The sequence below is a fragment of the Equus przewalskii genome, unplaced genomic scaffold (genome assembly GCF_037783145.1).
Source record: "Equus przewalskii isolate Varuska unplaced genomic scaffold, EquPr2 contig_11470, whole genome shotgun sequence".
NCBI classification, from domain to species: domain Eukaryota; kingdom Metazoa; phylum Chordata; class Mammalia; order Perissodactyla; family Equidae; genus Equus; species Equus przewalskii.
In genome coordinates, this window is record NW_027226861.1 from 1 (window position 1) to 58088 (window position 58088).

General features: G+C 42.4%; 1 protein-coding gene across 1 annotated transcript; it reads right to left on the reverse strand.

Annotated features, from left to right (window-relative positions):
• Positions 1-13955: 13955 nt before the first annotated feature.
• On the reverse strand, positions 13956-43926 carry LOC103543730 (phospholipase A and acyltransferase 4-like). Its single transcript, XM_008510591.2, has 4 exons — positions 43690-43926; positions 42852-43099; positions 20129-20237; positions 13956-18314 (listed from the first exon to the last, which is right to left on the reverse strand). The coding sequence occupies exons 2-4, from the start codon at positions 43038-43040 to the stop codon at positions 17992-17994; spliced, it is 621 nt and encodes a 206-aa protein (XP_008508813.2). The 5' UTR covers positions 43041-43099; positions 43690-43926; the 3' UTR covers positions 13956-17991.
• Between the last annotated feature and the right edge of the window lie 14162 nt (positions 43927-58088).

The following is a 58088-nucleotide window of genomic DNA, read 5'->3' on the forward strand; positions in this document are numbered from 1 at the left end:
CAAATAAGCTCTAGTTCATCCAGGTGGGACCAACAAGGAGCTCAGTGACACCCTGCAGGTGTCCGCTCACATCTGTGCTGGTGGACGTTGCACATCCACTCAGACACACATGGACACAGTCACTCAAAACACATACTCTAGACATATGGTCATCCCAGGGCCACAACGGGTTACACATCCAGAAAACCCCTTCACTCCCTCTGTCCCCGAGGGGATCTTTTCCAGTCTCAGCCATTAGTGGGCACTAACTGGGACAGTGGGGAACGATCCTATCTGCGAGGAGCATTTTCTCCTTCCTGTCACTGAGCCACAGATCCACTTCAGCCAGGGGAGCTGACATTTCCAGAGACTCCTCAGATTTATCTATACCCATTTTTTCACATAATCAACAGCGTACCAGAGCCAAATTCTAGAGAGCTGATTGAAATTTTATGTTCTGACAAAGGGCACTGGGTCATGAATGTGGGAAATGAGAATGTGGTCTGTGTTCCTTATTCGGATAAGGCAGAGCCAGCTCTCCATGTCACTGTCCACTCAGGAACACATTGGGTATTTCAAACAGTGGAATTTAATACAGGGAATGGTTACATAGGTGTTGGAAGCAGAGAGGGTAAAAATGGGGACACCGAGGTAACATTGTATGATCAGGAAGCATCCTCGGTTATTCTTATTAATGCTTTGGGTCTTGATTACTATTTTATCTGATATTCTAGAAACTCAGTGCAATAACACTAACACATCCACACAGGCACGTGCATGTGAACACACAACGGAATGAAAGCGTACTCAGCAGGCACACTCCCTGCACCCTTCCTCCTTCCCCTCATCTTGGGTGGTGGGGGAGGAGGGGTGAGCGGGTGGGTCCTTGGGCTCAGGTCTCCAGGGCCTCCACAAAGGGGATGCCATGAGGGTGACAGGGGGACCTGGCTTCCCTCATGTGACAAGTGCTCCCATCTCCCTGATTTCCCATGAGATGAAGCTGCAGCATCACCACTTCACCAAAAGAAGCTACTCTCTTAGAGGGGCTGGGGCTCCAGTTCATGTACATCTGGTAGTTCTGTCACAGGCAAGCCAAACGCCACACCTGGAGAGCTGGTTGACACTTTTTGGAGTGGGTATGAGCACTGGACCATCTACATGGGAGATGAGAATGAGGTCCATCTGGCCCCTGCAAATAGGAAAGGATTTTCAGTTTAACTATCAGCCCTTGAGTTTAGAAGCATGAACATGTGCGCACTGAACTGTAATACTGTATTGTTTCCTACCAAGAACCTTGGATTCCTTGGAAATAAAAGACTCTGGACCTTTATTCCCTATAGGATGGAATTTTTTGTACATCACTTGTGTTGCTTTTTTTTTGGTAAAACCTCTCATGTGTCCCAAACACAACTTGTTTTCAAAAGGTCCGCACAGTGTCAGCCTGGCTCCATGGAGAGAGCAGGCCCTTCAGAGTTTGTGAGTCCTGGTTCCAAATCCTGGCTCCATAACATCTAAGCAGAGACCTGGGTGTGCTGCTCCATCCCCCTGAGGCTCAAGAGACAGTTTGATAAAGGGAAGATAACACTTACCCCTTTGCGATGAGGAAGGGATGAAATGAGATAGCATGTCAACCACCAGCATGGGGCCTGGCACAAAGGAGGTAGTTAAGAAGAGCTGCCTCCTTCAGAATAATCAAATGAAAAGAGCAGGATTCATTGAATCGTTGAATCCCATACATAGTGAGAGAGAAAGACAACGTGTGGCAGTGGAGCACCTGAAAGGTGAGCCTGGAGCTCCCTGTCCTGCTCCTTTCCCTCCTCTGTCTGCCCTGCACCCTGATACTGTCTGGAGCTGAGAGTCTCACAGTCTGTGATTCCCAGGTGAGTTCTTCATCTTTAAGCAACCAGGTCAACAAGGCCCTGGACTACGTATAATACAGACCCTGGCCCGCGGATGTGAGCATCAGTTCTGTAAAAGAGAAATTTGGTAAACGAATGGAGTACGCCCCTGTGTGGAAAGCAAGGTGAGCCCTTCCTCACTGATCTGTGCTAGGTCCCACAGGTGAGACACCTTTGGCAAGAGGCCTCATTTTCCAGGGTTCTGCTCGTGCTGGGGGAGGGAGCGCTGACAACATCAGTGGAGCCAACAAATTATTTCTCACAATACTAGTAAGAGCCATCATTTATTGGGTTCCGACTCAGTATGAGTCATTTTTAGTGATTTTGACTCATAGGTTCTCACAAGCACCCTGCTAGGTTGATGTAATTCCATACCTTTCCATGTGAGCTCCCTGAATTCACCTAAACCCATGAAATTTAAGCTTGTTGAGGCATCAGAATTTGAACGCAGGGTGCTGTTTTTCCTCCTGGGACATCACTGCTCACTTGGGGAACTGTGTTCACGAGGATGGCCAATGGAGAACTCTGGGAACGCGCACTGGCCAAGACATAAGAGCTGGTTCTGACTCTGGTGCCCAATAGACCAGCTGTGTGACTTCTGACCAGTTATTAGCCAGTCTGCTGTTCTTCACCCCTCTATCCTGTCTACATTCCAGAGTTCTCATAGGAATGAAGCATTTGGGGATGACATCAGCAACATGGCGGAGTGAGCTGTTCCCTTTGTCTGTCCCCCTTTTGAACTACAACTAAATGGACATCCACTGACCAATGGAGGAAGCCCACACAGCACCACAGGATGCCTGAGAGACACACACAGCTATACATCAACTGGATGGACTGGACCCCAGGGAAGTGGCAGAGGTAAGTGAGCATGCTCTGCTCTCCCCTGGCAGCCATGTGCACACACACGAATGCTTTCCAACCTGGCATGCAAACGTGCTGAAAGTGGGAACATGCCAAGGGCAACTGTAGGAGGAGGCAGTGGTAATCCTTGCCCGTGCCTGTGATCACTCTCACTCTCCCAGGGAGGAGGGGGAGCCCACCATGCCCCTGTGCCGCCTAGGAGCAGCCCTAGCCTGGGTTCCAGGGAGTGAGCCCTGCCTGCCAAGCAGTGGCCCCTAAGACCTCAGGCAGAGACTGCAGCAGGTCTACACACTGGGGTAAACACAGCCCAGGCCCCACGCGCCTGTGCGCTCACAGTGCTGCTGAGCCCCCAAAGAGGGAACACGTAAAGTCTATCTCATCGCAAATATCTTTCATACGATCCTCACAGTTAACCACTAAACAAAATATCAGAGCACAGCCACAATTCACAAAAAGAGAGAAAACTGAGAAATCTCCCTCAGGAAACCACCAAAGTGAAATGGCAGTCAGAAATACAAAGGAAGAGAAACAGCGGAAACATAGAACAACCAGAAAACAAGAGATAAAATGGCAGTATTAAGCCCTCGATATCAATAATCACCCTAAATGTAAATGGATTCAATTCTCCAATAAAGACACAGAGTAGCTGGGTGGATTAAAAAACAAGACCCAACAATATGCTGCTTCCAGGAAACGCATCTCAGCTCCAAAGACAAACATAGGCTTAGAGTGAAGGGATGGAGGACAATACTCCAAGCTAATGGCCAACAAAATAAAGCAGGAATTACCATACTTTTATCAGCCAAAGCAGACTTCAAGTTTAAAAAGACAATGAGAGACAAAGAGGGGCACTATATAACGAGAAAAGGGACATTCCACCAAGAGAACGTAACACTTATTAATATACATGCCCCTAACACAGGGGCACCAAAGTACATAAAGCAATTATTAACAGACCTAAAGGGAAAAATTAAGAGCAACATAATAATAGTAGGGGACCTCAGCAGCACCCCACTCACATCAATGAACAGATCGTCCAGAAAAAAAGTCAACAAGGAAATAGTAGATTTAAATGAAACACTTGATGAGATGGACTTAATAGATATATATAGAACATTCCATCCAAAAAGAGCAGAATATATGTTCTTCTCAAGTGCACATGGATCATTCTCAAAGATAGACCATCTGGTGCGAAACATGGCAAGCCTCAATAAATTTAAGAAGATTGAAATCCTGTTGCCGTTAAAGGAATTAAATCTGTAATGAACATTTTCCCCACAAAGAAATGGCATGCCCAGATGGTTTTATAGGCAGGTTTTACCAAACATTCAAGCAGCCCATGCGTGAGGTCTCTATGGAGAAAATATTGAAGGAGATTGAAGAAAATCTAACAAATGGTTAGAGATACATTATTCATGGATAGGAAACCTCAATATCATGAGTATGTCAGTTTCTTCCCAAATTCACCTGTAGATTCAATGCAATTCCAAACCTAATCCCAATAGGGTCTTTCCTGGCATTTGCAACCAGATTCTAAAATGAATATGGAAAAAGTAAAGAGAGAGGGTTATCTTTTTTGATCACCACGAAGGAACACCAGGCAGGGAGACTTGTGCTCTGAAACATTAAGATTTATTATCCATGATCACTGTGATGAGATAGTGCATTTTTGGTGCAGGGAGAGTTAAGCTGAGAGAGGAAGAGAGTGCAGCCACCAAAACAGACCCGCAAATATATGAGCCCTTAATTCACAACAGAGGTGGCTCTGCAGATCTGTGGGGAAGGAGAATTACTCAGGGGCTGGCAACTGTGTGTGTAAAGAGCCAGGGAGTAAACATCTTAGGCTTTGTGGGCCTCAAGGCGTCCAATGCAGCAATTCAACTCTGCTGTTGTAGCGTGAAAGCAGCCCAAGGCAATACTCGTCTATGTATTGTAATACACGGCTGTGTATCCAATAAAACTTTATTTATAAAAAAGCCAAAAACATAACTTTATGTGCGCCAAGATTTAAATTTCATGCACTTTTCATGTGTCATGAATTACTATTAGCCTTTTTGGGATTTTTTTTTTTCAAACATCTAATAATGCAAAACCATTCTTAGCTACCAGGCTGTATGGAAACAGGTGGAGGGCTGGATTTGGTCTGTGGGCCATGGTTTGCTGATCCTCAACCAATAAATGGGACTCAAGCAACTGGGTAGCCATATGGACTCTGCACTGTACAGAAACAGTCAGTTTGGGGAGGATTTCAGACTTAAATGTGAAAGGCAATGTGTTAGTCAGGGTTCCCCAAAGAAACAGAACCAATAGGAGATATGAGGAGATGTATTGTAGGAATTGGCTCACACTGTATGGAGGCCAAGAAGTCCAATGATCTGCCATCTGCAAGGAGAGAACCAAGAAAGCTGGTGGTGTAATTCAGTCTGAGTCCAAAGGCCCAAGAACCAGGGGAGCGGATGGTTGAAGCCCTGGAGTCCAAAGGCTGGAGAACCAGGAGCTCCCATGTCTGAGGGCAGGAGAAGATGGCAATCCCAGCTCAAGATGAAAGCATTTGTCCTTCCTCCGCCTTCCTTGTTCTATTTGGGGCCCTCAGTAGATTGGATGATGCCTGCCCACACTGGAGAGGGTGATGTTCTGTCCTCAGCCTACTAGTTCAAATGTTTGTTCTCTTCCAGAAACACCCTCACAGGCACACCCAGAAATAATGTGTTACCCCAGGCTAGAGGACATCCCTTAGGCCAGTCAAATTGACTCATAAAATTAACCATCACAGGCAAAAATAAAAAATTTTTAGAAGGGAAGATCTTTATGACATTGCTGTAGTTCATAAGCACACACCCCCCAAAAAAGGACAAAAAGAAAGTAAAGCACAAAAAGATAAATCTGATTCCATCGAATAAGAATATCTGTTTATCAAAATACACCATAAAAGTAAATGAGAAGGCAAGGGAACACTAGATGTTTGTAACACAAAAACTGACAAAGGATTAGTATTCCTAACATATAAATAACACGCAAATCGATAAGAAAAAAGACAAACAACCCAACAGAAAAGTAGACAAATATGTTAATGGCCCCTCCACAGAGGAGTAAATACAAACCTTCAATAAACTTGTGACAAAGTGGGGCACTTCATAAGCAATTATAGAAATGTGAATTAAAAGATCCTGTGCTACAGCTACCGTGCTGACAAATATTGAAAAAGATGTTGAGCAATTGCCATTCTGGTCTGCTGCCGGTAGGAAGCTTCATGTTGCATCCTTTCTCTAATGAAGCTGGAGACAGCCGTACCGTACCGCCCAGCAACTCTGGTTTGGGACCCTTGAGTGATAATGTCAATTTAGTGAGTAACAGTCAATATTACTAAAAACATTAAATGAAACAGAATGATAGAGAATAGAATTTATCAGAGTGTATCTCATCTAGTTTTTTGGTAAATTTTTGGTAAGACTTTTGTTTACATCCTTCAAGTCTATGTATATCCTGACGCATTGTGAAATGTATTTCTCACTGTGGGTCTTGGTCACAAGAGTGTGAAAGCGTCTGCCTAGAGAAGAGCCTCCAGGTGCACCAGGAGGCTTGCGCGAGGATGCTCCTGGCAGTTTGGTCAGTAATGGCGACACGCTGGGAGAACCCGCGCTGCTCATTGACAGGACGCAGGATAATTAAACTGTGCTGCATTCTACAGCGGGAATATCGGGAACACGAATGAACAGTGGCTACAGACCATCAACATGGAACTTAATCTGGAGCAAAAATAATGTGGAATGCGTGATTTTTGATTCTGTTTTTACCAAATTCAGAAAATGCAACCTAACATATATTGTAAAGGGATATATTTACATGTGTAAATGTTTTCAAAAAGCAAGACAGTAAAGGACACAAAATTCAGGAGAATGGTTACAACCATATTAGAAGGCAGAGGAACATGGGGCCAATGTTTGTTTATAACAGCTTTCTGGAGAAATGATTCACACAACATACAGTTCACACATTCAAAGTGTACAATTCAGTGGTTTTTAGTATCTTCAGAGTTGTGAAACCATCACTGCAATGAAGTTTAGAACATTTCGTCACCTCAAAAACAAATCCATACCCCTTACCTGTCATCCCCCAGCCTCGCTAACCCCCTCAGCCCTAAACAATCACTAATCTGTGTTTTGTCTCTATATATTTTCCCATTGTAGTATCTGGACATTACATATAAATAGAATCTTGTAATATGCGGCTTTGGGAACTGGTTTCTTGCACTAGCATGCTTTCGAGAATCTTCCATGTTGTAGAATGAATCTTCCTTCCTTTTTATGGCCACATAATATTCCATTGTATCAACATACCCCATTTTGTTTATCATCAGTCGATGGACGATTGGGTTCTGTCCACCTTTCTATAATTATAAACAATGCTGTTATGAACATCTGTGTACAGATTTTCTTGTGTCATGGGACTTATTTAAGATCCTGAATATTTTCTATTTCTTCAACTAGGTTGTTGCTACATGGTGTTTCATTGTTATTTCTTACATCTTACACTTACAGATATTCTCCTATATAGATATAAGATTTAACAAAGCTCATTTAAAAGTATGCATAGTCTAAGATATTTCTGGAAGGATACCAAGAAACTGATGTTTTCCTCTAAAGGGGGGAAATGGGTGGTTGGGGGTTGGAAGTGGGGGATATGGAGGCTGACCTTTCCCTTTATGACCTTTTACAATTAAATATATACAACTTAGTGCTATCTCGTCAAGATGGTGGCATAGGCAGGCTCTGAACTCATCTCCTCCCATGAACACAACCCAGGTTGCAATTATTTTTGGAAAAATTATCCTGGATAGAAAACTGAAAACTGGATAAAAAGAACCGTCACAAAAAGGGACAGTCCTAACTGAGGCAGAAATTCCTTCTGGAGAGAAAAAAAGTCATCTTCACGAGCATTGGGGTTTCTCAGTCAGGCAGGTGGGAGCCACCCTAAGGTATGCAGCCGTCCCTGGAGGAGTGAGGTCCTGAGCAGGGGCCCTATACTGATATAAGCATGCTTCAGATTCAACACAACTGAGATGAGGGTCTTGCTATCTGGCTTTGCTGGCTATTAAATGCAGCAGGGAATACCCCCAGAAAAGCTATCAGACAAAAGCCAAAAAAAGTTGGGTCTTAAAGGGCCTATGCACAAACTCACCCAGCTCAAAGAGCAACACAAAATCACCAGAAAGAAGGCTGACAGTCCTTTGGTGAAAAGAGACTCACTGGTAGGCTCCAGGTGCATCTCGGTGAGATGAGAGACCTCTCCAGAGACTGAGACATTCGTGGTGGCCATTGTCGTCACCTGGTCCAGGCATGGTGACACAGACCCTGGGAGACACCATGGAAGTTCTTCCCCTGGCCTTTTAGCCCAAGGGTCTGCCACACCCACTAGAGTGCAGATTTAATCCAGTTCAGCCAGGACAGGCACCCTGCCCTATGGACTGGCCCCACCCAACAGCAAGCCCTCAGGCTACTTGTTGGCCTGCATTGACTGGGTGCCTTGATCCTCTACAGGCAGGCGAGTGTGTCAGCCTCTGTGGGACAGGGCCTATGCGAGGACTAGGTGAACTGTGGAGGGCACTGGTGGAGAGGTGGGGGCCTCTGCAGTGGGGCATTGGGGTATACTCCAGGGGGTTGGGAAGTGTGCATGGACCAGGACTGTGTTGATGGTGTGTGTGGGCCTGCGGGAGGTAGGGCTTATCAGCAGCAGAAGTCTATTTGCTTCACAAATAGCCATACAAAGGCTCAGCCCCACCTTCCAAAGCCTGAAAGAGTTGAGTGCTCCCATGCCTAGGGCCAGTCTCACTCAGCTGCACCCCTAAGAGAACTGACAACAGCCTTGTAGGCATGAGGCCTTTAGCAGCTCTAAGCCCCTGAACCTAGCAACCAGCTACACTGGGTACCTACCTGATTAACAGGAAAACTGCAACGGGACTATGCTGTTAGACCTTGTAGCCAGTGGTCCTGAGGCTCCCCAACCAGATTTACAAACAGATGGCCAGGGAGGGAAAGACTAGACTTCCTGGGTACCTGCATTAACAGCAACCCTGCCACAGCAGGAGGGCACAAGTAACCCACAAAGGGGTCACGCCTGGATCATTTAGACTGGTGATGAGAAGGAAGCACACTGCTGGGCTTCAAAAGGCATCTCTTACATAAGGCCACTTCTCCAAGATCAGGAGACACAACCAACTCACCTAATACATATATATATAAGCACAGAGAAAGAGGCATAATGAGGAGACAAAATAATACATTCCAAGCAAGGGAACAGGACAAAATCCTAGAAAAAGAACTAAATGAGACACAAATAAGCAACCTACCTGACAAAGAGTTCAAATAAAAACTCATAAGGATGCTCCCAGGTGTTGGGAGAAGACTAGATGAGTGCACTGAGATCCTCAACAAAGAATTGGAACATATAAAAAAGAATCAATCAGAAATGAAGAATCCAATACTGGAAATGAAAATTAACTAGAGGGTCTCAATAGCAGAGTAGATGATATAGAAGAATGGAATAGCGAGCTGATGAAAGATTAGAGGAAATCACCCAAGCTGAACAGATAAAAGAAAAAAGAATTAGAATGGCAACAGTCTGAGGGAACCCTGGGACAATATTAAGCACACTAACATTCGTATTATGGGTGTCCCAGAAGGAGAAGAGAGAGACAAAGGGGCAGAAAATCTATTTCAAGAAATAATAGCTGAAAATTTTACTAACTTAAGGAAAGAAACAGACATCCAGGTACAGGAAGCACAGAGAGCTCCAAACAAGATAAGCCCAAAGAGGTCCACACCAAGACACATTGTAATTAAAATGACAAAATTAAAGTTAAAGAGAGAATCCTAAAAGCGGCAAGAGAAAGACAACAAGTGACATACAAAGGAAATCCCGTGAGGCTATCAGCGGACTTCTCAGTCAAAACCCTACAGCCTAGAAGAGAATGGCATGACATATTTAAAGTGCTGAGAGGAAAAAACATACAGCCAAGAATACTCTATCCAGCAAGGCTGTCATTCAGAATGGAGGGAGAGATAAAGAGCGTCCCAGACAAACAAAAATTAAAGGAGTTTATCACCAAGAAACCAGTTCTACAAGAAATTCTGAAGGGGCTTATTTAAGCAGGAAAGTGATGAGCACAAATATGGGTACAAAAATTATCAAAAGAAAACCCAAAATTAAAAAAACAGGCAATAAAATCACTGGTAAAGGTAAAAATATAGTAAAGGTAGCAGATCAACCACCCATGAAGACAATATGAAGGTTAAAAGACAAAAGTGCTAAAATTACCTATTTCAATGATAAGAGGGTAAATGGATAGATACACACAAGAGAAGAGATTAGATATAATTTCAAAGACATAAAATGTGGGAGGACGGGAGTGAAAAAGTAGAACTTTTAGAAAGAGGTCAAGCTGAAGAGTCTATCAACTCAATATAGACTGTTATACATAGAATATTATACAGGATCATCATGGTAATCACACACCAGAAACCCATAATAAGTAAGCAAATAAGTAAGATGAAAGAAAGCAAACGTATTACTAAAGGAAGCCATCAAACCACAAGGGAAGAGAGAAAGAGAAAAAGAAAGGAACAGAGAAGAACTACTAAAACACCCAGAAAAAAGGTAACCAAATGGCAAGAAATACATATTTATCAATAGCTACTTTAAGTGTCAATAGAATAAATACTCCAATCAAAAGGCATAGGGTGGCCAATTGGATTAAAAAACAAGACTCATATATATGCTGCATACGAGAGACACACTTCAGACCTAAAGACACTCACAAACTGAAAGTGAAAGGATGGAAAAAGATACTCTATGCAAATGGCAAAGAAAGGAAGGCAAGGGTAGCAATACTTATATCAGACAAAATAGACTTTAAAACAAAAACTGTAACAAGAGACAAAGAAGGACACTACATAATGACAAAGGGAACAATCTATCAAGAAGATGTAACACTTGTAAATATCTATGCACCCAACATAGGAGCACCTAAATATATAAAGCAATTATTAACAGACATAAAAGGAGAAATATACAGTAACACAATAATAGTAGGGGATTTTAACACTCAACTTACATCAATAGATAGATCATTCAAACAGAAGATCAATAAGGAAACACTGGTCTTAAAAGACACATTTGACCAGATGGACTTAGTAGATATATACAGAACATTCCATCCAAAAACCACAGAATACACAGTCTTTTCAAATGCACATGGAAGATTCTCCAGGATTGATATTAGGCCACAAAACAAGTCTCAATAAATTTAAGAAGATTGAAATAATACCATGCATCTTTCCTGACCACAAAAGTATGAAACTAGAAATCAACTACAGGAAGAAAATCAGAAAAGCCACAAAACTGTGGAGATTAAACAAAATGCTACTGAACAATGATGAAGTCAATGAAAAAATAAAAGGAGAAATAAAAAAATTCCTGGAGACAAATGAAAATGAAAATACGACATGCCAAAATCTATGGGATACAGCAAAAGTGGATCTAAGAGGGAAGTTTCTAGCAATTCAGGCCTACTTCAACAAAAAAGAAAAATCCAGAATAAACAATCTAACAGTGCATCTAAAGGAACTGGAAAAAGAAGAACAAACAAAGCCCAAAATTAGCAGAGGGAAGGAAATAATAAAAATCAGAGCAGAAATAAACAAAATAGAGACTAAAAAACAATAGAAAAAATTAATGAAACCAAGAGCTGTTTCTTTGAAAAGATAAACAACATTGACAAACCCTTAGCTAGACCCACCAAGAAAAAAAGAGAGAAGGCTCAAATAAATAAAATCCAAAATGAAAGAGGAGTAATTACAACAGACACCTCAGAAATACAAAAGATAATAAGAGAATACCATGAAAAGCTATACGCCAACAAAGTGGATAATCTAGAAGAAATAGATAAATTCTTAGAAACATACAACCTTCCAAAACTGGACCAAGAGGAAGGAGAGAATTTGAATAGATCAATCACCAGTAAAGAGATCGAAACAGCAATCAAAAACCCTCCAAAAAATAAAAGTCCAGGACCAGATGGCTTCCCTGGTGAATTCTACCAAACATTCAAAGAAGACTCAATACCTATCCTTCTCAAACTCTTCCAAAAAATTGAAGAGGAGGGGAGGCTTCTTAACTCATTCTACGAAGCCAACATTATACTGATACCAAAACCAGACAACGACAACACAAAAAGAGAAAATTACAGGCCAATATCACTGATGAACATCGATGCAAAAATCCTCATAAAATACTAGCAAATCGAATATGACAATACATTAAAAAGATCATACCTCACGATCCAGTGGGTTTTATTCCAGGGATGCAGAGATGGTTCAACATCTGCAAACCTATCAATGTGATACACTGCATAACAAAATGAAGAATAAAAATCACATGATCATCTCAATAGATGCAGAGAAAGCATTTGACAAGTTACAGCATCCATTTATGATAAAAACTCTAAATAAAATGGGCATAGAAGGAAAATACCTCAACATAATAAAGACCATATATGACAAACTCACAGCTAATATCATTTTCAGTGGAGAAAAACTGAAAGCTATCCCTCTAAGAACAGGAACCAGACAAGGATGCCCGCTGTCACCACTCTTATTTAACATAGTATTGGAAATCGTAGCCAGAGTAATCAGGCAAGAAAAAGAAATAAAAGGGATCAAATTGGAAAATCATGTCACTCTTTGCAGATGACATGATTTTATATATATATAAAACCCTAAAGAATCCACTAAAAAACTTTTAGAAACAATAAGTGAATACAGTCAAGTCGCAGGATACAAAATCAACATACAAAAATTGGTTACATTTCTATAAGCTAACAACCAAGTAGCAGAAAGAGAAATTAAAAATACAATCCTATTTACAATCATAACCAAAAGAATAAAATACCTAGGAATGAACTTAACCAAAGAAGTGAAAGACCTATACACTGAAAACTATAAGACATTATTGAAAGAAATTGAAGAAGACATAAAGAAATGGAAAGATGTTCCATGTTCATAGGTTGAAAGAATAAACACAGTTAAAATGTCCACACTACCCAAAGCAATCTACAGATTCAATGCAATCTCAATCAGAAGTCCAATGACATTCTTTACAGAAATAGAACAAAAAATCCATATAAAAATTTATATGGAACAGCAAAAGACTCTGAATAGTCAAAGCAATCCTGAGAAAAAAGAACAAAGCTGGAGGCATCACAATCCCTGACTTCAAAACCTACTACAAAGGTATAGTAATCAAAACAGCATGGTACTGGCACAAAAACAAACAGATCACTGGAACAGAATTGAAAGCCCAGAAATAAAACCACACATCTATGAACAGCTAATCTTTGACAAAGGAACTGAGAACATACAACAGAGAAAGGAAAGTCTCTTCAATAAACGGTGTGTGGAAAACTGGACAACCACATGCAAAAGAATCAAAGTAGACCACTATCTTGCACCATGCAAAAAGATTTACTCAAAAATGGATTAAAGAGTTGAATGTAAACCTGAAATTGTAAAGCTCCTAGAAGAAAATATAGGCAGTACTCTCTTTGACATCAGCCTTATAAGGATCTTTTTGAATACCATGTCTACTTGGGCAAGGGAAACAAAAAAAAAAGCTAACAAATGGGACTATATCAGACTAAAAAGCTTCTGAAAAGCAAAGAAAATCATGAGCAAAATGGAAAGACAACCCACCAACTGGGAGAAAATATTTGAAAATCATTTATCAGACAAGGGGTTGATCTCCAAAATATATAAAGAACTCATACAACTCAACAACAACAACAAAACAATAAACAACCCAATCAAAAAATGGGCAGAGGACATGAACAGACATTTTTCCAAGGAAGATATACAGATTGCCAACAGACACATGAAATGATGCTAAACATCACTAATTATTAGGGAAACGCAAATCAAAACTACAATGAGATATCACCTCACTCTGGTCAGAGTGGCTAGAATTACCAAGACAAAAAAACAAGGAATGTTGGAGAGGATGTGGAGAGAAGGGAATGCTCATACACTGCTGGTGGGAATGCAAGCTGGTGCAGCCACTATGGAAAACAGTATGGAGATTTCTCAAAAAATTAAAAATAAGAAATATCATATGATCCAGCTATCCTGCCACTGGGTAGTTATCCAAAGAACTTGAAATCAATGATCCAAAGAGATTTATGCACCCCTATGTTCATTGCAGCATTATTCACAACAGCCAAGATGTGGCAGCAACCCAAGTGCCCTTCTACAGATGAATAGATAAAGAAGATATGGTGTATATATATACAATGGAATACTAGTCAGCCAAAAAAGTCAAAATTGTGCCACCTGCAACAACATAGATGGACCTTGAAGGCATTATAAACCAGACAGAGAAAGACAGATACTGCATGATTTCACTCATATGTGGAAGGCAACAAACGTATAGATGGGGAGAACAGATTAGTGCTTATCAGAGGAAAAATGGCTGATGGGCAAATGGGGGGAGGGCAAAAGGGGTAAAGGGGCACATGTGTAAGGTGATGGATGCAAACTAGACTATTGGTGGTGAACACGATGCAATCTATACAGAAACTGAAATGTAATAATGTACACCTGGAATTTACACAATGTTAAAAGCCAATATGTCCGCAATAAAAATAAAATTCCAAGGGTTTTAGGAGCTGTGTGCTAGAAATGGGAATTAAGACCACATATATATTTCTTGTTATAAATCATATCACACAGCCCAAGCTGACAAATACAGGCTCCTTCCCAGCTACATGGAAGTGGGTCCTGGCCATTCACTGCTTTTCTTGTTTTTTTTCTTGGAGGGCTGTGTTCTTCATATGGTGTGAGGATACAGGAGGGGCGGGGGTGGACAGATCTATGATGGACAAGAACAGGAACCACTGGCCTTTCAGCGCCCGGGACCTCAGTGGCTGGAATTGTGTTGAAGATTGCCAGCCATGAATGTGACTCAGCCAACCCTCAAGTCTTTGATCCCACATGCCCTCCTGTGGTTTCTCTTCCTGCATCAGCTCAGCTCCATCTCTCCAGCTGCCTTCGGGAGAGAGAATCTGATCAGCTCAGCTTGCCACATCCTATTTCGGCCTACAGATTGGCTGCCATTGGGTCAGGCGACCCCTAGTAGGCCAATCAGCTCTGCCTGATGGGGCAGGGTCACATAGTTCCAACCTGATACAGAGGCAGTTTCACTGGGAAGGGACTGTGGGTGAGCCCAGCATAAGTGACACCCCTGGTACAGGGGCACCCAGGGGTGGGGCAGAGCCAGCACCAGTCTTTGTCCGCTTAAGAGCTCCTGGGAGCCTGAGTCTCATCCCAGGGCAGATGTGTCAACCAACATTGACACATCATAGTCACCCAAAGGCCGTAGTTGACGTTAGGGTTCACTCTGGGTGCTGTATATTCTATAGGTTTGGACAGATGTATGATGACGTAGCCCCCACTTGGCATGATACAGAGTATTCACAGCCTTAAAGACTGAGGGGGCTAATTTTCAGCATTCAACCCAGGGGCAGCTTGAGCCATGGCAGTGTGGTCATGGAAAGATAATATAATTCGTTCTGGTAGTCACAGATGGGTGAGGACTAGTCTTTGGAGTTAAAAAAGAAAGATACTTTCTGAAAAGGAGGGCTGACAGAAGGAGGTCATTAAGAAGATGCTGGGAGATGTCTATGTGTTGTCAGGGGATATATGCACCAGATAACGTGACTAGAGTGGAACATAATTAAATTTTTTTCTTTTGCACCCTGAGATGATGTCTAATTACAATAACGGTCAGTGTGCACGGAATGATGTAGACAATCCACTGAGTACCCGCCAGGTATTGGACATCGTGCACCGGTCTTCTACACATCATCTTATTTGATCCCCGTGACATCACTGTGAAGTGGATCATGACCCCCATCTCAGAGAAGGAGCTGAGGCCCTGAGACTCAAGAGCTTCCCAAAGGTCACACAGCTAGACATTGCTGGGAGTACCAACAGGCGCTGAGTCAATGGTATGTTCTTCCTTTCTGGGTCAGAAGTCTACAAAAACACAGTTGAAATCCTTTCTGAAGGGACAGATAGATAGATGTATCGATTCTTCAGTCTTGGTACAATTAGCCCATCCTCCAGCCAGTGAGAGAGGAAAAGCGAGGGAGGGAACTACATGCTGCCCAAGTGAGATCGTCAGGCAGACAGAATTGCTTTGGGAGGCCCTCTCCTCTGGCCTCCACAGCAGCTTCTAATGCAGGATCCTGTGGCTCCTTGAGGCTGTCACTTGGTTTTGATATCGTTTCTTCAAAAGAGAATATCCAATGACACCCAGGAGTCCCAGTCCCAGGGTCACCTCTCCTCCAACCACCGCCTGTTCCACCTGGAAGTGAGCAGCCGTGTTCAGAGTCCACAGCAAGTCCAGGCACTTCTCCCTCCCTCCCCAGGGCCTGGAATCCATGCTCATTCTCCTGTCCTCCCTTGGGCCTGGCCTCTCAGCTTCCCTCTGAGCTGGCCAGCCTGGAGTCCTCTCCCAGGGAGGGAGCTGGCTGTGTCCCAGAGGCCCCATTTCCTGGACAACGGGAAGTCGTGACCACTTAGTGGTGGGCTTGTCTGGGCTTGTCCTGACAGCCTGCAGGATGGGCTGATGGACTCATTTTGTGTGAGCTTCTGGGTGAGGACATTCGTCCCTGACTCGGGGTGGGTAGGGAGCAGGCTTTGTTTTTGGTTTCTCCCACTGCTCCGGGGGTGAGACTGGGGACTTTTTGTGGTCTGGGTTCTGCCTGGGCAACTCCCCTGCGAGGGAGGGGCTGTGGGGGAAGCTGAGGGGAAGTTTCGGGAAGCCACGGCACTTTTAGTTCACTGTACGTTGTGTACTGTCTACAAGTGCAGCCTGGAAACTTCCATTTCCAGCCCCACCTCAGCCCTGAACTCCAGACTCAAATGTCCAACTGCTACACTATCTGTACCTAGATGTCTAACCAGTGATAAATAAATGACAAGCAATAAGATATATTGGAGTATATGAGGAAGTCATTTGGTGTAAAACTAACTCGTCCTGACCTTGTTTTTCCAGAAAGGGCTGACATGAACTGTCAAGCATGCACTGTACACCTGCTATAAACAGTTGTAATGTCCCAAAGCCACAAATGATGCCTACAAAGATAGGGATGCTGCCTCCCCCATATCAGCATTTCTTTATAGATAAACATTTCTTCCCAGAAAGTAAGGATTAGTTACTGACCTACCATCCTCATCTCATGACCACAGACCTGCTGACCACTGACCTGCTGTGCCAGCAAAGCATCTCGTGACTGTGAAAAAAGGCATCTTCCTGTCATATTTGATGTATGTTCCTTGTCCCAAGATGGCATATAACCATTCTGTACACCCCGATGCTTCAGAGTGCTTCCTTCCTTGGTGAAGGTTGTTTTCCCCAAACTGGCTCATATATTAAACTCACCCCAGTTTTGATTTATAGATGAAATATGGACTATTTGCATTGACACTGGCCACCTCAAACATCCCATCACCATGTCCAAACTCTTGATTTCTCTCCCCAAATCTGCTCCTCCTGCCCTCATCTGCATCTCTTGCAGGGCCCCCCATCCACTCAACCACTTGGGCTGGTAGCTCTGGAGGTGATGTAGTGTGGCAGGAAACAGCAGAGACTCTAGAGAGGGACAGCTTGGGGTTTGAATCTTGCTTCTGCCACTTATTAGCTGTGTGTTTTCAGATAAGAAATTTGGAAGACTGTTAAGGGGGAGGAGGTACAAGTTGTGCCCCAGATCTTACATAAAAATGTTCCTGAGCTCTTACATAGGCCCCCTGACCTTGAGCATGCCTTGCCTGAGTGCCTTTTGGGGCCACGGACCTGAATTGGCCCAGAGTCTCCCTGACAACCCGGGGGCTTCAGGAGCTGCCTTTCAGGGTGGATCTTAGAGGCAAAGGATCCCAGAAGGTCAGAGCTGGTCAGGACTCCAGAGGTCCTCCATGTAACTCCTCCTTCTGCAGATGGGGAAACTGAGTCCTAGAGGGGAAGTAACCTGTCCAAAGACCCTCAGTGGCTTAGAAGCAGATCCAAGATTTGAGCTCAGAGATGCTGCCTCTTGACCAACAGGTCCCCAAGAGCCCATGTTGTGTCCTTCACAGTGATTCTCCCCTCTGGCTGTACTGCCCGCTCACTCCCACCCCAAGCAGACCTCCAGGAAGCACAGGGATCAGCCCAAAGAGGGCCTTGCCTGCCTGCTGCAGACCCTGCCATATTGCTGAAGGGTGACAAAGTGCTCACAGTTCTTGCCCAGAACACTGTATTCCGTCTCCTCGCCAATCTTCTCCTTTGCAGAACTGATGATCTGGTTCACAGGCCATGGCCTGTATTTGTGGTCCAAGTAGTTGTTGACCCAATAGCGGTAGCTTCCCACCACGTCCTGCAGGCGCTCCTGTTTTACCACTGCCCTGCTGCTCAGAATGGAGAAGATGCTTGAGATGCTGGAGAAGATGCTTGAGATGCTGGAGAAGATGCCAGCCCCAGGCTTCTCACCTGGAATCAGAGATGCTGTCAGCCGGAGATGTATGGGAAGGCGAGGTAGTGAAAGGGTAGGGACCAGACAGGAAAGAAGGATGAAGGGAATCCACAAGTGAGCTTTTCCTTCTTCTCCTTTCAAAAACGTGATTGGAGGAGTCACAGATTTTTCTCTTTTAACTTAACAAGTTGTGAATATTTTTCAAGTCAATGACTGTTGGGATTGTCAATAGCTGCCATTGCATTCCATTATATGAATGTACGTCATCTATTTGACCAGTCCCCTATTACTGAGCTTTTAGGTTGTTCACAAATTTAGCCATTATAAATAATGACAGTAATGATTTATTTATATTTGTGTACTTGTGAATTTCAGAAAGAGGTCAAATTTGTTTTAGTACCCACTGTGTTTCAGACACTATGCTGGGCAACTTCTCACATATTACCTAATTTAATCTCCTTTTTAACTTCCAAGGTAAGTATCATCATCTTCATTTTACAACGAATATTGGACCCAGAGAGACATTTTCAGACTTTTCTGTGTTGTGGAAAGTGCTAGAACCCGAATGTGAAACTGCCTCTCTCAAGCTCCAAAGGGCAGGCTCCTTCCACAGCGCTGAGCTGAGCCTTAGGGAATCCCTCACGTGAGTGTCTTCTCTCCTAGGACCGGGCACCACTCTGGGCACATGGAGAGGGCCACAGAAGAGTCATCAGCTCGTGGAATCCAAATTCCATCCTAGGGTGAGTCCAGGTTTTATTTTCTAAGAGGGAGAGTCACTAATGGACATGTTAATTAAGTATGTTTATTTTCTGTTTCTCTTCTAAAGACTGATGTTTCCACTTAGAATCCATTTCCTTAAAAAAAACTATCCACATCCTGGAAGTTAGGAACAAAAAGGAGCACATGTCCTCACTGTCATGCTTTCTCTGACAGGCCCCCCTCAGGGTCATCTGGATTAAGTGGGCTTATTTTACCATTTACCATCAATTTTGATATTTTTACAACTCTGCCAAGGTAGATGATAACTTGTAGAAAACTGATCAGATGCACATATATTATTCTGATCGAGATGACAATGATTTTTGTCCAGTGAGAATGCAGACGCTTGGTGGAGAAGAGAACATCAAAGTTTGTGGTACCATCACGCTGTAGGACACAAACCACGTGCATTGAATTTGGTAGGCTTTTTCCAGCTTTCTGTTTCTTTCATTGTCTATGCATTCATATGTTCCCTGCATTCTCCTTTTAACTGGCTTTGTCATCCTGCTGCTTCTGTTATCAATGAGTTAAATAAATCTTTCACATATACTCGCTGTGCACTTGTATGAGAATTGTTTTTGATGTGTAAGCCTATGAGAGCTTCTTTTGTTAAGGAGTGTTAAGTAAATACTCTCAAAACATGTTGTCTGTGAAACCACATGAGAACAAATAACATAGCACTGAGAAACACACTTCTTTCTTTAAGACCACAGACCTTAGACTACAGATCTTAAAGTATCTTTAAGAGAAACTTACTTTAAGATTGTAGACCCTCAGAAACTTTGCTGGTTGAAGTCATATGAGAGTTTGCATACTAGGGAAAACTGGTCAGCTGGACAGATCTGAGTGCTAAAGGTCCCCAGCTTCACTGGATGAGCCTATGAACCTCTTTCTCTGCTTCTGTCAGGACCTATGGGACCCCCTGTGATGACTCAACAGGGCATAGGGTTTGGTCTGCTCAAGTACTGCTCAGGGAAAATCCAACTCAGGTTTCCCTTGCTCAGCTCTTTCTTCCCATTGATCTCATTATCTGAATAAACATTTAAAAAATTATATTTTCAACAGTCCTTACTTGGAGGAGCCACGTGGATCACATCACCACCTTCCACGTAGATGGCCCAGTACTCGTAGCCAGTGCGAAAAGTCTCAATCAGGTCTCCAGGCTCAGGTTCCACACAAAACTGCAACAAAAAAACCCAAGATGGTGTTGACAGGTGTCTAGGCAACAGCGAAGGCCCTGACTGAAGAACTTGGTTTGCCCTGGGGCCCCCTTGATGATATTCATCACCTGGTGAGAGCCTGGGGTGGAGGGAAGAGATCTTGGCCCCTCTGAGGTCCTCAGCCTGCTGTCACTTTTAGAGGTTCCCCCACAACCAGGAGCTGGAAGCCTGGAAAAAACGACCTTGTGAAGTGGGAGAGTGGGGATCTGTCCAGTGTGTGTGTATCATGCATGTGTGTGGTATGTGTCTGCATGACACACATGTATATATGGTCATTTAATGCATTTATACATAGATGTGTTGGGTACATGTATGTTGTGTGCATGTGTTGTATGTATGTGTGTGTACTGTGTATTGTGTTCTATATCTGTGTGGTGTGTCTCTAGGTTTGTTGTGTGTGCATGTGGGCACACTGAGGATGCAGACATGCGTATACAGGTGCATTGTGCATGTGCCCCTGAGTGTGTTGACACAAGAGTGTACATGTGGCAGCCCCAGGCCCATCCCCAGCAAAGTTGGGCTGATCAGTCTTGAGATTCTCCGCCCTTCCCAGACAGACTTTCAAGTCCTCATTGTGCCTCCTGCCCCTGGTTGCCCACAGCTATACCAGGCACCTGCTCCTCCTCAGACTCTGTTTCCTCCAGCCTCAGGACACCCACCATTGGAGATGCCCACCTAAGAGCACAAACTGACAGCATCCTAATAGGACCTCAGCCTTGGAGGGGACCCTGAGGGGCCGCCCAGCTTCCAGCACTGAGGGGGCTGCTGCCCTCACACAGCCAGCCTCTGCCGGCCCTTTTCCTACAATATCTGCAACCCTCACACCGTCCCTAGGAAGGAAGCATCACTCCATTGATCAGGTGACAAGCTGAGGATCAGAGAGGTGAAGGAACTTTCCTGAGAACAGTCAGCTGGGCAGTGGCTGAGCTGGGTCTTCTCTGCCACTTCTCCCCCTGGGCCTGACTTGCCCCTGCCTTCCTCTCCTTCCACACCTCCTTCCCGATCCTCATTGTCCTGGCCCAGAGCACCACAGCCTCCTCATATGAACTCTTCAGTTTTCTCCCTCTCTGTGCCTGATCTCCGAGAATGACAAACCTCCTCTATCCCTCATCCCAGGCTGTCCAATCTGAGGCCAGGGGTCAGCTGACCTTTGTCCTCTTTCTCATTCCAATACCAACTACCATTGCTGACCCTGGAAGTGCCTCCTGAATTCACTTGCTCATCACGTCCCACCCATTGACATGGTTCAGGGCAGCCCTGTCTCTGTTTCTGGGGCAACTCTGGGAATTCTGGGAACTCCCCACAGTTATCCAGACTTGCCCATCTCCTCCTGTCCCTGCCACCCCATATCCAGTCTCCCAAAGACCCACTGTGGCCTTGACAGAGGGCACATCTGGCCATGACTTTCCTCTGGCCCCAGGGCGCAGGGCACACCCCTTGGGCAGCTCCCAGGTTCTCATAACCAGCCCATCCTCACCCCTCCTTGCCCTCCCTGCGCTCTGCCCCAGGCTGACAGAATCACTTCCTTTCCCTCACCACAGAGCTTGCTCTTGTTCCTTATGCTCGGCACATCAGCTATTTCTGTCCTAAAAACCTTCCCCTCACCCACTTTTCCTCTCTCCCCGCATCTGACATCACTCCTCTGAGAAACTTCCCTGAAGGCCACAGCCCAGCTCAGCTGCCACTTTCTGGGTCCCCAGCCCCTGTGACCTCCACTTCTCCCTGCATGGGTCATGTGTTGCAATTCTCTGTGCCAGTCTGCACGCCCTCTGGGCTTTGATTTCCATTCAGGCATGATCCAGTATACTCATCCCTCCCTCCCTGCATCTCCCAGACCCAGTAAAGGGTCTGGCTTGGAAATGGCACCAAGGAAATATACATGGAAGTGGGCTGGAGGTTCAGTAGGGTCCACCCATCCCCCCCTCCCTCTCAGCCAGGGCAGGGCAGGCACAGAGACAATCTCCACTTTGGAATCAAGGGGATTTTTTCACTCTGAAACTGACTGTCTAAGGCAAGGCCCGGGCTCCGTCCATGGCAGCTGGTGGGAGATGAACTGTGAGCTTGGGTCCTGTCTGGATGAGGAGATGGTTTCCCAGGCAACAGAGCCCTGATTCATTTTGGCAGCAAGAAAGCCCTTCTCAGAACCAGGTGATGCACAGGGTGGACTGCCCTCTGGAATGTGCAGTGTGTCTTCCCAGAACTGCCTCATTTCCAATAAGCCAGAGTCAGCTGGTTCCTTTTTAGCTGCACACCACTGACTTCTGTCTGCCCCTCCCCTGAACTTACATCGATCTGGAGATCAGGGCTGATGAGAGGGGAGGTTTCAGAGTCAGAACGCTGAAATTTGAATGCACTTAATAAGGCAGGACAAATGCCATGGAAGAAAGTGGAGAGAGAAAGGACCGGAGCTGGGAAGGCCCCAAACTCCAGTCAGCAGCTGAGGTAGACAAGGTGGGGGATCACTCACCTCTCAGTTCTGGGTCCCCCCATGGCCTACACTTCAGCTTCTCCCCTAGCTCAAACACCCACAGCTCCTCCCACACAGATGTCTGCTCACCTGTGAAGGTGAGATGTGCATATCCCCTAAGAAACACGTGGACATAGTCACTCAAAACACACGCTCTAGACATGTGCTCATCCCAGGGACACAACGGGTCACACATCTGGATAAACACTTCACTCCCTGTGTCCCCAAGGGGATCTTTTCCAGTCTGAGCACTGTCAGCCCTTAGTGGGCAGTGACAGGGACAGTGGGGAAGGGTCCCATTTGCCAGGAGCACTTTCTCTTTCCTGTCACTGAGCTACAGATCTGCCCCAGCCAGGGGAGCTGGCATTTCTAGAGAGTGCTCACGTTTATCTATATCCATTTTCCCCATAACAAACAGCATACCAGAGCCAAATTTCAGAGAGCTGATTGAAATTTTATGTCCTGACAAAGAGCACTGGGTCCTGCGTGTGGGAAATGAGAATGTGGTCTGTGTTCCTTATTCACTTAAGGCAGAACCAGCTCTACGTGTCACTGTCCACTCAGGAACACACTGGGTATTTCGAACAGTGGAATTTAATACAGGGAATGGTTACATAGGTGTTGGAAGCTGAGAGGGGGGATGCCGAGGTAACTTTTCATGACTATAAAATATGCCCTGTTATTCTTACTAATGCTTTTGTTCTTGGTTACTCTTTTATCTGATATTCTAGAAATTCAATGAAATAACAACCAAAACTCAAGCTAGATTATTCCTGAGAGACTGGATAAAGTTATTCTAAATTTTATATGGAAAAATAGTTTCATGAATACCTAAGTCAGGTTAAAAATGATGAATAGGGAGAGAAAATATAAGAGATGTAACACAAAGTCATAAAGATGATAGCTCAAAACTAGAACAATGAATCAGAACAGAGAATTCAGAGATAAACATGTGAATACCTTGGAACATTCCATACAAAGACAGACTTTAAAAGGATTTAAATTTGAAAAATCAGACTTGAAAGTTAATAGAAGAAAATCGAGGAGAAACTTCAATGAAACAACTATGTTCCCCTCTATGGTGGCACAGATATATATACTACAAAAATTAGACATTTTTACCGCAAAGATTCTGCATCATTAAAATTCATTTTTAGTGATCTTAGACATCGAGTATGTTTTTTCTTGTGAATTCATGACCCACTGAAAGATATTACATGTTACCCAACACCTCTTCCTATATTTTTCCATTAGGATCTGTGAATACTCCCTAAGCACACACACACGCGCGCACGCACACACACACACATAGTTTCTTTGGCAGTGTGTCTGTTATCATAAAGGAGGGAGCATTTGTAATAATTACAAGGCTCTCTTACTATCTACAACTAGTTCTCTTGGTTCCATGGATGGCTTTCTTAGTCTCTCTGTTTTCTGCAGATTTGAACCACATATTGTAACCCAAGCAGTGTCTGCAGGAGGCAGTGAATCAGTCTATTTACCTTGAATGACAGATACTGTGAATTCACTTAGCACCCATTTCAATCAATGATTATAATACAGGCTGAAAATGTTACACTTCATTTTCCTGACTCCCTTGCACTTAAGGTTCCATTTGAAGCTAAGCTGAATGTCCAAACTTTGGTGGAAAAACAGTCTGTAAATTGGAGGCTCCATTTTGTGAGATCAAATTGGCTGTCAAGAATTTGGCAGAGGCACACAATTCTTCTGAGTCATTTTCTGAGATCCAGTTCATTTCAACTTCTCAATTCATCATTGGTAACATCATAAAAATTTTTGGTTGATTGTCAAATCTGGGAAAACTTCTATCAACTTTCTTTCGTATATGAACTCCAAGATCTGGAAGAATTTTCTGTAGACTAGCTTCTGACTGTGTTCATTTCAAACCATATTTCTCCTCCACTACTCTTCTGCTTCCAATGCCAAATACTGTAAAAGACCTTCCTATTTTATTTTAACTTCTGGCTGTGCATCCTCATGCCACAATACTGGGTGAGTCAGCACAGTGGGCAGTAGGAATACTCAGGAAGCCATCTCTGCACCAGGACAGCTAGCTCTAGATGGCGTAACTGTGAGTCATACAATCATATCCCACAAAGCCTAAACTAAACGTGTTTCCAGCACTTCTTCTTCATAGCCAGATCCCCTAAATGTCCCTTTATACTACCACAACACCTGACAGAAGGAGAAGTGAAACAGGAAAGTTAGAGGAGTCTGAACGATTGAAATAAAATCTCTTACTTTGGCAAAACTGAAAAAAAAAACCAAACTTATGACCAATGAACACATTGCTGGAGCCAATTGCTCAGCCCAGGACCTTGGACAGAGCTTTTGCAAGCGAGGGTCCCTGCCTTTTGATTGGGTCATTTAATCCACTCACGTTTAATATTAGTATTGATATAGTTGGATTTACATTTATCATCTTACTTTTTATTTTCTGTATGTTTCACCTCTTTTCGTTTCTCTATTCCTCCTCTACTGCCTTTTAACATTAAGTACATATTTTGTAATGTAGAATTTAATGTCTTTAATAATTTCCCACTATATAATTTTTTTAGTTTTTTAAGTTATTTCCTTAGTGGTTGCTCAGAGACTTACTATATACATTTTAAGTGATCAGAACCAGCTTGTGATTTACACCAATTTAAATTTAGTGTTACTTCTATGTAACTCTAGTTCCGTTTTACCCTTCTTTTAGTATTTTTATAGTTATAACATCTATAAATGTTACAAATCCAATAATATGATGTTATAATTATTATGACTTTTAAAGAAGGTACAAGAAGAAAACAGAGTAAGTACACACTTATAGCTTTTGTTGTAGGGACCATTGGATTCATCATTTCTGGTTCTCCTTATCTGTTCCTGTGGAGTTGAATTACTTTATCTCAACACAGGTTTGCTCTCAGCCACCTCTATTGTGCTATTATTGGCAAATATATTAGATTTCTAAATGTTATAGGCCCAAAAATACATTATATGCATACCGTTTTTTTTTAAAAAAGATTTTATTTTTTCCTTTTTCTCCCCAAAGCCCCCCGGTACATAGTTGTATATTCTTCGTTGTGGGTTCTTCTAGTTGTGGCATGTGGCACACTGCCTCAGCATGGTCTGATGAGCAGTGCCATGTCCGCACCCAGGATTCGAACCAACGAAACACTGGACCGCCTGCAGCGCAGCGCACGAACTTAACCACTCGGCCACGGGGCCAGCCCCTATATGCATACCGTTTTATACAATTACTTTTTCAATCTGTTAAGTGTAGAAAGGAGAAGAAATATGCATTTATATAGTTTTCGATTCCATAATAGCCTTTACTGGTGCTCTAAGTTTCTGTGTGGATTTGAATTACTGTTGGGTTCACTTGCTTTCAGCCTAAAGAAGACCCTTTAATATTTCTTATAAGGCAGGTCTTATAAGGAGCAAATTTTCTCAGTTTTTGTTTTTTGGGGAATGTCTCTATTTCACGTTCAGTTTGAAAGATAGCTTTGCTGGATATAGATTTTGGTTGAAAGTTTTTCTTCTTTGAGCACTTTAAATACGTTATCCCATTGTCTTTTTTTTTTCACACTTGACTTTTTTCCCTTTATTTTATTTTTTTATTGAGTTATTGATAGGTTACAATCTTGTGAAATTTCAGTTGTACATTAATGTTTGTCAGTCATGTTGTAGGTGCACCACTTCACCCTTTGTGCCCACCCCCTACCCCACCTTTCCCCTGGTATCCACTAAACTGTTCTTAGTCCATAATTTTAAATTCCTCATATGAGTGGAGTCATACACAGATTATCCTCTCACTGGCTTATTTCACTTAACATAATTCTCTCAAGGTCCATCCATGTTATTGCAAATGGAATGATTTTGTTCTGTTTTGCAGCTGAGTAGTATTCCATTGTATATATGCACCACATCTTCTTTATCCATTCGTCTGCTGCTGGACACTTAGGTTGCTTCCATGTCTTGGCTGTTGTACACAGTGCTGCAATAAACCTTGGGGTGCATAGGACTTTTGGGATTTCTGACTTCAAGCTCTTTGGATAAATACCCAGTAGTGGGATGGCTGGATCATATGGTAGTTCTATTTTTAATTTTTTGAGGAATCTCCATACTGTTTTCCATAGTGGCTGCACCAGTTTGCATTCCCACCAGCAGTGTATGAGGGTTCCTTTTTCTCCGCAACCTCTCCAACATTTGTTGCTATTAGTTTTAGATATTTTTGTCATTCTAACAGGTGTAAGGTGATATCTTAGTGTAGTTTTGGTTTGCATTTCCCTGATGATCAGCGATGATGAGCATCTTTTCATGTGCCTATTGGCCATCAGTATATCTTCTTTGGAGAAATGTCTGTTCATGTCTCCAGCCCATTTTTCGATTGGGTTGTTTGATGTTTTGTTGTTGAGTTGCGAGAGTTCTTTATATATTATGGGTATTAAGCCTTTGTCAGATATATGACTTGCAAATATTTTTTCCCAGTTAGTGGGTTGTTTTTTTTGTTTCAATCCTGTTTTCATTTGCCTTGAAGAAGCTCTTTAATCTGATGAAGTCCCATTTGTTTATTCTTTCTATTGTTTCCCTTCTCTGAGAAGGCATGGTGTCTGAAAAGATCCTTTTAACACTGATGTCAAAGAGTGTACTGCCTACGTTTTCTTCCAGAAGCCTTATGGTTTCAGGTCTCACCTTTAGGTCTTTGATCCATTTTGCGTTTATTTTGGTGAATGGTGAAAAAGAATGGTCAATTTTCATTCTTTTACATGTGGCTTTCCAGTTTTCCCAGCACCATTTGTTGAAAAGACTTTCTTTTCTCCATTGTATGCCCTCAGCTCCTTTGTCAAAGATAAGCTGTCCATAGATGTGGGTTTTATTTCTGGGCTTTCAATTCTGTTCCATTGATCTGTGCACCTGCTTCTGTACCAGTACCATGCTGTTTTGATTACTGTAGCTTTGTAGTATGTTTTGAAGTCAGGGATTGTGATGCCTCCCGTTTTGTTCTTTTTTCTCAGGATTGCTTTAGAAATTCGGGGTCTTTTGTTGCCCCATATGAATTTTAGGATTCTTTGTTCTAATCCTGTAAAGAATGCCATTGGGATTCTGATTGAGATGGCGTTGAATCTGTAGATTGCTTTAGGTAGAATGGACATTTTAACTATGTTTATTCTTCCAATCCATGTACATGGAATGTCTTTCCATCTCCTTATGTCGTCATCCAATTCTCTCAGAAAGGCCTTGTAATTTTCATTGTATAGGTCCTTCACTTTCTTAGTTAAATTTACCCCAAGGTATTTTATTCTTTTTGTTGCGATTGTGAATGGTATTGTATTCTTGAGTTCTTTTTCTGTTGGTTCATTACTGGAGTATAGAAATGCTACTGATTTATGCAAATTGATTTTATACCCTGCAACTTTGCTGTAGTTGTTGATTACTTTTAACAGTTTTCCAATGGATTCTTTGGGGTTTTCTATATGTAAGATCAGGTCGTCTGCAAACAGTGAGAGTTTCACTTCTTCCCTCCCTATTTGGATTCCTTTTATTCCTTTTTCTTGCCTGATTGCTCTGGCCAGGACCTCCAGTACTAGGTTAAATAAGAGTGGTGATAGAGGGCATCCTTGTCTCGTTCCTGTTTTCAGGGGGATGGGGTTCAGTTTTTGCCCATTGAGTATGATGTTGGCTATGGGTTTGTTGTATATGGCCTTTATTATGTTGAGGTAGTTCCCTTCTATGCCCATTTTGTTCAGAGTTTTTATCATAAATGGCTGTTGGATCTTGTCAAATGCCTTCTCTGCATCTATTGAGATGATCATGTGGTTTTTATTCCTCAGTTTGTTGACGTGGTGTATCACGTTGATTGATTTGCGGATGTTGAACCATCCCTGTGTCCCTGGTATGAATCCCACCTGATCATGATGTATGATTCTTTTGCTGAATTCTGGTTGCCAAAATTTTGTTTAGAATTTTTGCATCTATGTTCATCAGTGATATTGGCCTGTAGTTCTCTTTTTTCGTGGTGTCCTTGTCAGGTTTTGGTATCAGTGTGATGTTGGCCTCATAGAATGTGTTAGGAAGTGTTCCATCTTTCCTAATTTTTTGGAATAGCTTGAAAAGGATAGGTATTAAATCCTCTCTGAAAGTTTGGTAGAATTCCCCAGGAAAGCCATCTGGTCCTGGGGTTTTATTCTTTTATCCCATTGTCTTCTATCTTCCATCGTTTCTGATGAGAAGTTAGCTGTTAGTCTTACTGGATTCGCTTGTAAGTGAAGAGAAGAGAAACTCTTCTCTTGTTTCTTTCACGATTTTCTTCTCCTCTTCGCTTTCAATATTTTTGCCATGATGTGTCTGTTTGTGGATCGCTTTGTTTTCGCCTCTGTCCTCCTTTGAGTTCATTGAGCTTCCTGGATGTGTTAGTGTTTATTAACAAACAGGGAAATTGTCAGTCTTCATTTTTTAAATACTTTTTCTACTCCAATCTCTCTTTCTGGGAATCTCATTATGCATATGTCTGTGTGCTTAATGGTGTCTCCTCTTTTTCTGAACTCTGTGCACTTTTCTTCATTCTTGTTTCTGTCTGTTCTTTGGAATGCATAATTTCTATTGACCAATCTTCAAGTTTCTTTCTTCTGCCAGTTCAAATCTACTGATAAATCCACCTAGTGAACTTTTCATTTCAATGATTATACTTTACAACTCCAGAACTTTTATTTTGTTCTTTTTTAAATAATTCTGTCTTTAGTTATATTCTCTATTTGATGCTACATTATCCTCATACCCTCCTTTGCTTCTTTATTCATGGTTTTCTTTAGTTCTTTGAACATGTTTATAATGGCTACTGTAGAGTCTTTTTCTGTAAAATCTGACATCTGATCCTCTCTTGAGCAGTTTCTGTTACCTGCTTTTTTCTGGTGTAGGCATCATACTTTCCTGTTTCTTTGCATGTCTTTTAAGTTTTTGTTTGAAACTACACATTTTAGAGAACATATATTAGTAACTCTGGGTACTGTATCCCTATGCCACTCCCACTCTTTGATTTGTTATTGTTATTTTGTTTTTGTATTTACTGACTGGCTGTATTATATTAGTGAAGTCCAGTTCTTCCCATTCCATTAAACCTCTGGTCTGCCTCCTTTGGGGGTGGGGTACAGCCTGGTGTATACTCTAAATTACTCTAGTGATTGGTCTAAACACACTCAGACTCTCTTGGAGGAATAGTCCCCAAGGTCAGTGTTTAAGATTTGTTGTGACCCCAACAGGGCTCCTTTCAGCTATCTCTTCCCTTGGTTCTCTCCTGTCTATAGTTTAGCCTATATCTGCAATGAATCTACCAATATTGTCCCAATAGCCTTTCAGCACAACCTCCTTTGTTTTTAAGAGCACTATTAGGCTTGAATTTTTCCATGCTCTGTTCCAAATGATTTCAGTGTTTTAGGGGAAGAAATGAAGAGCTCTCAGTTTTGTCTTGCTTCTCTCTCCAGGCAAAATCTCTGAACCAGAGCTCTGGATCTGAAGATGGGAGAATGAGATGCTTCTCCCTGAGTACCACTCCAGCTTTAGGATCTGAGCATTAGGTGGAGTGGGGAAGTCAGATTTTCTAGACTTTCTCTCCTGATGTGGAATGACCACCTTATAAACTGGAGGAAGGGAGATGGGGCCCCAGTATTCCCAACTGCACTGTGCCCAAGGTAGAGCCTCCATTCCCTCCACAGGGGCCAGGCAGAAGAGTTTCCTTATTTCTAAGATACATTTATCTGGAATTCAGCTTCAGCAACAAGGAGCTGGAGTCAGGATGAGTAATGCTGACATGTTGCTCCTGTAGGGTGATAGCCCCATATAGGAGCTGAGAGAAGTAGGAGCCTGTACTTGGCTGTGCCTGTCTGGAGTGGAGTGTCCATGTTGGTGATCTGGGAAGGGGGAATGAAAGCAAGCAGTCCTGGTTCAAATATCAAAAATTATTTCCAGAGAATTTAATTGATTGTTTTCTTATCATTTTCACCAGTTTCACTGGGGAGCATGTCTGTAGCATTCCTTACACTGTTTTGCTGCAAGTCAGTCTCCTACACTGATTCATTTTTTAATATCAACCTTGCATCCTTGAAGTAAACGCCACTTGGTTATGGTGTATCATTCTTTTTATATCTTGCTGGATTCTTTGTGCTAATAAATATATTTTTAAAATTTCTATATCTATAGTCATCATGGATATTGGTCTGTAGCTTTTTTTTCTTTTCTTTTTTTGGTACTATCCGTCTGGTTTTCAAATCGGGATAATACTATCTTCATAAAATAAAGTTGGAAGTGTTCCCTCCTCTTCTATTTTGGAAGTGATTATGTGGAATAAGTTCTTTAAACTTTAGGTAGAATTTTCCAGTGAAACTACCTGGGCTTGGAGATTGCCTTTTCAGAAATTTTAAAATTACAAATTTAATTTCCTTAATAGTTAGAGGGCCTATTCAAACGATCTTTTTCTTATTGCGTGAGTGGTGTAGTTTGTGCTTTTCAAGGAATTCGTCTATTTCATCCACAATATCAAATTTATGTAACGTTATTGATAGTATTCCGTTGTATTCCTTTTGATGTCTGTAGGTTCTGTAGTGATATCCTGTTTCATTCCTGATACTGGTAATTTGTGTTTTCTCTATTTTCTTCTTTCTCATCTTCCTAAAAGTTTGATTAATTCAGTTAAATTAATTGATCTTTTCAAAGAGCTAGTTTTTGTTTCTTCAATTTTCTCTATTGTTTTTCTGTTTACAATTTTATTGGCTTCTGCTCTTTATTTTCTTTCTTCTGATTGCTATGATTTTATTTTGCTCTTCTTCTTAGAGTTTCTTGAAATGGGAACTAGATTATTAATTTGAGATTCTTCGTCTTTTCCAATGTAAGCATCTAGCATTATAAATTTCCCTTTCAGTGCTGTGCTACCTGCATCTGATGAATTTTAATATGTTGTGTATTTATTTTTATGCAGCTCAGTTAAAAAATTTTCTCTTGATGCTTCCTTCTGACCCATTGATTATTTAGAAATATGTTATTTGGTTTCTAATTATTTAAAGATTTTCCTCTTATTTTTCTGTTTTGGGTTTGTAGTTTTCCACTGTTGTAGAGAACACACTCTGTAATCTCAATTTTTAAAAATTTATTCTAATTTGGGTTTTTGGCTCAGAACATGGTCTATCTTGGTGAGTATTCCATGGTGCTTGAAAAGAATGCATGTTCTGCTCTTGCTGGGTAAAGTGCTTTTAAAAACCAATTAGATCAAATTGGTTGCTGGCTCTTTTGGGTTCTTCCACACCCTTTTTGATTTTATGACTATAACTTTATTAATTGTTGAGAGATGTGATGTTGAAGCTCCAGTTACGTGTGAATTTACCTATTTCTCCTTTCTCTTCTATCAGTGTTTACTTCATGTATTTCATGTGTTTTGAAACTCTCATCTTTGCTGCATGCACATTTGGGATTGCTATTTTTTCTTGGTAGGTTGACCTTTGTATCATTATGGAATGTCCCCTTCTGTCTTGGTTTTTGTTTTTCCTCTAAAGTTTACTTTATTTCCTATTTGTATTGTCACCCTGCTTTTCTGCTGAGTAATGTTTGCATGGGGAATATTTTTTTATCCTTTTATTTCCCACTTCTTACATATATCATTATTTATGAAGTGGGTTTCTTGTAGACAGTTATGTTTACATCTCTTCTGTCAATTTCTGTTTTTTAATTAGTTTATTTAGCCACTTACACTTTATGTAATTATTGTTATGTTAGGTCTTAAGTTTGACATTTTTATTGTCCTTTTCTGTTTGTTCTCTCTGCTTTTTCTTTCACCTTCTGCTTCATTTTTCTTGCCTTTCTGTGGGGTACCTGATGTGTGAAAATTCCTATTTGATTTATATATGGTGTTTTTATTGTATCTGTTTGTGTAGGACTTTAATGGTTTCTCTAGGTATCACCTTATGCAAATATAACATCATAATCTACTGAAGTCAATATTTTACCAGTTTGAATGAAGCATTGAAACCTTACCTCTCTTTACCACCTGTTAGTCTTCCCCATTTATAATATAATTGCTTTAAATATTTCCTCTACATGCACTGAGAAACACTTTAGATGATGTTAAAACTTTTGCTTCAATCATCAAACAGAATCTAGAAATCTCAAGATGGAAGATTATTCTGGTATATTTATTCATGTTTTTACCATATGCATATTTCTTTGTTCATCTCTAAATTTCCGAGTTTTCTTCTTTTTACATTTGAAGTACTTCCTTTGACAATTTTGCAGGCAGTTCTGCTGATGACAAATTTTCTTAATTTTCATCCACCAGAGAATGTCTTAATTTCCTCCCTTTATTCCTAGAGGATAACTTCACTGGATATAGAATTCTAGGCTGACAATCCTTTTCTTTCAGCACATGAAAAATGCTGTGCTGTTTCCTTCTGACCTCCATGATTTTTGATGAGAGATCTACTGTTATTCATATTATTGATCACCTATGGGTAATACCTCATTTCTCTCTAGCTACTTACAAGATTTTTGTTTGTTTTCTGTTTACAGAAGTTTGATTAAAATGTATCTTGGAAAGGATTTATTTGGATTTATCCCACTTGGAGTATGCTCAGCTTCTTGAACCTGTGGGTTCATGCTTGTCACCTGATTTGGGAAATTTTCAGCTAGTAATTCTACAAATGCCTTTTCAGCCTTCACTCATTTATTCAGAGGGTCTTTGCTGACATCATGCCTGTTGGTAAATGAGGTTGGCATACCTCCTTTAGCACCAGGTATACGTGGAAGATAGGCTCTCCACTCATTCTCCATCCATCCCCCCTGGGAGCACATGGGTACCTCATTGCCACAAGGAAGTCCAAGCTGCTCACACGGGCTCTGCTGACATCATCCCAGCAGATAAGGGAAGTGGTTCTCATTTCCACCAGGATAGAGGGAAAATCTAGTTAGTCCACACAGCCTTTGCTAATGGGATGATGTGAATATCCAGTTTTATTTGTGGCGTTTTACTGGGGTAGGGAAACAGGGTTATTGTCACAAAGATCTCTGTCTTCCTATGTTTTTCCTTTCCCAGTCCTTTGCAAAGAAAGGTCAGACGTCTCTTAGGGCTCTCTTTGCCTGTATCTCTTTGTGTTTCTAAGTTGCAAGTTTCTCTAGAGCCCAGTCTAGAATATATGGGACAAAAAGATAGTAAGGGAACTTACCACTATGTTGTTCCTCAAATCTCTGGGTCCCTATCTTGTCTACTTTCTTCTCTCCACCTTTAAAGTCTTCAAGAGTCTGCTTATGGCTGTTTTATATGTAACATCCAAGGTCTTCAGCTGTATTTAGCAGGAGAAATAGACAGAAATGTGTCTATGCCATAATATCCAGATCCAGATGTTTTCTGATTATAGATGTTTGTTCACCAAATGACATAATGAAAAAGTAAATGGGAGATGTTTTTGTGTAAAACAAACAGGGAACTGATATCTTGAATATCTATTGAATTCTTCCAAATGAACAAGAAAAGGAGAGAATCCCCAAATGAAAAAAGAAATCCAAAAGTATAAACAGACAGTTTATATATGACATCATGATTCTGGGGCCAGTGGAGGACAGCTTTCTGATTCCCAGGCTCGTCATCCTGTTTCAGCTTCCTGCTGTAGCAGAAGTGACAGCTTCCATGGTGAGCCATTTCTGTGGCATGATTCTGGGAACTGTTTTTGGTATCTCATTGTATAGTCTGCGCCTATAGCTCTCACAAATATTTTGGAAGCATTTACTCCCCTGGGTTAGAGTGTTCAACATTAGGAGGATGGATAATGCCAAGTGCTGCTGGGGACTTGAGGAATAGGGACCACAATACATTGCCTTTAGGAGTTCAGCCTGGTGCAGACATTCTGGAGGCCAGTTTGACCATTATTCAAATTAAGAGAAGGCATACCCTATGACCTATCAATTCCTAGTCTTTTAAAATTTCCATTAATATTCTCCCGTGGTTGATAAGCAGACGTGTTTGAGGGTGTTACTTATGATGGCAGCTAGTTGGAAGTTACTTGAGTCTCCAACAATGGAAAAGCATATTTCTAAAACATAGTGTATGGGTTTCATAGGGTGTTCAGCGTCAGGCAGAAGCAATGGGTTAGATGTACACATGGCTTAAAATAGTCATAAATAGCAGCCGGCCCAGTAGTGTAGTGGTTAAGTTTGCAGGCTCCGCTTTGGCGGCCTAGGGTTCACAGGTTGGATCCTGGGGGTAGACCTAGCACTGCTCATCAAGCCATGCTGTGGTGGCATCACATATAAAATAGAGGAAGATTTCCACAGATGTTAGTTCAGCAACAATCTTCATCGAGCAAAAAGAGGAGGATTGGCAACAGTTGTTAGCTCAGGGCCAATCTTCTTTACAATAAAAAAAAATAGTCATAATTAAAAAGTGTGAGAATCAGACTGGGATATATAACACAGCAGCATTAGGCAAATACCAAATAAAAATACTCATGTAGCAAGAAAATTTCCAGTAATTAAGATACATGTTACACATACTAGAGAGATTGTGAACAGGATGACAGGTAGATTGGTATTTGATGATTAAAAAAATTAAGAAATAAAAAACAAGAGAGGCAACTCGCATGGAATACTATTCAATAATAAAAAGTAATGAACTATTGATACCCAGACAACTAGGATGGATCTCAAGGGCATGATGCTGAACCAAAAAAGCCAAAAGTTTATTATATTATGTGATTTAATTGTATAATATTCTCTAAATAACAAATTTTAGAAATGGAGAATATACAAGGAGTTGTCAAGGCTGGCCCAGTGGCGTAGTGGTTAAGTTCATATGCTCCACTTCAGCAGCCCAGGGTTTCTAGGTTCAGATCCCAGGTGTGGACTGATACACTGCTCATCAAGCCATGCTGTGACAGCATCTCACATACAAAATAGAGGAAGATTGGCACAGATGTTAGCTCAGGGACAAACTTCCTCACCAAAAAAAAAAAAAAAAAAAAGGAGTTGTCGGGTTAAGAACCAGAGAAAAGAGGATGTGGGAGGGAAAAATATGTTATCATAAGGGGAAACCATGAGAGATAATTGTGATAATGGAGGAGTGTACCTTGATTTCGGTGGTGGCTATATAAATCTACATGTGATATAATGGCACAGAAATAGAAAAATATGCATACTTTCAAATAAGTACAAATAAAACTAGTGAAATATGAATGATACCTGTGGATTATACCAATGTCAATTTACTGGTTTGAAACTGTAGTATAGTTGTGTATGATGTTACCTTTGGGGAACACAGGGCAAGATGATATTCACTGTTTTGGCAACTTCCTATGAATCTATAAGAATTTCACATAAAAAAAGAAAAAGGAGGAAAGTGGACATAGTGAAAGACACAAAACATTTTAAGTAGTGAATTATTTGGACAACATTTTGCCAGTATATTTGAAAATGTAAGTGAAACAAATAATTTTCTGGAAAAAATAACAATAAAATTGATCTAAAGCAAACAAAACACCTGATTCAACCAATAAGTATCAAGAAAAACTGAATTAGTAATCATTTCTCTCCTCTAAGAAGACAAGCTCAGAATGTTTGATAGGAGAGGAAATCCCTATCCGATATAAACTATTTTAGGCTATAGAAAAAGTGGGAAAGCTATCCAAATCACTTTATGAAGATAATAAGAAATAAAGACCAAAGCTCGATGAGAATTGTACAAAAATTGTATATTAATTTCACTAATGAACACAGACTCAAAGTCCTTTATAGAAGCCAAGGAAATAACTGAAAAAGTCTATATAAATGCCCCTGTTAAATCATGTGAGATTCATCCCGGGAATGAACGAACGAATGTACCCAACAAGGGTTCAGTAAGTGAATCCAGATCAGGAGATGTTTAGAACAAGAGCTTGGTAATAGCAAGTAGACCTTCTGCAATTTTGGAACGAGTTTGAAAATCTGTGAAAGACTGCTGCTTTTGTGGCTGGTGCTGGACCTGAAGTAACTTTACTTCCGCCTTCTGGTTCTCACACAAGGTTTCCTTACCGCCAATCCAACCCAGAACAAGACAGAGAAGGGAATTCTGGGAAACATCCTTCCAGCTTACCAAAATGGTCACGGTACAAACCTGCCACAGTTTACTCCTTGTCAGCTTGGCCTCCACACCCCTCTTAACCAGACTTAAATTCCAATTAAAGCCAATAGTAAAATCTTGCCTCCACTACCATGCTGTATAAGTCTCTCTCATGCAATCAAAACATTTAACATCTTCCCAAAAGAGGACACAAGAGTCCCTTTATCCATCTTACCTGTAACTTAACTACTGAGCAGTAAGTTTCACTACTATTAATATGTCTTATGTTAGATGGTGAGAGAATGGGAGAGAGGAAGGAAAAGGCTAATAAATACATTCATAACCAAATAAAAAAGAAATAATCATAACTATTTGTATTAGTCAGCTCGGACTGCCAAAAGAAAATACCACAGACTGGGTGCCTTAAGCAACAGAAATTTATTTCTCAGTTCTGGAGGCAGAGGTCCAAGATCAAGATTCCAGCAGGGTTGGTTTCTGGTTAGAGCTCTCTTGCTGGTTTTCAGATGGCTGCCTTCTCACTAAATCCTCACAGGGCTTTTCCTCAGTGTGTGTGTGCAAATAGAGAAAAAGAGCTCTCTAGTGGGGGCGACTCATATATATCCCTTATATATATATATATATGTCTTATATACCAAATTTGCAAGGCAGTGTGGTAGTGGTGCAGAGACAAGCAATAGATGAAATGAAAAGAGAGCCCAGAAACAAACTTGTGTGTATTTGGAAATGGCATATGACAGAGGTGGCTTTACTAATCACTAAATAAATAAATGGTTAAAGATATATGGGACTTCAAGTTTCGGGTGTGATGGAGTAACAGGGACTGGATTTACCCTTCTGGTTTAAACAACTAAAAAATTGGACAAAATATATGAAACAGTAGTTTTTAGTTATTAAATAACAGGCAGCATAGTGATGTCTGAGAAATGGAAGCAAACAAGTTGAGCTCTACTGTCACCCCAGCTCATAGCCTAGAGAGCGTTTCCTGGTTTCATTGCAAGGAGATAGGACCCATCAGAGTCCTGAGTTCTCCTCAAGTGGAGAAGACAGAGTTGGGAATTTGGGCAGGTCATGGTGCCTAGAATTTGCAGACAACAGTCAGGGAGAGGAGAATGCTACACAGAGGGAAAACTCAGAGGTCTTTAGAGAGCTCCTCTTGGTTGTTCAGCTAAGTAGGAAGCAATGAACACATGTCAGAAAACTACTATAGGACAGGAAAAAAGAGAAAACACCAGAAATGAGAAGGAGAAACAATTTCTGGGGGCTGCAAAGGGCTAGAAATAGCAAATGGGGATAGAAATCAAGTATTCAGAAGAGTATTACTTTAGTAATGGCCTTAAAATGTTTAAAATCAAATCTTGAAAAGATCAAACCATTTCGAAGTAGCTGAACTGTGTTCCAGAATAAAAGGAATACAAAAGAATCCGGCAACTAAAAACAAAAGCTTTCACAGTAAATATTATCCACCCAAAAAGTATCAGGAATGCAAAGAAGCATAACCAGACCCATATTGAGGAGTAAAGCCAATCAGAAAAAACAGACCCAGAATTGATACAGGAATTAATGGACAAGGACATTAAAGCAATTCTTATAAACATAATCTATGTGTTTAAGAAGGATGAGGACACATGAGCATGTTACAGAGAGACATAAAGGGAGATATGCAAAAGTCCCCATCGAACTTTAAGAGATGAATAATACAATATTTGCGATAAAATGAACCTCAGTTGACATTAACAGCAGATTAGACTCTCTTGATAAAAATATCAGTGAATTTCAAGACCAAAAAGAAAAATTTATCCAAAATAAGCAAAGAGAGAAGTAAAGAGTTCATCAGCGACTTGTGGAACAACTTCAAGTAACTTAATATGCATGCAATTCAAGTCCTATATAATTGAAGCAGGGTGCGACAAAAAAACCTTTTGAATAAATACTGACAAAAAAATTTTCCAGTGGCCGGCTCCGTGGCCGAGTGGTTAAGTTCGCGTGCTCCGCTGCGGCGGCCCAGGGTTCAGATCCTGGGCGTGGACATGGCACCTCTCGTCAGGCCACGTTGAGGCGGTGTCCCACATCCCACAACTAGAAGAACCTGCAACTAAGACATACAACTGTGTATGGGCGGGGGGGGGGGGGGGGTGGTGGGGGGTGGTGGTGGTGGTTTGGGGAGATAAAGCAGAAAAAAAAAAAAAAGATTGGCAACAGTTGTTAGCCCAGGTGCCGATCTTTTTAAAACAAACAAAAGAAATTTTCCAATTTCACTAAAATTATTAACCCACAGACAAAAAAGCTCAAAGAACCTCAAGAACAAGAAACGAGAAGTAAACTAAATCAAGGAATATCAATCAAATTACTTAAGCCTAGCAATAAGAGAAAACCTTCAAAGCAGTAAGAGAAATGACACATTATTTACAAGGAACAAAGACAAGAATGACAGGAAACTTCTCCTGCAGGCCAATGAAAGACCGAGGCTGTGCAGCTAACATAGTGAAGAGGAAAACAACCACAACACTTTGAACCAGGAATTCTATATCCAGTGAAAATATTTTTTGAAAATTAAGGCAAAAAAAAGGACTTTTTTTTTTTTTTTAGGAAGATTAGCCCTGAGCTAACTACTGCCAGTCTTCCTCTTTTTTTTTGCTGAGGAAGTCTGGTGCTGAGCTAACATCCGTGCCCATCTTCCTCTACTTTATGTATGGGACACCTACCACAGCATGGCATGCCAAGCGATGCCATGTCTGCGCCTGGGATTTGAACCAGCGAACCCCGGGTCACCGAGAAACAGAACGTGTGAACTTAACTGCTGTGCCACCAGGCTGGCCCCAAAAAAGACTTTTTAGATATATGAAAGCAGAAAGAATTTATAAATAGCAGGCCTACAACACAAGATTTATAAAGGCACTCTTTTAGGCTAAAGGGAAATTACAGCAAACGGAAAACTAAATTTTCAAAAAGGAAAGAAAAGCACCAGAAACAGAAAATATAGAGATAAATATAAAAGACCTTTTCTTATTTGCATTAAATTTTTGTGTTGAAATATTTTAAAAGTCACAAGACATTCCCAAAACAGTACACACTGTTTCTGAGTATTCCGCCCCCCGCTTCACCCAGTTGGCAACATCTGACACAACCACAGTACAGTATCAAAGCAAGGAAACTGGCAGTACAATTCTATTAAGTAAACCTCAGGCCTTCTTCAAAATCAATCAGATTTTACATACACTCATTTTTTTGGTGGGGTATATATTCTAGATTTGTGTAAGCATGACCACAGTTAGGGTTCAGAATTATTCTGCCTCCACAACTTATTCTTAAAATCTCTTTAAAAGATAATTGAACATTTGAAGGAAATTTTCTTTTAAAAATGTACTGTGTGGGTATGTATAATATGTAGAGTAAAATATGCAATAATAATTGCACAAAGATTAGGAAGGAGGAAATGAAAGTATACTGTTGCAAGCTTCTCACGTTATACACCAAGTGGTTTAAAAATATTACTTGGAGGTAGGCTGTGGTAAGGGAAAGATATTACTGTGAACTAAAGTAGTGGTTTTCAGCCAGAGGATATCTCGCTCCCCAGGAGACATCTGACAATATCTGGAGACATTTTTAGTTGTCATAACCAGGGGGCTTCTGCTGGCAGCTTGTGAGTGGAGGTCAGGGATGTTGCTCAATATCCTATGATGCACAGAACAGCCCACATAGCAAAGAATTACCTGGCTCAAAATGTCAATAGTGCTGAGGTTGAGAATCTCTGACCTAAAGCAATCATTAAAAATACAACAAAGGAGGTCAAGCTAATAAGTCAACAAATGCAGTAAAATGGAAACAAAAAATACTCAAGGGAAAAAAAGGCAGAAGTAGAGGGAAAAGGGAACAGAGAACTCATGGGACAAACAAAAATAGCAGTAATAAAAACATATATCTCTCTAAACAAGAAGATTGCATGTAAATGTTCTATGTTCCCCAATGAAAAGATAGTCAGAGTCACATTGGGTTAAAAAATGAAACCCAAATATCTACTGTCTACAATACTCTTTTTAAATATAAAGACACAGATACTTCCTTTTGTTTTTAATCTTAAAGGCAAAGGAAGGAGATAGATATACTATGCCAACACTAATCAAAAGAAAGATGGAGTGGTTATCTTGATAACAGATAAATTTATCAGACTTCAGAGGGAAGAATATTATCGGGGATAAAGACAATCATTCCTAAGTGACAAAGGGCTCAATTCATCAAAAGTCCACAAACCTAAATATTTATGCACCCAATGACAGGACTTCAAAGAACATGGGAAAAACTGATAGAACTGAACGGAGAAATACACAAATCTGTAATCAAAGTCAGAATCATACACGTCACTCTCTCAATGATTGGTAGAAAAAATAGAATTACAAAGAATAGACTTGAACAACATCACCCACCAGCTTGACATAACTGACGTTACAGAACACTCACTCCATCAATAGCAGAATAGACTTTTTTTTCAGGTACAGAAGAAACAGCTACCAAGATAGACTATATTCTGGGTCATAAAACAAATCTTAATAAATTTTAAGTGAGTCAAACAACAGAAAGAAAATTCTTTAACCACAATGTAATTAAACGAGAATATCATTACAGAAATACATCTGGAAATTTCTCAAATATTTGTAAGCTAATTATCAGTCTTTTAAGTGACCAATTGTTCAAAGGAAAAATTAAAAGGAAAATTTGAAAGTATTTTGAACTGAATGGCAGTAAAAACACAATGTGACAATTTGTGGGATGCAGCTAAAACAGTACTTAGAGGGAAATTTGGAGTACTAAATACATATATTAGAAATTTTTAAAAAGTCTTGAAACAAAAACTTCAGCTTTCTCCATAAGAAAATGCAAAAATAAGGGCACATTCAACCCAAAGTAAAAAGAAGAAAGGAGATAATAAAACCCAGAGTGGAAATTAATTCGATACAAAGCAAGAAAACAGCAGAAAAAATTAATGAACCCAAAGTTGGTATTTTGAGATGAATAGCATTGAAAATCCTTTAACCAGACACAAATTACCAATATCAGGTATGAGAGTTCACTTTCTGTCCACTCTCAGAGACATCACTACAGACTCTACATTATTACAATGATAAAGATGGAATATTTTGCATAACTTGATGCCAAGAAATTACATTTAGAGGAAATGGACAAATACCTTGAAAGAGACACAACACAAGAGTTCAATCAACAAGAAATAGATTACCTAAATGGCCCTATACTATCAAAGAAACTGAATTTGCAGTTAAGACCTCTAGGCCTAGATGGCTTCACTGGTGAATTTTAGCAAACACTTAAGGAAGAAATAATACCCATTCTAGACAACTCTGGCAAAATTGTAGAGGATGGAATACTTCCCGCTTAAGTTTGTAAGATCAGTATTACTCTTATACAAAAGCCAGAAAAGATATTAACAAAAGAAAACTATGGACCGATACACCTCATGGACACAGATGCAAAAATGCTTATCAAAATTTTGGCAAATCAAATAAAAACTATATAAAAAAGACAATACTATATCATGATCAAGTAAGGTTTACCCTAGAAATGCAAGATTGGTGTAACATTCAAAATTAATCAGTGTAATTGGCCACATTAACAGATTAATAAAGAAAAAAATACATGATCATCTCAGTAGACCCAGAAAATGCATTTGGAAAATTCTAACACTTCTTTGTGATGAAAACTCAGAAAACTAGGAACAGAAGGAACATTTCCCCTGATAAAGTACATAAGAAAAACATACTGCTAATTTTACATTTAAGTGTTAACATATCGGGTGACATTCAGATGTATTATTCAGACATGAGCGAGGACCCTAGACCCTACCTGAGGGGCCAAGATGTGAGATAAATGACAAAACCGGATGGACATTTTTCAGAGCTGACCAGCACCAGGAACTTTTAAAACGCTAAGCAAAACTTGACAGGATATTGAGGAGGAAGGAAGACAGACTAATTTGAGCTGGTCATTATTTTATGTGGTATTTTACCTTCATCTCTCTGATCCTCAGCTTCCCACCTGAGCAATGGAGTGATGCTTCCTTCCCTGGGGATGGTGTGAGGGCTGCAGTTATTGTAGGAAATGGGCTGGCAGAGGATGACTGAGTGAATGCAGCAGCCTCCTCAGTGCTGGAAGCTGGGTGGCTCCACAAGTGTCCCCTCCAAGGCTCAGGTCCCATTAGGATGCTGTCAGTTTGTGTCTCTCTGGTGGGAATCTCCAAAAGTGGGTGTCCCAAAGCTGGAGGGGACAGAGTCTGAGAATGAGGACGTGCCTGGTGCAGCCATGCACAACCAGGGGCAGGAGGACTTGAGGATCTATCTGGGAAGGACAGAGAAGCTAAGACACCTGCCCAACTTTGCTGGGGATGGGCCTGGGGCTGCCACATGAAGTCTGTCACGTCAACGCACTCAGGGGCACATGCATAATGCACCTGAATATGCACGTCTGCATCCTCAGTATGCACACATGCACACACAACACATAAAAACACAACACGCACACAGATCACACACACATACACACAACATGCACATACAAACACAGCATACACGTACAGAACACACACATGAAGTCATAGGCACATACACAACATGCATATACATATGCCTAATATCCTCATAAATACCTGTGCATGCATGCACACCCACTATACACATGTGCACACACACGTGCATATTGTACACAAGGTGGACATTCTCCACTCTCCCATTCCACAAGGTCATTTTTTTCAGGTTGCCAGCCCCTGATTGTGGGGGAACCTCTCAGAGTGACAGTAGGCTGAGGACCCTACAGGAGTTAGGAGTTCTTCCCCGGACCCAGGCTCTCACCAGGTGATGAACAGCAGCAAGAGGGTCCCCAGGCCGAGCTGCAGCTCCCCAGCCAGTCTCTGCTCTTGCTGAGAAGTCGGTCTACACCATCTCTGGTTTTTCTGTTGCTGTTTTGTGAAGACCCCGAGCCTGGAGACCTGATTGAGATTTTCCACCTTCTCTATAAGCACTGGGCAATCTATGTGGGAGATGGTGATGTGATCCGTATGGCTTTTCCAAGCAAGGACTGTTGATTATGTAATTTTCAAAATATTTGTTGACATAATGATAACAATGGAAAGAAAGAGCTGAGCAAGCTAAATCTCAGTTGGATTTTCCCTGAGCAGCACTTGAGCAAAGTGTACATCCATGTCCCATTGAGTCATCACAGGGGGTCCCATAGGTCCTGACAGAAGCAGGGAAAGAGGTTTCTGGGCTCTTCCTGTGAAGCTGGGGGGCTTCAGCATTCAGATCTGTCCAGCTGACCAGTTAACCCTGGAATGCAGATTCTGATATGACTTCAACCAGCAAAGTTTCTGAAGGTTTTGGATCTTGATGTAAGTTTCTCTTAAAGATACTTTAAGATCTATGGTCTAAGGTCTACAGTCTTAAAGAAAGAAGCATGTTTCTCAGTGCTGTGTCCTTTGTACTCACACGATTTCACATACAAAGTGTCTTGAGAGTATTTGCTTAATACTCCTTAACAGAAGCAGCTCTCACAGGTTTATACATCAAAAAAAAAAAAAAAAAAAACTCATAGAAATGGATAGTGAGGACATATGAACGATTTATTTAACTCATTGATAACAGAAGCAGCAGGGTGACAAAGCCATAAAAAGGAGAACACAAGAAACAGATGTATGTATAGTCAATGAAAGAAAAAAAATGCTAGAATAAGCCTGTCAAATTAGACGCAAATGGTTCGTCTCCTACAGAGCAATGGTACCATAACCTTGCATAGACCAACCATCTGCATTCTTACTGGACAAAAATCATGGTCATCACAATTAGAATATATATGCGTCTTATCAGTTTTCTACAAGCTATCATTTACCTTGACAGAGTTGTAAACATATCTGAATTGATGGTAAATCAGGCCCACTTAATCCAGATGACCCTGAGGAGGAGCTTGTAAGAAAAAATACAACAGTGAGGACATGTGGCCTTTTTTTGCCTAACTTACAGGACGTGGATAGTTCTTTTCAAGGACATGAATTCTAAGTGTAAACATCAGCCTTTAGATTAGAAATTTAAAATAAACATGCTTAATTAGTGACCTCATTAGTGACTCTCCCTCTTAAAAAATAAGACTCACCCTAGGAAGGAATTTGGATTCCATGAGCTGATGGCTTTTCTGTGGCCCTCTCCATGTGCCCACAGCGGTGCCTGGTCCTACAAGAGAAGACACTCACGTGAGGGATTCCCTAAGGCTCAGCTCAGCGCCGTGGAAGGAGCCTGCCCTTTGGAGCTTGAGAGAGGCAGTTTCACACTTGGGTTCTAGCAGTTTCCACAGCACAGAAGAGTCTGAAAAGGTCCCTACGGTCGAACATTTGTTGTAAAATGGAGATAATAATATACATTGAAAGTTAAAAAGGAGATTAGATTAGGTAATATATGAAAAGTTGCCCAGCATAGTGTCTGAAACACAGTGAGCACTGAAACAGGTTTTATGCCTTTCTATTTTTTTTTTCTTTTGTGAGGAAGATTGGCCCTGAGCTGTTGCCCATCTTCCTTTTTGCTTGAGGAAAGCTGTCACTGAGCTGAAATCTGTGCCAATCTTCCACTTCTTTATGTGGGATGCTGCCACAAGCCATGGTTTTGATACCAACCCTGATCTCAGTTTCCCCACATTAAACCCAGCATGTATGGGGTTAAAACCAAAACACTCATTCCCTGCTTACTCTCTGGCTTCCTGGCTCCAGAATTCACTATCCACCATGGAGACAGACATCGCCAAGGACAAGTGCCTGGATTATCTCCTCCCCACAAAGAGATACAGGCTGGTGGGAAAGCTGCTGACCAGCAAGGTCACGGGCTCCCTCCTCTCTGCAAGTAGTCTCAAGGCCAAACACAGGCTGGAGGGAAAGCTCCAACCAGCAAGGCCATATGCTCCCCCTCCCCTACCTAAAACCCCAAATAAAAACCCTTCCTTTTAGCTTTTTGGGGAGTTTGGGATTTCAGCGTTAGCTGCCCTCTCTCCTTGCTCAGTGCTGTGCAAAAATAAAATTCCTACTTTCTTCCACCACCTCTGGTGTCAGAGATTGGCTTGCTGCACAACGGGTGAGCGAACTCACTTCAGGTTCGGTATCAGTTTGACAGGCAGTGCTAGGTCCACACCCAGAATCCGAACCTGTGAACCCTGGGCCCCCGAAGCGGACTGCATGAACTTAACCAGTATTCCACTGGGCTAGCCCTGATCTCTTTCTAAAATACACAAGTACACAAAGATAAACAAATACAAATTTGATTTATTGTCGTTGTATTTCTGTGGTACCCATTGTAATTTCTCCCTTTCATTTCTAATTTTATTTAGTGGAGCCTTCTCTCCTTTTGTCTTTGTGAGTCTGGCCAAGGGTTTGTCAATTTTGCTTATCTTCTCAAAGGACCAGCTCTTTGTTTCACTGATTCTTTCTATTGTCTTTTTGGTTTCAATTTCATTTATTTCTGTTCTGATTTTTATTATTTCTCTCCTTCTGCTGACTTTGGGCTTTGTTTGTTCTTCTTTTCTACTTCAGTTAGGTGCAGTTTAAGATTACTTATTTGAGATTTTTCTTGTTTGTGGAGGTGGGCCTGTATTGTATGACTTTCCCTCTTAGATACTGCTTATGCTGCATCCCATGAGAGTTGGTATGATGTATTTTCATTTTCATTTGTCTCCAGATGTGTTTGGATTTCTCCTTTGATTTCTTCAATGATCCAATGGTTGTTCAATAGCATGTTGTTTAGTCTCCACATCTTGATGCCTTTCCCCAGCTTTTTTCTTGTAGTTGATTTCTAGCTTCATAGCATCGTGATCAGAAAGGATACATGATATTACTTCAGTCTTCTTAAATTTATTGAGACTTGCCTTGTTTCCCAACATATGGTCTATCTTTGAGAATGTTCCATGTGCACTTGAGAAGAATGTGTACTCTGGTGTTTGGGGATGGATTGTTCTCTATATTCTATTAGGTCCATCTTGTCTGTTTTTTCACTTAGTTCCACTGTTTCCTTGTTGACTTTCTGTCTGGATGATCAATCCATTGATGTGAGCTGGGGTGTTGAGGTCCTCTATTATTATTGTGTTGCTGTTAATTCCTTCCTTTAGATCCGTTAATAGTTGCTTTATGTACTTCGGTGCTCCTGTGTTGGATGTATATATCTTCATAAGTGTTATGTCCTCTTGGAGGAGTGTCACTTTTATTATTATATATTGTCCCTCTTTGTGTCTCATTGCCTGTTTTATCTTGAAGTCTGATTTGTCTGATATTAATATGGAACAGCTATTTTCTTTTGTTTGTCATTTGCTTGGAGCGTCGTCTTCCATCCCTTCACTTTGAGCCTGTGTTTGTCGTCGGAGCTGAGATGTGTTTCCTGGAGGCAGCATGTTGTTGGGTCTTGTTTAATCTGCCTCGCTGCTCTGTGTCTTTTTTTGGAGAATTAAATCCATTTACGTTTAGGGTGATTATCGATATATGAGGGCTTAATGCTGCCATTTTATCACTCATTTTCCAGTTCTCCTGCATTTCCTCTGTTTCCTGTCCTGTGTATTTTGGTCTACCAATTGAGTTATGTATTTCTTTGTTTTCTCCTTATTTATTATTTGTGTCTCTGTTCTGCTTTTTTGTTTAGTGATTACCATGAGGTTTGTATTCCAAATCTCATAGATAAGATAGTCCATTGTCTGATGACCTCTTATTTTTTAGACTAAATCAATGGAGTCCCTTTCCTCTTCCCCTCCTAAGTTGTTTTTCTCACATCTTATTCCATCTTGTGTTGTGAGCTTGTGGCTAAAATGACAAGATTATCTTTGTTTTTGGTGTTTTTCTTCCCTTTATCTTTAATACTATATTTGAGTGTTTGCTAACCTGTTCTGATGTATAGCTACAATTTTCTGATTTTGTCTACTTATTTATCTCCTTACTCCATGCTTTGTAACCCCTTTCTCCCTTTTTTTCAGGTGTGAGGGCCTTCTTGAAGATTTCTTGTGGGGGTGGAGTGTCTTGTGGCTACAAACTCCCTTAGCTTTGTTTACCTGGGGAAGTTTTTATTTCTCCCTCATATCTGAAGGATCTTTTCACTGGATTGAGTATTCTTGGTGGAAAGGTTTCGTCTTTCAAAGACTGGAATATGTCATTCCAGTCTCTCCTAGCCTGTAAGGTTTCTGCAGTGTAATCTGCTGAACGTCTAATAGGGGTTCCTTTGTAGGTTATTTTCTTCTCCCTTGCTGCCCTTAGTATTTTTTCTTTGTGATTCACTTTTACCAGTCTCACTACTATATGCCTTGCAGTAGGTCTTTTTACACTGACATATTTAGGAGATCTGATATCCTCTTCTATATGGATTTCCAACTCCTTCCCTAGGTTTGGGAGGTTGTCTGCTATTATTTCTTTGAACAAGCTTTCTACTCCATTCTCTTTCTCTTCTCCTTCTTGAATGCCTATAATTCTTACATTGCATTTCCTAATTGAGTCGGATATTTCTCAGAGACTTTCTTCATTATTTTTTAGTCTTTGTTCTCTCTCCTCCTCTATCTGGAGCATTTCAACATGTCTATCCTTGATTATGCTGATTCCCTCCTCTATGATGTCCACTCAAGCATTCAGGGAATCCATATTTTGTTTCATCTCTTCCATTGTGTCTTTCATCTCCAATATTTCTGATTGATTCTTCTTTATAGTTTCAATCTCTTTTGTGAATTAGCTCCTGAACTCATTGAATTGTTTCTCTACATTCTCTTTTAACTCATTGAGTTTTTCGATGATAGCTATTTTCAATTCTCTGTCATTTTGAGTACATATTTCTGTGTCCTCAGGACTGATTTCTGGGTACTTGTCATTTTCTGTCTGGTCTGGTCATTTAATATAATTTTTTTATCCTGCTGGAGGGTGTGGCTCTGTTTTTGTGCATCAGAGTATTATTTGCCCGTAGTTACTGCCTATCACCACTGGGTGGTAGTCAAGAGCCACGTATTCTGAGCCTTCTGCGTTCCACCAAGATCCCAGGCACTGGAGCCAGCACTGGGCAGGTGGGGAGGAGGGGCACTTTCTTCTGCGTGCTCCATGGGCTGACTTGCTCTCTTCTCACTATCTGCTCTCCTGGGGTGTTGGCTTGATGAGGTCAGTCCTGCATTAGCTTCCACCTCGGTAGAGGGCTTCCCTCCAGGCTGCAGGGGCCCTCCGGGATATTTGACATTCCCGTAAACGAATGTCCACTCCCCTGTTCCTTCCCACTTGGAGGCTGCCCGCTGTCCTGGATCACGGTCTTTTGGGGAGGGAGCAAAGTTTTCTCTTACCTCGTTCCACCTCCTCTGAGGGGGCCTCCAGCCTGTCCGCTCTCTGTTGTATGGCTGCGTGGGTCTCTCAGACATCTTTTGTGTTGTGTTTGGATGTCCTCTATTGGTGTATGAATGTCTTTTTCATTGTGCTGTGGAGGGCAGAGATTACCAGGAAAGCTCACTCTGCCATGATGCTGAAATCACTCCTTTCTCTAGTTTTTAATTGAGTTGTTTGTTTTCTTATCATTGACTTTTACACGTGATTTTTTTTCTTTGTGTTATTTTGTTTTTAAAAAAGATTGGCACTTGACCTAACATCTATTTCCAATCTTTTTTTTCCTTCTTCTCCCCAAAGCCCCCCAGTACACAACTGTATATTCTAGTTGTAAGTCCTTCTGGTTGTGCTATGTGGGACACCACCTCAGTGTGGCTTGATGAGAGGTGTCGTGTCCGTGCCCAGGATCCAAACTGGGGAAACCCCGGGCCACCAAAGCAGAGTGTGCGGACTTAAGCACTCGGCCTTGGGGCTGGCCCCATCATTGACTTTTAAGAGTTCTTTATATATGCAAGATAAAAGTCCTTTGTCAAATATGTGATTTGTAAATAATTTCAACCAGTCTTAGCTTGTCTTCCTACACTCGAAACACTTTCTTTCACAGCGCAAAAGTGTCTAATTTTGATGAAGTCCAGTTCATCAAGTTTTTTCTTTTCTGGATTGTATTTTTGGTGTCATGTCTAAGAATCCTTTGCCTAACGAAGATTTTCTCCTTTGTTTTCTTGTAAAAGTTTTGTACTTTATAGTTCACATTTAGATCCATTCTGAGTTAATTGTTAATTATGATGTGCAGTTTGGGCTGAAGGGTTTGTGTTTATTTTTTGCTTTTGCATGTGGATGTCCAATTCTTCCAGTAACATTTTTTTTTTTTGAAAGACTATCTTTCTCCATTGAAGCAAGTGCTCTTACACCTTTCTCAAAAATCAACTGGCTACATTTGTATAGCCATATTTCTGGACTCACTATTCTTTTCTGTTAGTCTGTGTATCCATCTTTTTGCCAATACCACACTGTCTTGACTACTGTATCTTTACAGTCAATCTTGATGTTGGGTAATGTAATTCCTTCAACTTTCCTTTTCAAAATTGTTTGTGCTATTCGTGTTCCTTTGCCTATTCATATAAATTTTAGAATCAGCTTGTCCATACCCACCAAAGATCCTCAGGATTGTGATTGGAATGGAATTAAATTTATAGAACAACTTGGGAAGAATTGGCCTTTCTATGACGTGGAATCTTTGAATCCATTGGCACCATATGTCCTTCCATTTACTCACAGCTTTGATTGATTTCATCAGCATCTTGTAGTTTTTGGTATACAGATCCTGTACAGTGTTGCTAGATTTATAGCTGAGTATCTCATTTTCTTAGGGTTATTGGAAATGGTATTTTTTAACTCCAGTTTGAAATTGTTTACTGCATTTATGTAGAAATTTGATTGATTTCTGTGTGCTGACTTTGTATCCTGTTACCTGTGCATTCCAACGGCAGGAGGGAGACTAGAGAACAGCCAGACTCAGAGTGACAGGATCTGTGCTGATGAACCTTAGGTAGATCATGTGACCTCTCTGAGTCTCAGTTCCTTCCACTGTAGAACAGAGATGATAAGTCATTCTCTGATCACCCCCAGGGCTGTGGGGACAACAAGCCGTTCATAAGAGTGGCCCACACATGAGCAGCACTCTCAGTTTTCTGGCACTTCCCATACACTTCATTCTTGTGAGAACCCTGGGATGTAGACGGGATAGAGGGATGAAGGATGGCAGACTGGCTAATAACTGGTCAGAAGTCACACAGCTGGGCCGTGGGGCGCCAGAGTCAGAACCAGCTCTTCTGTCTTGGTCAGTGCGCGCTCTCAGGGTTCTCCGACTGACCATGCTCGTGAGCACAGTTCCCCAAGCAAGCAGTGCTGTCCCAGGGGGAAAAACACCACCATCACACCTCAACGGGCTTAGATTTCATCCGTTTGGGCGAATTCAGTGTGTTCACATGAAAAGGTAGGAAATGACATCAACCTAGTGGGGTGGTTGTAAGAACTCATGAGTCGAAATTATTTAAAATGCCTCATACTGAGTTGAAACTCAGTAAATGGTGGCTCTCACTTGCATTCTGAGAAATAATGTGTTGACCCCATTGATGTTGCCAGTGCCCCCTCTCATGAGCAGAACTCTAGGAAATGAGGCCTCCTGCCAAATGTGTCTCACCTGTGGGCACCTATGGCAGATCAGTGAGGAAGGGCTCATGTTGCTTTCCACATGGGGGTGTACTCCATCCATTCAACAAACTTCTCCTTTGCAGGACTGATGCTGGCATCCGTGGCGCAGGGTCTGTATTGTATGTAGTCCAGGGGGTTGTTGACCTCGTTGCTTAAGGAGGAAGAACTCACCTGGGAATCACAGACTGAGAGTCTCTCAGCTCCAGACAGTATCAGGGTGCAGGGCAGAAAGAGGGGGGAAAGGAGCAGGACAGGGAGCTCCAGGCTCACCTTTCACAGTGACCATCTGCCACACGTTCTCTTTCTCTCTCACTGTGTGTCAGATTCAATGATTCAATGAATCCTGCTCTTTTCACTTGATTATTCAGAAGGAGACAGCTTTTCTTAGCTACCTCTCTTGTGCCAGGCCCCATGCGGTGTTTGACATGCTATCTCATTTCATCCCTTCCCCATCCCAAAGGGGTAAGTGTTATCATCCACCGCTTCGTGAAAGCGTCTCCAGAGCCACAGGGGGACGGAGCAGCACTGCCAGGTCTCTGCTGAGATGTTGTGGAGCCAGGATTTGGAACCAGAACTCGCAAACTCTGAAGAGCCTGCCCTCTCCATAGAGCCAGGCTGACATATGTGGAGCTTTTGCAAACAAGTTGTGTTCAGGACATATGAGAGGGTTTACCAAAAACATGCAACACGAGTGATGTACAACAAATTCCATCCTATAGGGAACAAAGGTCCAGAGTCTTTTATTGCCACAGAACCCAAGGTGCTCAGTAGGATGCAACGATATTACAGTTCACTGCACACACGCTCATGATGCTAAACTCATGCTCTGATAGTTAAACTGAAAATCCTTGCCTGCTTGCAGAGGCCAGCTGGGCCACATTCTAGTCTCCCATGTAGATGGCCCGGTGCTCATAGCCACTCCAGACTCACCACCAGGTCTGCAGGTATGGCGTTTGGCCTGCCTGTGATAGAACAACCAGGGGTGCATCCATTTGACCCCCCATCCACCCGAGATAGTGGCATCTCTTTTGGAAGGGGCGATGCTGCAGCTTCATCCCCTCATGGGAAACCAGGGAGATGGGAGCACTTGTCGCAAGAGGGAAGCCAGGCCCTGCGTCACTCTCACATCGTCCCCTTTGTGCAGGTGCTGGGAACTGGAGCCTGGGGAAGCCTCCTTCCAGCCTCCACCCCCACCACCCAAGACGTGGGAGAGGAAGGAGGGTGCAGGGAGTGTGTCTGCTCAGTAGTCATTCACTCAGCTGTGTGTTCACATGCACGTGCCTGTGGGGTGTGTTCATCATTATTGCATTGAATTTCTTGAATATCATGTAAAATAATAATCAAGACCCAAAACATTAATAGGGATAACCAAGGATATTTCATCATCATAAATGTTACCTTGGTGTCCCCGCTCTCAGCTTCCAACACCTATGTAGCCATTCCCTGTGTTAAATTCCACTATTTGAAATATTGTGTGTTTTCCTGAGTGGACAGTGACATGGAGAGCTGGCTCAGCCTTATATGAATAAGGAACACAGAGCGCATTCTCATTTCCCACATGTAGGACCCAGTGCCCTTTGTCAGGACATAAAATTTCAATCAGCTCTCTGGAATGTGGCTCTGGTACGCTGTCTGTAATGTGACAAAATGGATAAAGATAAATCTGAGAAGTCTCTGGAAATGCCAGCTCCCCTGGCTGGGGTGGATCTGTGGCTCAGTGACAGGAAGGAGAAAGTGCTCCTCACAGATGGGATCCCTTCCCCACTGTCCCTGTCACTGCCCACTAATGGCTGACGGTGCTGAGACTGGCAAAGATCCCCTTGGGGACAGAGGGAGTGAAGGGGTTATCTGGGTGTGTGACCTGTTGTGTCCCTGGATGAGCACATGTCTCGAGCACATGTTTTGAGTGACTGTGTCCATTGTGTGTCCGAGTGGATGTGCACGTCCACCTGCGCAGATGTGAGCGGACACCTGCAGAGAGCGTTGCCGAGCTCCTCGTCGATCCCACCTGGATGAACTAGAGCTTATCTGACCAGTTCGTAATTTGAACATTTAGGTTGTTTCTGATTTTATTTCTTATTAAAATGATGTTGTGAATAACTTTGTACCTTTGTCTGATGAGGAAAGAGAACACCACTTTCTCGGTATTTCCTTTCTGCCAGGCACTTATGCTGGGTGACATTTTATACATTATCTCACTTAATCACCTCCATCACCTCACAGGGTAACTTTTATCATCCCCATTTTATCAGTCTATCTCTTGAGCCTCAAAGAGATTAAGCAGCGTATTCAAGGTCTCTGCTGAGCTGTTGTGCAGCCAGGATTTGGAACCAGGCTCACAAGCTCTGAAGGCCTAACCCTCCCTGTTGACAGGCTGACACAGTGTGGATCATTTAGAAACAGGTTCTGTTCCTCAGATTTCTCTTACATCCTATCACCTGGCACGTGGGAGACACACGAGAGCATTTATGGAAAAAGTACAACTCAACTGATGTAGAATAAGTTCCATTGGACAGTGAATAAAAGTCTTTAGTATTTTATTTCCACCAAGACAAGCTATTCAGCTCCTTAGACCATCATACTGACCTTAGTTTACTAAAGGTTCCTACTTCTAAACTCAAGGCTGATGTTTAAATAGAAAAACATGTTCCTACCTGGAGAAGCCATGTGGACCAATGACCATCCTCCAGTGATCACAGCCGGGGTAAAAATTGCCATCACATCCCCAGGCTTTGGGACTGTCTGCCATAGAGAAACCAGGAGACGAACAGAGAGGAAGGTGTGTAGACTAAGATTCGACTTCCCCAACCAGGCTCTGGTTTCCTGGGTGAATCCAGCTGGGGTAAGCTCCTATCACAGGTAGGCTGCCCCAGTATTGCTGTCGCTCATTGGGGGGTCCCCTTTGTGGGGGTGCCAGGGACTGGAGCCCAGGGAAATGCCCTCTGAGAGATGTAGAAGGGGAGAGTTGTCCAGGTGTATGTGTGTGTGCACAAGTATATTGTGAGTGTGCTCAGTTGACCGTGTGTGTGCGCGAGTTGTTTTATGAGTCTGTGCAGGTGGACACAAGTGCCTCGTGGACAGGCACGTTCAGTGTGTCAGAGCACCAGGCACAGCCCAGGAGAACTTGGGGTTAGCTGTTTCCCCTTCCCTCCTTTCAGACTGACCCTCAGAGCCCGACCATGTTCCTCGCACCCACTGTGTCCCTGGCATGTGACACAGGATTCCCTCTTCAGATTCCCTCCCCAGCCCCAGGACATGCATTCCTAGGAGCTGACACCCAGAGAGATAAAAATTAATGGGACCTTAGTGCTGGGCTCCCACAACCACCGCCAGAAGGAGCCTCTCTCCCTCTCTCCATCAGGTAGCTGCAAATCCCAGAATGTGTTGGGCAGTAGGTGCAGATCGGAGGGGGCCCTCACCCACAAAGGAAAATCCTGTCAGTGGGGTGTGTTATAGTGTTTTAGAGAGAAAGGCTCAATGTCCCCATCGGAATATTTTTGGCTCCAAGGTATAGAACTAAGTTAGAAGTTCCTGAAATGATCTGATTTTGCTTTTCATATACCATTATCCACTGAAAGGAACCAGGCTCCTTGGAGAGATGCTGATTCCAGCGTAGGGACAGGGAAAGCACAAGACGACCCTGGATTATACTGCTATGCCAGAATGTCAATGTTATAGGTCAGTCTGTCCCCCTCCCCCGAGTTCACATGTTGAGGTCCTAACCCCCAGGATCACGGAATATGACTGCATTTGGAGATAGGGTCTCTAAGAGGTAATTAAGTTAAAATGGAGTCACATGGATGGGTCCTAATCCAACTGGTGTCCTTGTAAGAGGAAGAGATTAGGACACACACAGGGGACTGACCATTTGAAGACACGGGGAGAAGGCGGCCATCTACAAGCCACGGAGAGAGGCCTCAGAAGAACCCAACCCTGCTGACACCTTGATCTTGGATTTCTAGGCTCCAGAATCATGAGAAGATAAAACTCTCTTGTTTAAGTCTGAGGTATTTGTTACAGCAGCCCCAGCAAACTAATACACTCTACCTTCAAAACAGATCAAGAATCGAATCACCTCTTCTTGCTCTGTTGCCTGAAGACTGCAAATTGCTCTTCCACCTCCACCCTCGACTCCATAGAATATACTCAACACGGGAGCCAGACGTAGTCTATGAAAACTGCATGAGTCAGAGCATGTCACCGCTGAGCCCCAACCTTCCACTGGCTCTCATCTAATTCAGGGTAAACATCAACACCGGGACAACAGCCTGCAGCCCCATGTACATCGGGCTGTTGTTACCTCTCAGCTGTCACCTCCTATGACCTGCTTCCTGGCTCCAGACACCGGCAGACACCTGCAGGCTCAGGGTCTCTGCAATGGCTGCTTCCCTGCCTGGGTCACTCTCCCTGTGGGTATGTGAAGGGCTCCCTCCCACCTCCTTGAGTTCATGACTCAAAAATCACCTGCTCAGTGAGGCCGTCCTCAACCACACTATCTAAAATCACACCTCCCCATTCCGCCATCCCTTCCCCCACCCCATTTTTCTCAGTCTTTTCCATCTCACATAATATCTATCTCATTAAATTTTGTCGGTCTCCCCAAGAAGAAGATGCGGCCCACAACAGCACTGATTCTTATCAGTCTTGTTGACTGGTGGATCCCTCCATGCCTGCAACAGTGCTTGGCACACAGTGGGCACTCAGATGATTCCTGTTGAATAACACTCCAACGTGAGGTCCCACTGTGTGTTGGGTATTGCATGGGGTAGTCATCTCAGAGTTAGACCCCCGGCAGCCCCTGTCACTTGCTCACTGAGCGAGCAGTGCAACCTCGATGACCAGCACCCTAAAGGCCACCCCTTCGTGCAGCAGGAACACTTGCCCAGGGCTTCTGTTGGGAGAGACCTGGGGTCTCTGAAGCAGGAGCAAATTATCAGCCTCCCCTCCTGCTCTCACTGCTTCCCCGTGGCTTAAGGCACCAATGATGCCGTGTTCTGAGTTAGGTCCTCTCCATTTTGAGCAAATATTTAGTCTCTCTTTAAAAAGTGGTTAGGACTGAGCAGAATTGAAAGAGTGTCAGAAGAAAGTGAAAGTGAAACTCTCCACTTTGGTATAAAAGCTGATCCATGAGCAGCAGAAGCCCAGAAGGCCAGAACACCATGGTTCAGGTAAGTCCCTGGGACATTTCCATCAGTGGCTCTATAGCAGGGCGGGTCGTGGGCACTTTGCTGCTCCAAAGAGCTCGGTCTGGGTTCCTGGCCTTGGGCACTGTTAACTCTAGAGCTTGGAAAGGCTTTACATGGCTTTCACAGAAAACTGTATTTGTGGTTTAAAAGTCCCTTTTCCTGCAGGACTGTGCGGTCTTCCAGCAGAGTCAGGCTCCTCTGTGTCTGGCACAGTGTGTGTATGTGGTGGGGGTGGGGCTGGGATCCACGTGTAGGAGGAGCTGTGCGCATCTGGGAGCTGTGGCTCGCTGAGCTGGGAAAGAAGCTGGAGTATGGCCATGGAGGGACCGCGGAACTTGGAAGTGAGTGAACCCCCTCCTTGTCTGCCTCAGCTGCTGGCTGGAGTTTGGGGCCTTCCCGGCTCCAGTCCTTTCTCTCGCCTCTTTCCCCCATGGCATTAGTCCTCCCTTATTAAGCGCATTCAAATTTCAGCGTTCTGACTCTGAAACCTCCCCTCTCATCAGCCCTGATCTCCAGATTTGACGCAAGTTCCAGGGAGGAGCAGGCAGAGCTCAGCGGTGTGCCATGAAAAGGAATCACCTGACTCGGGCTATTATTGGAAATGAGGCAGTTCTGGGAAGACACACTGCACATTCCAGAGGGCAGTCCACCCTGTGCATCACCTGGTTCTGAGAAGGGCTTTCTCGCTGCCAAAATGAATCAGGGCTCTGTTGCCTGGGAAACCATCTCCTCATCCAGGCAGGGCCCAAGCTCACAGTTCATCTCCCACCAGCTGCCATGGACGGAGCCCGGGCCTTGCCTTAGACAGTCAGTTTCAGAGTGAAAAAATCCCCTTGATTGCAAAGTGGAGATTGTCTCTGTGCCTGCCCTGCCCTGGCTGAGGGAGAGGGGGAATGGGCAGGCCCTGCTGATCCTCCAGCCCTGGTCCGTGTATATTTCCTTTGCTCCCATCTCCAGCCAGGCCTTTTGCTAAACCCTGGAGATGCAGGGAGGGAGAGGAGCATACGAGATCTTGCCTAAATGGAACGCATAGCTGGGGTGGGGCGGGCGACAGAATGGCAGAGAGAACTGCGGCACATGACCCACGCAGGGAGAGGTGGGGGTCCCAGGGGGCCTGGGGACCCAGGGAGTGGCAGCTGAGCCAGGCTGGGGCCTTCAGGGCTGTTTCTCAGAAGAGTGACATCTGATAGGAGAAGACAGGAAGAGTGGATGTGGGGAAGGTGGTTGGGGACAGAAATAGCTATGTGCAGAGCATCAGAGACAAGAGCAAGCTCTGTGGTGAGGGAAAAGAAGTGATTCAGTCAGCCTGGGGGCAGAGCACAGGGAGGGCAAGGAGGGGTGAGGAAGACCCGGTCATGAGAGCCTGGGAGCTGCCAAGGGGTGTGCCCTGTGCCCTAAGGCCAGAGGAAGCGCATGGCCAGATGTGCCTTTTGAGGAGGCCACAATGGGTCTTGGGGAGACTGGATGTGGAGTGGCAGGGACAGGAGGA

Coding starts and splice junctions, on each gene's coding strand:
- LOC103543730 (XM_008510591.2), bottom strand. CDS start 43,040: ATGGGACCTGAGCCTTGGAGGGGACACTTGTGGAGCCACCCAGCTTCC. Junction 20,238..42,851: donor TGAGGATCAGAGAGATGAAG/GTAAAATACCAC, acceptor TTTTTGTTGCAG/TTTTGTGTGGAACCTGAGCC. Junction 18,315..20,128: donor GATCCACGTGGCTCCTCCAA/GTAAGGACTGTT, acceptor CTCTGATTCCAG/GTGAGAAGCCTGGGGCTGGC.